The sequence below is a fragment of the Babylonia areolata genome, chromosome 21 (assembly GCF_041734735.1).
Source record: "Babylonia areolata isolate BAREFJ2019XMU chromosome 21, ASM4173473v1, whole genome shotgun sequence".
Taxonomy (NCBI): domain Eukaryota; kingdom Metazoa; phylum Mollusca; class Gastropoda; order Neogastropoda; family Buccinidae; genus Babylonia; species Babylonia areolata.
Genome location: NC_134896.1, coordinates 48,284,269 through 48,349,283, shown reverse-complemented (window position 1 = coordinate 48,349,283; position 65,015 = coordinate 48,284,269). Strand labels below are relative to the sequence as shown.

Here is a 65,015-nt window from a genome sequence, read left to right as displayed (position 1 = left end):
AGAAAAAAAAAAAGGCACAGACAGTTCCACCTCTTCTTAACTCACTCAGTACAGCCAGTCCTCTCTTCTCCGTGAGCGGCCAGATGCGACAAATCTGCTTACAAAGAAGTCCCCAGTTTCGGCGGAACTGGCCTGGATTAACTCACTCAGTATAGCCAGTCCTCTCTTCTCCTCTACACAGACCCCTCGGATGTCCAGTGGGTGTCTGAATGACCCAACCTTTAGCTTCCGTCGTCAGAATTGTGGTATTCTTTGTCAACATTCACCTCTTCAGTATAAGAGCCTTCCGCTTGCAATATTTTGATGATGATAATTGGGGTGAAACGCTGTTAACGTCGTCTCTTTCGCCGTTCGTATGGAGAGAGTTAAAATACGTTGACCGCTTTTTGAGGTGGAGAATTTAACCAGAATAGACATTTACGTTTCTTTCATTTTGTTGTCGGGAGACGACAGCAGCAAGGGCTGTATTTATTACTAACTTTACTATCGCATTCCCTGCATCGTTCAGAGAGCCTTCCTTGCTTGTGGCTGGATGCGCTGTTTTTAATGTTGCGATACTTTGATATATGATACAAAAAGTTCATGAATATAGATATGCTGATGATGAGTGATGGTTCACACTGTAGCAACTGCAGTATGTGTGAGTGGGACAGCCGTCTTCAACAGTCTGGAACGGCAGTTCGCGGACGTATCCGTCCTACACTTGTCGATCACGGATGTCATTATTCTGTTGTCCAGGTGCAGGTGCAGATATTGTGTTTGTGTTTCAATCAAAGTGCCCAGTTTCAGTGTTTGTATTTTGGTCAGAGTGTCCAGTTTCATCCGAGGTGGAAAATATCCACACTTCACCCATGTACAGCACTCACATTGAAAGTCCAACGCTTTACACACTCGGCTGTTGAGCGTTTAAAGTCTCTGTCTCAGCCACGGTTAGCGTGTGCGCCGCCTACGCTTGCATGCGCGCTTGAGTGCGTGTTTGTGTGTGTGAACGAAGCAGTGAATGAGAGAGAGAGAGAGAGAGAGAGAGAGTGTGTGTGTGATTGCGGATGAAGAGCGACTGATTGTGTGCTTGTGTGCATCAGTGCATGTACGCTCCCGAAAACATAAGACGAGTGCCGCGTGCCAGTTAATGGCATTCTCTACACTTTTTGTTTTGGAAACTACAAAAGACGCCTCACTCTATGCAAGCAGACCATTTTCACAGCATGTCAGGCGTGACTATCAACAAGCTGAGCTGCAGTCAGCCGTAGGGAGCAAAAAGGCAGAAATCTATCACGACTTGGCGATGATAAACTGAACATCAAATTATGACCAGGCCGACTCACGCGCAGTGGCCGGTAATGGGTTTCCTATTCAAAACAAAGCAACGATCAAAACTGACGTGTTCAATGCGCTCCCCCACCCCACCCCCCTTCTCCCAGCGTCACGAATCAATGGCAGATAAACGAACCTCTTCCCCCCCCCTACCGAAGTGTGCAAGTGCTTTCAACTCCAGCGTCGATGGTTTATCAGCTTCCTTTAAAACCCGCTTTCCGGTCGCTCGTTTGGCTGCCGTGTTCACGTCCGGCACACTTTACAACTGGGTGTCAAAAAAAACTAAGTCCTGCTCCCTCGCTGATTGAAATGTGCAAGTACTTTCAAATTAGTAGATCGCTGCTCGGGAGCAGAGAGCCGCCTGTCATCGGATGCAAAAAAAAGCCGGGCTTGTTTCCAGCGGGAGGAACGACGTGTCATTCCACCGGCGAATGCTTCGTTAGCTGCGTTCTCCCGCACCTGCGTCGCCGGAACTGATCGGGCACGACGCGCTTTCTGATCGAGCGGCAATGACCGGGAATGACCGACAGAAGAAACGACAAATGGCCGTGCACCGTCCGTCCCAGAATGGGAACAAAAACCAGCCACGCACGTCACGGCTTTAAAAACGCCTTTGAAATTTCGAAATGGGAAAATCCATGTCGTGGGGGTAATTATGCCCAGGCTGTTTTCATATTTATAGTGCACAGTTGAAGCATTTCTAGGACGAAATTAAAAAATCAATGGGACAGTTTTGCTCATGCTGATATTCAACTTGAAGTGCCCTCTAACTTCGTACTTCTGTTCAGTTAAAAGGCATGGTGTCGTGCTATTTATCTACAAAGGCGTCGACTGTCCATTATGTCTTCTTTCATCTGGAACGAATAATGACTTTGATTCCACGCCTCTGCAAGAACAATCCAGACAATCAGCAGTCATGACATGTGACACAAAATCCGCATCCCCTAAAATAAAAATACGTAGTATCCATGGCTGAAATACTGATCCTTCGAAATGATTTTTAATTCCTTGAAAAGATATCAACTCGTAGGTTTTGTCTGAGGGGGTTCTTATAGTCTTCTTGTAGGCGCGTTGCCTACTGATACTGGACAAAAATGATGAAATGGTTGGAAATGTCTCTGAATGTAGACATCTCGACTTCTGCCCCTTCTACATCAATGTCCTCCAAAACATTAAGTGTGATATATTCTCGGATTCAGTCTCTCTCTCTCTCTCTCTCTCTCTCTCTCTCTGTCCATTTCAAATGGGGCTAAGGCCTTGAAATGAATCTCTCTCTCTCTCTCTCGTGATCAGTCCTTCACATCCCCTAACACACACACACACACACACACACACAAACACACGGAGTCACCACACAGACACACACACACACACACACACACACGGAGTCACCACACACACACACACACACACACACACGGAGACACCACACACACACACACACACACACACACACACACACACACACACACACACGGAGTACACCACACACACACACACACACACACACACACACACACACACACACACACCATGCACCGAGATTTTCAGAAGGAATCTTGCACTCCCAGGCCACTGACGTCATCGCTGACTGACGCAATCAGAGCCCGGTTTGCTCAGCACATCACCGTGGAGCCGAGGTCACGAAGCCAAACAGACAAAGGCCAGCTGCCCGCCTGTTCTCAAACAATCGCCAACTGTCAGACGGCGGGAGAAGGAGAAAGGCCACCTCAAATTGACACAACGCCCGACGTCCAGCTTCCGAAAACAGCCGCTAAGCTGCCTTCAATGCCGCCTTTGACGTCATCCATAGTGATGGACCCACCTTCTTTCAAGGTGAACTCACGGCCTCGTTGGGAATGAGGTCTCTCTCTCTCTCTCTCTCTGTCTCTCTCGTTGGGTTTGTTGGGAATGAGGTCTCTCTCTCTCTCTGGTTGGGTTTGTTGGGAATGAGGTCTCTCTCTCTCTCTCTCTCTCTCTCGTTGGGTTTGTTGGGAATGAGGTCTCTCTCTCTCTCTCTCTGGTTGGGTTTGTTGGGAATGAGCTCTCTCTCTCTCTCTCTCTCTCTCTCTCTCTGGATGGGTTTGTTGGGAATGAGGTCTCTCTCTCTCTCTCTCTCTCTCTGGTTGGGTTTGTTGGGAATGAGGTCTCTCTCTCTCTCTCTCTCTCTCTCTGGTTGGGTTTGTTGGGAATGAGGTCTCTCTCTCTCTCTCTCTGGTTGGGTTTGTTGGGAATGAGGTCTCTCTCTCTCTCTCTCTGGTTGGGTTTGTTGGGAATGAGGTCTCTCTCTCTCTCTCTCTCTCTGGTTGGGTTTGTTGGGAATGAGGTCTCTCTCTCTCTCTCTCTCTCTGGTTGGGTTTGTTGGGAATGAGGTCTCTCTCTCTGGTTGGGTTTGTTGGGAATGAGGTCTCTCTCTCTCTCTCTCTCTCTCTCTCTCTCTCTCTCTCACTCTCTCTCTGGTTGGGTTTGTTGGGAATGAGGTCTCTCCCTCTCTCTGGTTTGGTTTGTTGGGAATGAGGTCTCTCCCTCTCTCTGGTTGGGTTTGTTGGGAATGAGGTCTCTCCCTCTCTCTGGTTGGGTTTGTTGGGAATGAGGTCTCTCTCTCTCTCTGGTTGGGTTTGTTGGGAATGAGGTCTCTCTCTCTCTCTCTGGTTGGGTTTGTTGGGAATGAGGTCTCTCTCTCTCTCTGGTTGGGTTTGTTGGGAATATATATATCTCTCTCTCAGGTTGGGTTTGTTGGGAATGAGGTCTCTCTCTCTCTCTCTGGTTGGGTTTGTTGGGAATGAGGTCTCTCTCTCTCTCTCTCTCTGGTTGGGTTTGTTGGGAATGAGCTCTCTCTCTCTCTCTCTCTCTCTCTATATATATATATATATATATATCTGTGGTTGGGTTTGTTGGGAATGAGGTCTCTCTCTCTCTCTGTTTTTCTCTCTCTCGCGCGCGCGTGTTGGGTTTGTTGGGAATTCTCTCTCTCTCTCTCTCTCTCTCTCTCTGTGGTTGGGTTTGTTTGGCCTGCGTGAGTATCACGTGCTTGTTCGGGTCGTGTTGCACTCATACAGCAGACGTTCACAGTCCAGTTCTAGGGACTCCCCTTTGGAATGCTAAATGGGCCTTCTGGACCCGGACAGACATACAGGACTCCCCCCCCCCCCCCCCCTTGTACAACGCAACCTTCGCTGAACGAGTGCCCAAGCCGGCCCTAAACAACTGGACCAGCAGGTTATTAAACTCAACTCTATGCCAGTTGCTTCAGACTTGGTCCATCCCACCGCAGCTGCTCTTCATTAGTGTGACAGGTAACACAAAATCAGAGGACTGGAGACCAAACTTCATGGCTGATATTAATTTTTTTTTCATCTAAAATGTTTTCCCTAATATTTTTTTTTGGTTCTTAAAAGAAACTTCGCCTGCTACATGCTGACACAAAAACACCCCAATTATGTTTAATTGTTTTTAAATTATTTTTCGTTCATCTTAACATTTAAGAATGTTTTGTACAGAAAAAAAACCGAACTGACGGAAAGATAAGAATACCAGCCAGAACGTTTCGTCTCCAATTTTTTTTTTTTAAGACGAAAAAGAAGGAAATCAGGTGGCGCTGCTCTGCGGCAACACCCTTTCCACGGGGAGAGCAGCCCGCCAAATTTCGTTAAGAGAAATATGTTGTGACAGAAAACAAATACAGAACAGTGAATGACAATATATGGAAAACATGTAACACAGAACAAATGGATCGTGCTCTAATATTCAGCTGCCCCATGGCGGTTGCCGTTGGGGCGCTACAGATGACCTGTCAACCAGTCCTCTCCATCCATCCCTGTCTTTCGCACATTTGACCGCCTCGCTCAGCTTCAATCCTGTCCATTCTGTGATGTTGTCTTCCCATCTCTTCTTCTGTCTTCCTCTCTTCCTTCCTCCTCTGACTGTTCCCTGGAGCAATGTCTTGGCAAGCCCCTCTCCTCTTGTTACGTGGCCGAACCATTTTAATTTGCGCCTCTTGATGGTGGTGAGATCTTCATAGGGACCAATGGCTTGCCTTATTCTGTTTTTGACTTCCTCATTGGTTATGTGGTCTTTGTAAGAGATGCCAAGCAGTCTTCTGAAGCATCTCATTTCTGAGGCCTGAATCCTCTTCTCTAATTCGCTCTAATATTAGTCTAGAGTAAAATTTAATGTGAAGGATACGATGTCAAAATAAAAGGGTGGGTGGAGGAAGAGGCAAGGGGGTGTGGGGGGTGGGGAGGGGAGATACGGGGAAGAGGGTAAGGGAAAATGAAAACATCGAGGGGTTATTATATATTGTTTGCAGGAATAGGACAGAACTTAAACATAATCTTAAATCGTTCGCTCAGATTCCTTGCCCAGAGGAATGACAGTTCAAAAGCTACGTCGTATTGATATGACAGTGCAATATGCTTGGTGTTCTTTCTGGTTGATTGGATTGAGAGAGAGAGAGCAAGGGGGAGAGAGAGAGGGGGGGGGGTGGCACTTTGCACTGAAGACGACAGTGTGTGTGTGTGTGTGTGTGTGTGTGTGTGCGCGCGCGCGCGCGCGCTTCCTCATTCTGTCACTGGTTTCTTCCTTCCTTTGTAAATCTCCTTCTCGCAATAGCAGCTTCACCATCTTGTTTGACCTGTCATTATCGCCCGTTTTCACTCATCTCCGTGAAAACCAACTTCCCATTGCTTGTATGCAAGCAGCATACATGTGCAGATCCATCAGGTCGAGTTTGTTGCGGGCAGCCTTAATTGGTGTGGTTGAGTTCAGTCAGTGGGTCTTTTAACACGTCACACCGACCATGCAGGTTCGGCACACGGTGAATCGTTCTTCCATCAGTCATGCGTTCTAGGCATGTGGTTAAGCCCCCTTGATCTGTCCAACTGATGTGAATCAGAACGTGGTTTCAAGCACCTCAGACTGCAGAACTGATTTATATAGGTGGGTATAGAATCCAACTGCCGTGCAGATACAGTCGGTCAGCGAAAAGACGGCTAAGCCCTGTTCAGTACGAACGAAACCGGCCTCATAAACAGTCTCGAGCCAGGAGGTCGTTGTTGATATTGGTGGATGATGGCGAACATAATATCCAGCCGAACACACTGACACACACACACACACACACACACACGCACGCGCGAACTGACACACTGCACTTGACACGGCACACACACACACACACACACACGCACACTGACACACGGCACGTCACACACCGGCAACGTGACACACCCACCCTCTCACTCCTGTCTCCGACCCGGTAGCACCGAGCTGCCGCCGGAATCCGACGTTAAACCTGAATGGTTAACACTGAACCAACCAATAAACCCACAATAATAACTGATCCTACCCGACCAGCCACTTGCATTCACTCCCGGATCCGCCACGGATCGAGACTGAGAGAGCGCGGGGAGACGGCCAGATACCCGAAACCGACAGACTCCATCCCCTTCCTATACCAGGAACTAATGGCAGCTTTTCGCAGACGACGATTGTTCTCATATCCCCGCAGGTTTTCCCTTGCAACACAAAAGAGTCGGCTGTTCTGTCCCCGGGGCCGTTAAAAACGTTACACCGCTTCGAACAGGGCAGAGGGGGCCCGGCTAAAAAGCCCATAGACCAGTCTGCCGGCCAGATCGCATTACAGGCTAGCCTTGATTTCTCAGCAGGAACGCTACCGGCGTGTGCTTTTTCATCTAGCGCCTCTCCCCTCACCCTCCTCCCTACCCATTCACCGTCTTTTTTTTTCTTTCTCTCTCTCTCTCTCCCAGTCTCTCGACTTCTCTCTCTCTCTCTGTCCCCCGTCCCATTCCCATCAACTTTCCAACAAAGCGGCATTGCTCTCCCGAACAATAATGCATTGCAGCGACTGAACGGCGAAACGACAACGGGTTGATTATAAAAACAAAACAAAAACAACAACAACAACAACAACAACAACAGCAACAACAACAAAGGGATGGGGGTTGAGGTGTGGGTGGGAGGAGGACTGATGAGTGAGAGAGAAGACGGATGAACTGCGCAAACTATACCAGTAATACCCCCTTTAAATTCACAGTGTTGAAACTGTTATGGTTCCAAGACATGCTGGCATATACACATAAACACACAGAAGAGTGCATACATACATACATACATACATATGAAATCAATTTAATGCAAAAAAAATGATAATCTGAATGCATATCAGAAGCGCATCCAAAAATCCAAATCAGCAATGGACCCAGTTCACCATTGTCCGCGGCGGTAATTATTCAGTCTAGGCCGAAGGGTATGGTTGGAGAGGAGGTTGTCGGTTTTCTCGACTCAGCTTGTATTGGTCTGATTTCTTTACGTTTTTTGTTTGTTTGTTTTTGTTTTTTACATCAGCTGCTGACGCCGGGGTAGGGGAAAGAGAGGAGGCAGAGAGAGAGGGAGAGAGAGCGAAGCTGGAAGGAGAAAGGGGGAAGAGAAGGAAAAAGGGGTGGGGTATGTGGGGGGAGCTGACAGCAGTTCGACTTGTGACAGAATGTGTGTGTGTGTGTGTGTGTGTGTGTGTGTGTGTGTGCACGCGCACGCGTGCTACCCCCACCCACCGCTCCTTTCTTTATCTCCCTTCCCCCTTTATTCCCCAACCTCTTATCTTTCCCCCTATATCCTCCCTTACCACCTTCTCTCTCTCTCTATCTCTGTCCCCTCTCTCTTCCCCTATCCAGGCTCTCCAGCTGATTTAAGAAATCAGACCAAGTCCACTCGAGACAACTGACAACTTCTTCTTGCTCATACTCTCCCGTGCACTAGGCACTCGGCAGGACTGAAAAAGCACAGGAAACAGACACATCCATGTGCAGAAACAGTGAACTGCAATAGCCTTTATTCTGTATCATACACCAGGCATCCCATTAAGAGGTTTAAAACTGAAATCAATTACGCGAACCAAAACTCGCATCAACCGAATGACGCGATCTGTGAAGTAAGCGACCGACACCCAGACGAGTTAGACACGAACTGATTAGCCCACATAGCCAGCACGCGCACTCAAACCATGATTCTGAGGTGGCGCTCTCTCATGGGGCAGAGCCGATTATTACCGCCTACCGCACTCAGATGTCGGTCGACGTCTTTGTCTTTTGGACAGTCCCAACAAAAGATAACCCTTCTGTGCCCAGCAAGCCCATGACCAAGACTACTGTTTTTGTGTGAAACCCTGAGCCACACACAACGCGAGACATCGTTGCATGATGTACGTACTTGTATCAAACTTGTGATTGTAGCAGTCTTCAGTGAAACCATGGGTTGGACAGTTCAACAATGCAAATTGTGGTCTGCTAGCCGATGATACCCTTCTCCACTAAACCAACTCTCTCGTTTTAAAAACACCTGAACATGTTCTGTCATTATGGTTTCCTGCAGCTGCTCCTTCACAAGACCCATGCGCTTGTCATGTCGCTCAGTGTTAAACCCTTTCAGCTCCCTACAACCATTTAACACACGTGACGGAGTTAGTTTCATCGACCTATCTTTAAACATGAACATTTGGTTTAAACTTCTTTTTTTTTTTTTTTTAAATATCAAGAAACAAGGTGGAATTCAGCGTTCAATTAAGAAGACTTGAGCCACAACAAGCATGAGCTTATATCGTGCTCGTTCATAAGTAACAAGCAATACACAAACGCAATGGCGAAAATACACACATTATTTGACAATGAAAAGAAGAAAGCATGAACATTTCTCGGTGGTTTGTATCTGTTGCAGTGGAATCCACAAAACGAGCAATTTTTAAGGTAATACGTGCACGTGTTATTCACTGAATTAGTTTCCAGAAGCTGTAGCCTTCCTTTCACATCAGATCTTGTGGGATGCTCACTGATCTTATCGACAAGATGGCCCAGAGAACAAGACACGTCTGCATTGTGGAGGTTTTTGACGCTGTAGTCTTGCCATGTTGCTGAAGACTGGGTTACTGAAGTGGCGGAGGTCCTTCTCCACTGCCATTATCTTGATGGCTGAGCGCAGTTGATGGTGGTCCACGTAACTGTCATCAGATGCAGAAAGAGAGACATTGTGCTTCTTCTTCTTCTTCGTTCGTGGGCTGCAACTCCCACGTTCACTCGTATGTACACGAGTGGGCTTTTACGTGTATGACATTTTTTTGCCTGCCATGTAGGCAGCCATACTCCGTTTTCGGGGGTGTGCATGCTGGGTATGTTCTTGTTTCCATAACTCACCGAGCGCTGACATGGATTACAGGATCTTTAACGTGCGTATTTGATCTTCAGTCTGCTTGAGTATACACACGAAGGAGGTTCAGACACGAGCAGGTCTGCACATAATTATGTTGACCTGGGAGATCGGAAAAAACTCCACCCTTTACCCACCAGGCGCTGTTACCGAGATTCGAACTCGGGACCCTCAGATTGAAAGTTCAACGCTTTAACCACTCGGCTATTGCGCTCGTACATATTAATCCTCGTTCTCGCCGACTTGAAGCCGAACCTGGACCGGGTTGCATGAGGCGATCTATGCAGCACTAAGTTTGCTTAGAGTTAAGAATATTCGTAAGTAGGTATGGACCAGCAGCCGACGCAACATCCATGCTGCAAGAACTAGGATGGGAACCCCTTGAATCACGACGAAACAGTCAGAGGCTAACTTTCATGCACAAGACCGACATGGACATCCCTCCAGACATATTTCTAAAGAAACTTGGATCCACCAAAACAAGATCAAATCACCGACACAAGTTTGCACACCTCGGCACCTCCTCTGACCCATGTACAAGTTCAGTTTCTTCCCGTCAACCATCATGTTCCTGCCTGGAACTCCCTGCCTGCGACAGCAGTAGAGGCTCCCTCCTTGGTATCATTCAAGAGGGTGCTCAGTCAAAATCCCAGCTCAGACCCCTCCCCAACTAGCCCCGCGGTAAATGAAGGATAGGGTTGTGCCGGTCCAGGTACGACCTGGGGGTCGCTACGATTACCGGATAAGCCTGTCCAGAAACCAGGTTAGGCCAGTTGGGTGCGCACACAGGTCAAGAATAGTCAATGATAACGACTGACCTTCCAAATTGAAGATTGAAGAGTGAAGAGTTTACCTTGGAGTTAGGAACACTCTTAACGGTAAGCACACAGCGCTGCCCCGAGTTCGCTCGTGCAACACGGCCCATCCCCTGGTGCACAGCCTTATGGCCGAGTTCAGTCGTTGAGAATGACGAACGTCGATTTGGACCAGTTGACTGCTGACCAGAGTTTCCCAGTTGAAAACATACACACACTGGCATGCACACATATATACCAATGCTTTCTCATTTCATGTACAATGTACAGTATTTGGAACAACGCCTTTATTTTCAGCATTTTTGTTTGTCAGTTTTTTGTTGTTGTTTTCTTTTAGAAATGTGACTGAATTTGACAAAAATTAATGTTCCTTGTGGGAATTCCAGCTACGTCACTATCTATTTAAAGCAGCTGAAGGCAGATCGAACCAGTTTGGGAAACAGATCCCTAGAGCGGGCTGCTTATGAAACTGAGACTGAAACTGGCCAGAAAAATGAAAATTAGTTAAAACTTCATTGATTAGCTCCGGCACAAGCTCAAGGAGCACCAGCGGACTCGCACGAGCGCGCGCTGCCTCAGTCTTTGTCTCTTTCTCTCCCCCTCTCTGTCTGTCTGTATGTGCGTCAGTCTGTTTCTGTTTAACTGTCCGGCCTTTGAATCACTCCTGTATCTTACGTTTTTATTTATCTATTTATTTTATTTTTATCAATGTAAAATATTAGTTCACACACACACACACACACACACACACACACACACACTGTCACACTGAGTTTTACCACCGTGGTCACACACATTTTCGCTGATCAACCTATCTGGCCGAGGCCATGAATGTCACTAACATGTTCTTCGGTCTACTGTATTCGGGTCGATCTGTTTTAAAGAAGACTGGGCATCGTTGGTTTTGTGGTGATTTGTTTGATGAGTGATGGTCATTGCTCCACCTTTCAGACTTACTGCTGCTCCCTCTCCATCGTTCTTTCTTTAACTCAGTACGGCCAGTCCTCTCTTCTCCTCTGCACAGACCCCTCGGATGTCCAGTGGATGTCTGAATGACCCAGCCTTTAGCTTCCGTCGTCAGAATTGTGGTATTCTTTGTCAACATTCACCTCTTCAGTATAAGAGCCTTCCGCTTGCAATATTTTGATGATGGTAATTGGGGGGAAACGCTGTTAACGTGTCTTTCGCCGTTCGTATGGAGAGAGTTAAGGCGATTGATGGTATAATGGTCATGTACATCGTTTCACAGATACTCTTTTACATTTCTCAAAGCTTCAGATCTTTCCAAACTAGGCCGTTTGTAGTTGTTGCGTTGCCAGCAAGACTGTCAGCTAGCTCATTTTCCTTGACATCTGTATCACTAGTGCCCAGGGCTTACATCCATGTAAGCCTTTGCATGTGGATGTTTCATATTGCCCCATGCCGCTATGGGCTCCATATCCCACTTTCAACTTCTTGTAGGAGGTTCAGAGAGTCGTTTAAAACTACAGCATAATGATTTGCAGGCATACGTCACTGCATGTGTCACAGCTTCTACTCGGATTGTTCAGTTGACGTTGTGACTCTGTGTGCGAACATATGGTTCCTGATTGTTTTCCCAGTTTGCCCCACGCTGTATTAATAATAATAATAATAATAATGGATACTTATATAGCACACTATCCAGAAATCTGCTCTAGGTGCTTTACAAAAACGCTTCGTTAACATCAGTTAACATCTATGTTACATACACGCACCAAAATGTGACTACACACACACACACACACACACACACACACACACACACACACACACACACACACTGCATACATACATTTTAACAATACATGTGTATCTAACAGCTACCCTAACACATACGCACACATAGGCAGGCACAAACTTACATAAACTCACGCACACACAATACACATTCATATACATGCATATGTATACACACATAGTCAAGCACAGCTAACCGTCAAAGGAAGTGGACCTGCCACAATTGAACTTACTGCTGAGGGAAAAGGTGGGTTTTGAGACGAGATTTAAAAGATGCGAGGGAATCAGAATGACGGAGGTTATCAGGGAGCTTGTTCCATGTCTTCGGCGATTGAAACTGAAGAAAACGATCTGTGTCCATAGGTCTTACTTCTGACGTTAGGTCATCTGGAGACAACAGCAGCCCCTTGATTACCAGCTGGACTGATCTTAGTGGTTACTTAATCGTCTGTATATATGATGATATCCTTTTCTTTGCTGTTGTCTTCGATCGATAGCTCCACTACTCGCGGCATCACTGTGCTGCTTTCCGGTCATTCCCGACAGCCTGTCTTCCAACAGTGGGTGATGAATGTATTGATGAGGTGTTTGAAGTGTTCTGGGTGTTCTTCCCTTCATTTGTTTCAGGTTTTGTAGTTACCACACATGCTCTGTTTCTCCCGTTCATGCTTTTCCACGTCCAGCCGACCGCATTTTGGTTCCCTCACTGCATCAGCAGTGGGTTTTCTGGTTGTCAGAACGAATCAAGAGGCAATACCCCTGTACGTTTTCAGGCACGGTCAGTACCGTTGTTACTTCCCTTGGATAGTTAATTTTCCAATAAGAACCATCGGGCAACAGGCTGAGACTTAAAACAAAGAACAATGGAGAAAAACAACAACGACAAAGAACAAAAAAGAATCGATACTCCCGCAGCAGACACAACAGAAGGCAGGAAGATCAAAGACTGAACCTGGATTGTCTCTGGAGATCATGGCAGCCCCTCGATGACTGAACTGAGGTGGCCGAATACTGACACAATTGATATGGATATGGATACTGATATAGCGCCTATCCACGGTCGGAGACCAAGCTCTAAGCGTTTTACAAACACGGAGTCATTTACACAACAGGCTGCTTACCGACTGACATTGGGCGCTCATCATTCGTTTCCTGTGTCATTCAATTATATTTCAGGCACGCACACCTACACACTCAGACAAACATGTAACATTTAACATTTTACGTGTATGACCGTTTTGTTTATTTACCCCACCATGTAGGCAGCCATACTCTGTTTTCGGGGTGTGTGCATGTTGGGTATGTTCTTGTTTCTGTAATCCACCGAACGCTGACATGGATTACAGGATCTTGTGTCTGCCCGAAAACAAACTTGACACAAACAACCGTGAAAATGTGAAAAGCCATGTAGTGGTAGTAGTCTTAAGTTTAACGTCTTCCACTTTAAGTGATATTAGCCATGTGTTTATGTCAGAATGAGCGAATTACAGTGTAGTAATTCAGTGTATTTTCATCAGCTTGGCCAAGTTGGCAATTAACTTCAGGCAATTAAATATAACATCTTGACACCAGAACTTGAAATAAGATTAGTGTCGCATGTTAAGTTGATTTGAAGTGCAATGCAGTTACTATACTTCTTGTGTACTTTTCAACGGTGTGATTGGTTTTGCTGGAGCAAAGTATCGCAGTCCCAAGACTGAGGAAGGATTCTGAACACAGGACAGTGACTGACATCCTGACCTGTATGTAAGCTCCGGCAGATCTCAGTGAGGTGACATCCCGTCACTGACTGTTGAGGATATTTGTCAGTGGCAGTCAACTTGAGAGGTTTAAAGAGCTTCCCGCCTGCAGATCGAGGGGATACCGAGGAAGCTCTTTATTGGTCAAGGCAAGACAACTGGAGCTGATATCTGAGATTGAGCATACTACTTCAGTGAGATAAAATTGAAAAGGTGACCGCTCTTTTGGCACAACCTTCATGCAGCCCTGACCCGGCCAGACTTAACTTTTATCTGGTGTGTGTGTGTGTGTGTGTGTGTGTGTGTGTGTGTGTGTGTGTGTGTGTGTGTGACTAAGACTTCTGAGAGTGGTGGCTGTATCAAGCACAAGAGCACAAGAGCCAATGAAGTCTCTCTCTCTCTCTCTCTCTCTGTATATGTATACATGCATATATATACATGCATATATATACATGCATATATATATATATATATATATATATATATATATATATATATGTGTGTGTGTGTGTGTGTGTGTGTGTGTGTGCATATATGTGCATATATTTATATATCTGTGTGTGTGTGTGTGTGTGTGTGTGTGTGTTGATTAGATGATTACAATGCATGTAAGTTACTTTGCTTTCCTTATTTGACCTGCTGTTCTCTATAATATGTTCCATATAATATGAGGTTATCTATCCATTAGCTGATATTGTTTCACTTCCGATCACTCACTTTCTCTCTCTCTGAGTCTCCCTTTCCATCTGTCTGTCTGTCTCTTCCTGCCCCCCCTCTCTCTCCCCCCCCCTCTCTCTCTTTCACCTGGTACATTTTTATTTTCATATCATCTATTTGATATGTTGAATTATGCTTTTTTGGCAATGAGCATACCCCCCCCCTCCCCTCGTCCCCCTGTTCTTGCTATGTGTATCTCTGTTCAGTTAGACTGAATGTTTCAGTATTTACATAAGCCCGTTATTTGATAACATACACAATATATACTGCTTATATGTGTATAAGTGTACGTGTGCGTAAGAGAGAGGGAGGGAGAGACTGAGAGAGAGAGAGAGAGAGAGAGAGAGAGAGAGAGAGTTATTATCACCATGCTTATGGCTTCATGTAGTATTGTGTATGTATGTTATGACTTTAAGTTTAGGCAAGTCGATGTTGGTCGTGTAACAGAAAGAAGTTGCATTGTGTAGTGCATGCAATGACATACATAATGTGGTATTGTGTGGTGTGGACCCTGTTTCAGGGTGGGGACTGGATGAAAAAAAAGCGTGCCAGTAGCTTATCTGTTATCCTCGAAAATAAAGAAATTTGTCTTGTCTTGTCTTGTTTTGTCTTGTCTCTCTGTCCCTGAGGAGGGGCAGAGGCACTGAGCTGTACAGGACATTGAGCTCGACTGATGGGCAGAGGCGGCGAACTGTCGTGCTCTGCAACAATCATAGCTTATGTGTGTATAGTTTCACAGTTTGGCAATATTTCCACACGTAGAAAAACATCGATTAAAAGAATGCAACTTTGAAGAATACATAATATATATATACAAATAAGGTATATATGTATTTCTTTTGATAATCACTGCAAAATTTTGCTGGATTAAGATGAAAAGCCACAGGTCTGCGTGACGTCACGCACAATAACCTATGACCCGGGTTATTCTTGTGTCTACTCTCAGCAAAAGGATCCGTGTGACAAACCGTTGACGAAACGGAAACTGCGACAGGTACATATACCAGAGGGGGTTGGTTTTATTCTTTTGAGTTTTTGTATGAAGTATCTTGAATAACGTGACTGCCTTATTAGTATTTAGTGATCGATCTGATAGTCTGATGCGATGAGTTTGTGTGAAAATCAAAATTACAGAAGCGAAAGTAATGAACAATCACATTTCTATTTGTACAAATATGTCCTCCCACCCTCGTCATTTTTATCATGCGTGATCTTGACACATCGCAATAACATGGGTTTGACCTGGGGAGTCCGATACACCAACAAGACCCATTTGGATCAGTTTGGAAGGGCCCACTTACTGAATTTTGAAATGGAATGATAGATCGTGGTAATTATCAATGGTTGACCCATAGGAATCTGGCATTCATTAAAGTGTTGAGGTTGTGTCAGATCATTTTTGACTTTCATTTTCACAAACTTATACAATGGCAGTCACTATACTGGGCAAGAATCCACAAACTATCTCCGTATCAGAGCATACGATTTTCTCGAAGAGTATCATCTACATAGTATATGTCATTGTTGTGTGTGTTGTAAACACATAAAGCAAAAGGCATTATTAGCATTATTTTATGCTCTCTCTCTCTCTCTCTCTCTCTCTCTGATATCCTTTTGTATGTCCTATATATAATGTATAATCTCAAAAGTATTTGTTAATAATAGTGAAAAGAGGGGAAAGGAGGGCTACCCAGTTAAAGCTTCTGCCTGGCAGAATGCTGGGACATAAAATTGCCAGTGCAGACTTATAATCAAACCATAATCATTCATTAATGTTAATGCATTGTAGCGCAATTATTCATGCATGCCATGCTAAATATTACATAATTTTGGCATATATTTTATATATACTGCTCATATTAGAATAGTTAAACAGAGTAAGGGGAGAACAGTAGAGAAGTCATTGATTGATTCATGATTGAATGAAATTTGCTCTGTTTATGTGATATAATATTCAGATTTTGGATATTCAGATTTTGGATGGTTCTGTTGTAGATTGTGTGCATGTGTGCATGCATTTGTATTACAGCTTACACTGTCACTGTGTGTGTGTGTGTGTCTGTGTGTGTGTGCATTTGTCAATTTCATGTTTGACTGCCCCTCTGCATATCCTGTTTGTGGTTCCTGGTTTATTTGTTGAATACCTTGACACTGTTGACAGGACCAGGAACTTGATATCTTTTAAAATGACACATACACACACACACAAATCTATCTATATATATATATATATGTGTGTGTGTGTGTAGAGAGAGAGAGTCCTGTGAGGTGTGAGTGGGTTTGTGCATGGGGGCTTGTATATTAGAGCTGTGAATAAGACTTAAAGTAGTGCACTGTAGAAATGTTTGATTAATGTTATTAACATTATTATCATCATTGAGTTGATTTGAGTGAAGCATTTGATTACTGTATAATCAAATCCATCATCTAAAAAGACTGTAACTGTACACTGTGTATTGAATCTATGTTTAAAATGTAGAACAAATATTTCCATTGTGTCTGAAATAAAGCGAACACAGAAAAGATTTGAAACTATGAAAGTAACATGCGGAATACCATATCAGTGTTTTGGATCTGCCTCTGTGTGTGTTGTATGTATGCACTTGACCAGTAATAACACAGGTCATCAAGTCTAATGTTGTGAATGAGATAGTCACTAAGTGTAACATAGATTCAGGTATCTTAGGCAAGGAAAAGAGAAAGATTTTCTATTACTGTAATGTGTGTGGGTCACCTTGAAGTGTTACCAAAGTACTGTGCCAGATCTTGTACCATTGTCTTACAAAACAAGGGAGTGGAGGCCACTATGTTTCCACTTGTGTTGAAATTTTATTACTGAAAGTGAAATAACAAATATTTTAACTGGATGTACATTTGCATTTAAAAAAAAGAGAACAAAATCGAAGAAAATCTACAATGAAAGCCAGACATTCTTTCTGATTATGCTCTTTAAATTTCCATTATTCTGTATTATTTCATCTTTAAACTCAGAAGAAGAAGAAAACTATCATTGTATAGAGATTAAAACTGCCATTGTGCCAGTGAGTAAATAGGATGGTAAATGGAGTCATAATTTGTCATAATACAGATATATGTTATAGGGTATAAATGTAATGAGTTAGAAAGGAATGTCTGATCCATCCCCCCCATCCCAAATTAGTGATATGGGGAGCGTTTGGTTGTGGTATTTCCATACTCTACAGTGACCTCTGTGAGGGGAAATAAGTCAAGTGGTCAGCTTTTGTAGGTGAAGGAAATTGGAAATTGGTGCTGGAAATGTGAGAGGAAATGGAAAGGGCTTTAAACTCTAGCAGCAAAAGTTGATCGTTGACAAAAAGACCAAAGAAACATCCATATGATTAAAGACTGCTGGGGAGGAAAGAACAAACTTTGATGTTGGTTTGAACACTGTGATATCTACAGCCCTTGCCTTTGTGTTGTTCATAGCCTAAGGAGCAGGTTTGTCACTTTTTTTTTTCTTCTTCACATTTTTATTCGACCATTGCTCAATTTGCTGTCTGTGATGATTTTGAATTTTACTTGCTTTTTTTTCGTGGTTATTTGTTTTCTAACAAGCATTTCTTGTCTTTTCATCAATTTTATGTTCCATGTATTCATTTTGCTGTTTAAAAAGTAATTGATGTGAATGAAATTCTCTTTTAAAAATGTATCAAATCGAAATTCTACAAAAATTCTGAAACTTGCTAACTTGTGTTTTAAAATGAGAGAGGAAATGAACTGCCCAACTTTGGATTTGTGATTGAGAATTAGCCATGTTCTTGATCAGTATTCATTTCATATAATATATTCTGAAAGATAATGAGGTGCATTTCATTTCCATGAATAAATGAATGAGTTAGTGTAACTATTTTTATACATTTTGAAATGTTATTATGAAATGTTATTATGATTATTATTCAAAACTTTTTGAGCTTGGATAGCTGTGGTGTTGTATGTTGTATGTCAATTTTGACATGCATTTAACTTAACTGTATTCTTGCTTATGATGAACATAGACAGCTGTGCTTTAGGATGGCAGTTGTGTGTGCTCCATTAACAATAGTAATGATAATATAACCAGTCAGCATTTCAGGAGTCTTTAACTTCCACAGTTCGTTAAGTCGATTAACGAAATAACAAAAAGCAAAATTCTGCTATAAGTATTTCCACCCATTTACCTGTCTGTCTGTCTCTGTCTGTCTGTCTCCCTCTCTCTCTTGTTCGTTCATTCTCTTATATATCTTCCTGTTTCAGTCTTCTTGCATTTATTCAACATATTTACAGTGCAGACTGGTGCAATTTTGGACTGTTTCAGGTGAAATGAGAAGAAAATCAGCAGCCATGAAGCAGATAAAAACTCAGTTGTCAAACCACTTCTGAGAAAGCCATCTCTTGATCAAGAAAATTTGGAAAAAAAACTATAGACCCATTTCCAATTTATCTTTTCTGTCCAAAATTACTGAAAAGATTGTTCTCCTGCAACTCTCTGAACACTTCACTAAGAACATCCTCTTCTATTCCTTGCAATTAGCTTATCGTGTTGGTCACAGCACTGAAACTGCTTTATTGAAAATTGTCAATGACCTTCTTACAGCCCTGGACAAAAATGATATTTCTCTTCTTTCTCTTCTTGATCTGTCAGTAGCCTTTGATACCATTGATCATAACATTTTGATAAACTGACTCTCTCATACTTTTTGTTTGTCTGGCATGGCTCTCTCTTGGTTCAGCTCTTCCTCTCCAACTGGAACCAGACTGTTACTGTAAACTGTCTGCACTCAAGACCCGCTTCCATAGAATTTGGTGTTCCCCAAGGATCAGCCCTTGGACCAGCTCTTTTTTTTTTTTACTTTATATACAACCTGTTTCAGAAATTGTATCCCATCATTCCCTCTCACATCACAGTTGATAACCAAATTTACAAGTCTGGCCCAACCTCTCATCTTTCTGAGATTATCACCTCTACTCAACAATGTATAGCAGACATAGAATCATGGATGACAAGGAACAAATTACAGTTTAATGATGAAAAAACAGAAATGATTTTTCTTGCTCCTAGTTCTTAATGTTTGTCAAATTCTGTTTCACATCCCCAAGCTGTTTCAGTTAAATGGGTGCAATGTTCCAACTTCAGAAATTGTATATGCAACCTTGGTGTTTACTTAGACTTGACTTACTTTGACTTATTCCTCTTGATTCCTTGGGGAACATAGGGCCGCAACAACACTCCTCCAACGCACCCGGCTCTGGCTGGTCCTCTTCAGTTCGGCCCACGTCATTCCGGCCGCCCTTGTCTCTGCCTCAATGCTTCTCCGCCAGGTCTGCTTCGGACGGCCAACTTTCCTTTTCCCCTGTGGGTTCCAATCAAGAGCCTGTCTTGTGATGTTTGTTGCAGGCTTGCGTAGTGTATGGCCTATCCATCCCCATTTCCGTTTCTTGATTTCCGTCTCCAGTGGGGCCTGTTTTGTCATGTTCCAAAGTTCTTCATTGGAGGCAACCTCTGGCCATCTGATGTTCAGGATGTTTCTTAGACATCTGTTGGTGAATGTCTGAAGCTTGTGGGTGCTGGTCTTTGTCACTCTCCACGTCTCTGAGCCATAGAGTAGAACCGACTTCACGTTGGTGTTAAAAATCCGGATCTTGTTGCGGATTGAGAGGGCTGTCGATCTCCAGATTGGTCGAAGGGTGTTGAAGGCGTGTCTTGCTTTGTTGATACGGCTCTTGATGTCTTCGTCCGTCCCCCCGTCTTTGCTGACAACACTGCCTAAGTAGACAAACTTGTCAACCTCCTTGATGTTCTCTTGGTGTAGTTGCACTGGATCTTGCTTCTTGTTGTTGACCCTCATGACCTCTGTTTTCCCAATGTTGATTTGGAGTCCAGTCTTCTCAGCTTCTTCTGCCACACAACATAGTTTCTCCTGCGCATCTTGCTGCCTGTGGGAGAGAAGACTTATGTCATCTGCGAAGTCTAGGTCCTCCAGCTGTTTGGTGTTTACTTAGACCAGACACTATCTTTTAATTTGAATGGCAAATTTCCTCGATTTGTCAGATATGTTATCTTGAGTTACGAAGAATAGGCTCTATTCAGCACTTTCTGTCTCAGGATACAACAAAATTTCTTGTCTGTTCTCTGGTCCTATCTAGGCTTGACTACTATAATTCTGTGCTCGCTGATGCCCCAACTACTTATTATCCAGACTTAAGAGAATCCAAAATCATGCAGCACGGCTTATCTTCTGCTCTCCCAAATCTGCTCATATTACTCCTCTCCTTCACTCCCTTCACTGGTTACCTACTGAGAAAAGAATAGATGACAAACTTTCTCTCCTGTGCTACAAATTTATGATTGGCATGTCTCTTTCTTACTTTTCTGAGCTTCTGCATTACTACTCTCCATCTCGCCAGCTCTGGTCATCAGGTGATGACCGTCTGTTAAAAATTCCCTCCTAGTCCTACAAAACCAGGTCATATGGAAAACGCACTTTCTCTTTCCAGGCTTTTTCCGCATGGAACTCACTCCCGTTTCCTGTCCATCATGCTGTTTCTTGCCCTTCTTTGAAAACCTCTTTGAAAACTCATTTATTTCCAGCCATTCAAATCAGCAAATAGCTCCTTGTCTTCACTTTTTTGTTTTAATCAGTTGATTTTTTACTTCTATTGTTTTTACTATTTTTGAACGTACACATGTTCATATGCCTTCAACGATCGTTGTGCATGCGCTCACGCGTGTGTGTATCTACATTTTGTGTGGAGTGGGTGTGGGTTTGTGGGATGGAATTGGAACGGGATGATTTGTGCATGTGGGTGTATTTGTGTGTTTTTAATATGCACGCATCATTGCATTTTTCAAAATTTTTAATTAACATAAGGTACATAAAGAAGGTATAGAAGAATTCTTCGATTGCTATGATAAAATTTGTTTCTTGGGGGAGAGATGGAGGGTGGGGTGAAGAATTAAAAGATAATGAGAATAAATCAAGTATGTGAAATGGAGATAATCACTTACATTTTAAAGTAAGGAAGGCACATCAGTAGGCAGGATTGCTAAGCTGTGTTTGCAGGTCTATGTGAAATAACATCAGGGTTATTTTCCTATGAAATCAGTGAAGTTTAGAAGCCTAACCAGATATTAATATATTAGTTTAAATGAATTTTATTTCCTGTGTGATGTGACCAGGAAAAATAAGATTTGTATGTTATGATTATCACTCGACTTAGTGATTTTGATTTCAGAGTATGTTATTAAACTAATGAAAGTTAAAAGTTATACGGTTTGCTAGTTTGTAAAGATATGTTGCTTTATGATTATATATATATTTAATCAATAACTGTTAAAAATCTGTTACCAGTAACAGATAATCCAGTGTTCCTGTTTACATTTTTGGTATCTGATGGATGTATTGCGCCATTGAAGGGTTACATGTTGAAACACTTACACTGAATGACTCACACACACACACACACACACACACACACACACACACACACACACAGAGATAAACACACACTCTCTCTCTCTTCAATGACAGAGCAGTTTGATCCAGAAAGTGGCACATGTTTACCTTGAACACTATTCAAATGAAAAGAATTCTGGGAGAAAGTGAAGTATTTAGACATTCTTCATTATATTGCTGTGTTTTCTTAGTACTACTAGCTCAAATACATACATGTGTAAAAATATGTAGTTACATACACACACACACACATATGCATGCCAGTGTGCGCTTGCACACACATACACTCTTTTTTTTCTCTCTTTTAAACATTACATACATAAACACAGACACAGACACCCCCTGCCCCTCCACACACACAAATGTATGTATACACATACACAGTACCCAGGCATGTTTACATGTTTGTGTACTGGGACCCACACAGGTGCATGTTTCAGTGTACATGTGAACTTTTAAAATTCATAGAATTGGTTGTGGTTTTTTTGTTGTTGGTCTCATGTTGATAAAGCTTGCTTCCAGATAACCTTGTTTCTTCAGATTTTATCAACCTGAGTGTCATTTTGAACAAAATCTTTTCTAAAACTAGTAGTGCATGTTTTTTCTTTGCACTTTTCAAATTGCATTCAATTTCCATCCTCCTGCCTGTCTGTCTGTCTACCTCTCTCTCTCTCTCTCTCGTTCGTTTGTTTGTGTGTCCGTTCTCTGATATATTTTCCTGTTTCAGTCTTCTTCCAGGTGAAATGAGAAGAAAATCAGCAGCCATGAAGCAGGTAACGTGTATGGGGCTGCTTGTGTTGGGACTGCTCCTCCAACTGGCTGCCACTAGTGCCAACACAAGTGAGTGGCTTCGTTGGACACCACTGATTTCACTGTTTAACCTTCATTCATGGCCTTGTTTAGCATTTGAAGAATTGATTCTTTTTTTTTTGTCTCTTGAGATTTTAGAAATAAATAATTATTTGTTACTTATGTGTTTCTTTCTTTTATTTTTCGTTGTAAACTCTCTTCTGATGGTGAAGCCCAATAGAGGCCCTACTGTTTACATCTGTTTCAGATGAAGAAGCTCGATTGGGGCTTTATAGTGTTTTGAATTTTTGGAGTGGCATCTAATTTGCATAACAAACTAAAAATATCTCAACTGACCTTTCCACTCTCCACTGTGACCAATAAGTGCTGAGTCTGTTGCTGTGCTTGCAAGCAGAAGAGTAATTTTTTTTAGGTGATTGGTTCACGTGAACAGTGCGTGTCAACAATGCCATCTGACCCAGTTTCTTCCCAGTCACAAGGCAGACAACTGTTTCAGACAAAGGAGCCCCATTCGGGGGGCTTCATAGTGTTCAGAATTCAGAAGGTTTCAAATTCATTGTGCTTTCCTGGATTCATTGTTAGTCATTAGTGTGTGCAGATTTCAAGCAAAAATTATGGATACTTTCATCATTTCACTGGAAAATAGCATAAGAAGGGATGAAGTTTTGTTGTAAACTAACTCATTGTATTAATAATAATAATAATAATATTTTATTTTTATATAGCGCTATAATACAAGCATAAGCTGATTGGTTTGGAAATTTTCAGTTCATGACTTCTGACATTTGGTTGTTGGCGATTTTTTAAATCTTTTTTTTTTTTTGACTGACCCATACAGCTGGGCTGTCTCAGTGTCTGTGGGGAAAATTATTATTATTGTTGTTATGTGGTTGATATTTTTTTTCCTTTTTTTTATAAAATTTTTTTTTATGTGAACATTTTAGTCTGAGGATTGCAGGTTCAAATCCCTCCAGTGACACCCATTTCTGATCTTTTGGATCAACAGCTTTGCTGACCTGGTGCTTGAACCTTCTTTGTGTGTTTGTTTACTCACGCAGAGAGGACACAGAGAAGTTAGAAATCATGTGGGCACTCTGTGCTCGTTAGTCTTGGTTGACAGCCAGACTTGGGCTATGGTTAACTCTTGACTCCCAAGAGCCAGCTGTGCTGGACAGCTGTGGAGTTGATGACCATTGGTTCATGGACCTTGGACATCTGAGCATGCCTGGTCCCACTGCCTTGCCGTTCATCTTAAGGACAAGATAAAGCTTTGGGAGTAAAGGTTATTACGGTCATCAGGGCAGTGAATTCTTTTCCACTGTGTCCAGGGTCTGGGCATAGGAAGGCGGGGGCCCGATCCTCTCTGAAGTGAGATACCCATTCAGTACACCTGGGTCTTTCCCATGGACACAACACACCTTGCTGAAATGGGCCTCGAACCATGATGACTGGTAAACACAGGATGAGAAATTCAGTGCCTAAGTCAGCTTTGAAAACCCCAAGTTGAGCCCTGAAGGTGGATAAAAAGTTGCCAGCACTGACGGTCTTTTGGCACCCCCTGCCGCCACGCTGGTGCTGGAGGTATTGATGGTCTGCCCTGTGGATCTCATCTGCAGGGCTGAGAGGGGAACCTTGATGTTTGATCAACACATTGGTCCGTACCAACATGCCCTTGCATTGCCCTGATTAAACATTGGGAAACAACTGGTGTGAGTTAAAAGTCAAGCTCTGTTGGCATGCACATGTGCAGTTGACACAAGGCATGAATCTGGATGTCATAAACAGGGTGAACATCAGTCAGAAGTGGAAGTATGCTCTCAGGAAAAGGTACATTTTCAGAGGTGTGTGGAAACATAGAGAGTTATTTTTAGAGCATGATGAACTGAATGAAGAAGTGTGTTCCACTTCCAGGCAGTAGGTCCAAGGAAAAGGACAAACATGACTAATCCTCTAGCGTTGGTATTTGAACTAAATATTCCCTTTGAGTGGACCTGATAAATCCCCGGCCCTTGTAAGGTGTTTGAGCCATGAAAAAATTCTTCTTTGTAAACAAACATGATAAAACCTCTTGCAATAAAGTTGTGTGGTGTTTGAGCTATGAAGACATGTTGTACCTATCTGCCCACTGACTCGAGTTAAGTTTGAAAGCATTTCAAAAACAACCCATGCTACTTGCACAAAGAAAGCTATTCATGATAAAATCTTTACCTGCAGCACCGTCAGTGCATTACCTACTGTTTCATTATCGTATACAGAGATATCATATGAATCAATTATGGGTGAAAACAAAACTTTTTTTTTTTGCAGCACCTGCAGCAACAACAACAACAAAGCCAACAAATGTAAGCAGCACAGCTTCTGCGGCTGGGAGCACAAACTCTGCCACTACAGCCATGGCTTCCAACCAGCCGACTGTTAAAACCAATGTCAGGCAGCCTGCTACTGCAGAGCAGACCTCAGTCTCAGAAACAGTGACACCAGCAGAGAAGACGGACAACACAGCATCAGCTGGAGACACTACGGCTGTGGTGGTGACCACCACTCCTGCAGCTCAACCCACCACTTCTTCTGTGGCTCCACCCACTTCTTCTGTGGCTCCACCCACTTCTTCTGTGGCTCCACCCACCAGTCCAGCATCTGCACCCACTTCTTCTGTGGCTCCACCCACCAGTCCAGCATCTGCACCCACTTCTTCTGCGGCTCCACCCAGCAGTCCAGCATCTGCACCCACTTCTTCTGCGGCTGCACCCACCAGTCCTGCATCTGCACCCACTTCTTCTGCGGCTGCACCCACCAGTCCAGCATCTGCACCCACTTCTTCTGCGGCTGCACCCACCAGTCCAGCATCTGCACCCACTTCTTCTGCGGCTCCACCCAGCACTCCTGTGGCTACACCCAGCACTCCTGTCCATACAACCAGCAGTCCTGCTACTACCTCGAGCATGGTGACCCCGACCATCACGGCTCCTGATGTGGTCATCAGTGAAACCAACATTCTGCTGACAGAAACCGAGCAGTTTGTGGAGCTCCATGGTCAGTCTCAGTTTGTTTGTTTCGATTTTTTTTTTCCCCCCAAATATATTTGTTTTATCCTGCCGCTTGGCTGTTACTAGAGGTAACTTTATTTACCTTCAGTGTGTGTGTGCGTGTGTGTGTGTGTGTGTGTGTGTGTGTGTGTGTTTGTGTGTGTGTGTGTGTGTGTGTGTGTGTGTGTGTGTGTGTGTGTGTGTGTGCTCATGTGCATGCGTGTGTGTATCTGTGTGTCTGCATGTGTGTGTGTGTGTGTGTGTGTGTGTTAGATGCCTCAAATTTTTATCAGGTATGTAAAAATGTTGTTTGTATGATGAATGTTCATTTTTATTCAACCTCTTTGAATAAAAGATCACTTTAATCTCTTGGGTACTATTTGAGAGAGAGGGGGAAGAGAGAGAGTAGGAGAGAGAGAGAGAGAGAGAGAGAAAGAGAGATGGGCCCTGATTTCTTCCACTTGTGGAAAACAACTCACAAGTCATCAAAACTGGATCTGATGTTCTGTCTGTCTGTCTCTCTGTCTTTCTCTCTATCTGTCCAAACATTTGAACCATATTCAGGTTCTTTATGTCATAAAGTTTATCTCTTTTTCTCTCTCTCTCTCCAGTTTGCATGGCTGGTGTCAGTTTTTCCTGAATTCAAAAGCCGCATTCTCTCTACAGTTCTAGGTTCACCAGATGGGAATCTGACCCTGGCAGTTTTCAATGGCACGTCTGCAGAAGAAAAACAATATGTGGAGCTCAGCGCCAGTGATTTGGCCACGTCAAGATTCTTCTGTCAGCCCATCAGCTCTGTAAGAAAACGGATTTCTCTTCAGGTTAAAGAAACAAAAACACACAAAAAAAGAATGTTCAGCCCTAAGAATGTTCTCATTTTGTCATCGTGACAGGTTGCGGCATGAATTATAGTCTCAACAGGGTGTGCCCCTGAAAACGAAGGATAGTGGCAATGAATGACAGGGTTAAAAAGACACACGAGTGAAATCGCAAGCTGTCGTCCTCAGACAGAGGAGAAAAAGAAAAAAAAAGAAAAAAAAAAAGAAAAAAAACAAACAAAAAAACTAGGCCTATTGGTTTGCTCTGCTTGGCCAAATTTCGCGCGGCTAACAGTGAAACTCCTCCTTTTTGGAGGTAACGAAATCTGCTTGACCTAATTTGTTGCATGGTAAAATCAACTTTTTGAATAGATTGTTTTTGGGAGGATAAACACCAACAAAACTATAATGCTTTAAATATGATTTTAGGAGGGAGAAAAAAAGGTAAGATAATCATGCTTTGATTGGCAGTTTAAATTTGAAAAAGAAAAGGGTGGAGGGGGGAGAGAAAGAATCCAGATTATGAAATTATCATGCTTTCATTGTGTGTGTGATTGTCCTTTTGATAATACTTTCATTGTGTGTGTGTGATTGTCCGTTTGATAATACTTTCATTGTGTGTGTGTGATTGTCCGTTTGATAATACTTTCATTGTGTGTGTGTGATTGTCCCTTTGATAATACTTTCATTGTGTGTGTGATTGTCCTTTTGTCCTTTTGATAATACTTTCATTGTGTGTGTGTGATTGTCCATTTGATAATACTTTCATTGTGTGTGTGATTGTCCATTTGATAATACTTTCATTGTGTGTGTGATTGTCCATTTGATAATACTTTCATTGTGTGTGTGTGATTGTCCATTTGATAATGCTTTCATTGTGTGTGTGTGATTGTCCATTTGATAATGCTTTCATTGTGTGTGTGTGTGATTGTCCATTTGATAATACTTTCATTGTGTGTGTGTGATTGTCCATTTGATAATACTTTCATTGTTTGTGTGATTGTCCATTTGATAATACTTTCATTGTATGTGTGATTAGCCAAATGATCATGTTATTTGCTTTCATTGTGTGTCCATGTGGCCAAATGATGATGCTTTCATTATATGTGACAGGCCAAATGATGATGCTTTCATTGTGTGTGTGATTAGCCAAATGATCATGCTGATTGCTTTCATTGTGTTTGTGGCTGGCCAAATAATGTTGCTTTCACCGTATGTCCTTGTGGCCAAATGATGATGTTATTATTGTGTGTGTGTATGGTCAAATGATTACGTTTTTAGTGTGTGTGTGCGAGGCCAAATGATGCTTTCATTTTGTGTTTGGCCAAACGATCAAGTTTTCGTTGTGTGTCTGAATGGCTAACTGATGAAGCTTTCTGTGTGGGTGGGTGGGTGTGTGTGTGAATGATGATGCTTTCACTGTGTCTGTGTGGCTAAACAATGAAGGTTTCATTATGTGTGTATGTGGCTTCCGTTGTGTCTGTTTTGCCAAATAATACTTTTATTTTGAGTGTTTGTACTTGTAGCCAAATTATGATGCTTTTAGTGTGTGTGGGTGTGGGTGTCACTGTGTGTGTGTGTGTGTGTGTGTGTGTCCAAATGATGATGCTTTCATTGTGTGTGTGTGTGTGTGGCCAAATGATGATGCTTTTATTGTGTGTGTGTATGGCCAAATGATGCTTTTATTGTTTGTTTGTGTGTGTGTTTGTGTGTATGTGTGTGTGTGTGTGTGAGAATGATGATGCTTTCACTGTGTGTGTATGGCCAAATGATGATGCTTGTATTGTTTGTATACATGTGTGTGGATGTGTGTGTGTGTGTGGCCAAATGATGATACCTTCATTTTGTGTGTGTGTGTGTGTGTGTGTGTGGCCAGATGATGATGCTTTTATTTCATGTGTTTGTAGCCATATGATGATGGTTTTATTGTGTGTGTGTGTGTGTGGCCAAATGATGATGCTTTTATTTCATGTGTTTGTATCCATATGATGATGTTTTTATTGTGTGCGTGTGTGTGTGTGTGTGTGGCCAGATGATGATGCTTTCATTGTGTGTGTGTGTTTGTGTGGCCAAATGATGATGCTTTCATTGTGTGCGTGTGTGTGTGTGTGTGTCCAAACGATGGTGCTTTCAATGCGTGTGTGTTTTGTGTCCCACCACAGGATGCTGTGCAGTCTCTGAGCTCTGTGGTGCTGGCCCTGTACAGTACCAAGGACTACAAGCATCAGGTTGCCGCCTCTGGCCTTGTGGACTTCGCTGTCTTCTCCATCAGCCCCATACCTGCCATCAGCGAAAGTGTCCAGGAAGTCATGCTGCCGGATGATGAGCCTGTCACCGTGGTGAAGAGCGGGTAAAGAGTTTGGGACATTTTGGTGAATTTTTTGTTGTTGGTGGTGTGCTGTGTTGTGTGTGTGTGTGTGTGTGTTTGTGCATGTGTGCATGTGTGTGTGTGTCGGTGGTGTGACATGTGGGTTCTGAGCATTTTGTTTGTTAAATTCATGTGATTTGTGAACATGTGTGCGCGTGCGTGGATGGGTGTTGTTAAGTTTTGTGTGTGTGTTGCAGTTGCACTGTGTGTGGTGTGTGTGTGTGTGCTGTCTGGTGAATCCAGGCAGTTGAACACAATCTGTGTTACCATGTGTGTGTTGACACATCTGAAGAGTCAAAAATACAGAGCGAAATGTGTGTTGTACACCAGTATACATCCATGTGACTCGTTACGGTATTTGTACAGTTTATTCACGTAATTTAAATAATTGTGCCACATGCAGAATGATTAGCCAAATGCATTCATGCATGTGTAATCACACACACACACACACACACACACACACACACACACACACGCACACATTCATATCATTCCAATATACGTGTCAGAATGACCCATGCCATTTGCATTCTAGGTTCATTACTTTTCAACTCGCAATATCCATTCCTCAGTTAAACCTCATCAGCTATGGTGCCACCACTAGTGTTAGGAGGATGAGATTGTTTTTACATTGGTTTTATTTCATGTTTTCAACCCTGATATTTTGCTTGTGCACACGGCTGAACTCAGTAAAAACTAAAACGACTTGATGTTGCAGATTGGACTTGTCCCACAATCTGAGTGTGTCCAGATGTGGCCAAGGCCCCAAGAAGACCAGTTTGTTTGTGCTGGTGGCGGAGAGCCAAGGGCATGAGAACCGTTGCAACCTGACCACGCAAGGCAGCGCCCCCTGGACGCTGCAGCTGCACAAAAAGGAAGAGAACTGCAAGCTCTCAGAGACAGAGAATCATCTGGAAGTGGAGAAGCAGCTGATTGAGAGACTCAACGAGCGTTGCCGGTGCGGTGTGACCACCCTGCTGGTGAACAGTGAGTGCACCTCCATCCTCACATGCTGTGTGCATTGTATGATAGTCAGTCGTGTCCGGCTGTGACCATCAGAACAGCAGAGGAGGCAGGCAACTGCTGTACCAGCTAGGATTTTATCATTGCGGAGAGTGTCTTGCTTGTCACATCTCCATTCTCTCAGCCAGGGGGGCTACAGGACAGTCGGTGTTAGGGTGATCCCCAAAGGCCAACTAGCCCCCAAGGCTGCAGCACAAAGAGCCCGTGCAATCTTGCCTTCTAGTTTCAGGGATGTGAGAGCTACACCGAAATGCGTACATTTTTTTTGCGCTTTTCTGTTTCATTAAAAAAAAAAAAAAGTAAAAAAAAAAGCGCATGTCAATTAGGCCTGACTGTGGCAGAAAAGCCCCAGACACCATTCCTGAGATCAGTGCCAACCCAGAGAGAAAAATGGGGGAGGTTTGAAACTTAGGAATGATGTCGCCGACGACAACTGCTGCAGTGCTACTTTTCTTTTCCTGCTAAAATTACTTCAGTCAATGATGTAGTGATACACTTGTTGGGCGCAGTTTTTAGATCTGGGATCAGAAGTTAAAGTACCGAAGATCCATCTCTATTACAAGCAGAAAATATATTTTGTCTTTTACCATGACGGGTGCAATAGCCGAGTGGTTAAAGTGTTGGACTTTCAATCTGAGGGTCCCGGGTTCAAATCTCAGTAACGGCACCTGGTGGGTAAAGGGTGGAGATTTTTCCGATCTCCCAGGTCAGCATAATATGTGCAGACCTGCTAGTGCCTGAACCCCCTTTGTGTGTATACACAAGCAGAAGATCAGATACGCACGTTGAAGATCCTGTGATCCATGTCTGCGCTCGTTGGCTTATGGAAACAAGAAAATACCCAGCATGCACACCTCCAAAAATGGAGTATGGTTGCCTACATGGTGGGGTAAAAACGGTCATAACGTAAAAGCCCACTCGTGTACATACGAGTGAACGTGGGAGTTGCAGCTCATGAACTAAGAAGTCTTATACAGGAAACACTGTGCTTTCTTTTGTGTGTTTATATGCCATTAAAACACAGGTTGACATTGGCCCCTGCAGAACAATGAAACATTGGTGATTCCCGCACTGTTACTGGGGTTTGTAAACATTTTGTTTTTTCAGCTTAAGGGGGGGGCTGTACTTCCCAGATCCCTCCAGTAAGGTGTCATATTTCCATCATACCGGGGGCTTTCACAGCACAGCACATTTTATCATCAGTTAAAATGTTTTCATGCTGTATTGATTACAATTGTAGTATGTCTTTTCTCTCTCATAAATACTTTCAGTGTTCTTATTATTTGTCATTTTGAGTGATGGCCTGGAGGTAGTGTGTCCACCTAGGAAGCGAGAGAATCTTGAGTGTGCTGGTTTGAATCACGGCTCAGCTGCCGATATTTTCTCCCCCTCCACTAGCCCTTGAGTGGTAGTCTGGATGCTAGTCATTCGGATGAGATGATAAACCGAGGTCCCGTGTGCAGCATATACTTAACGCACATAAAAGAACCCACGGCAGCAAAAGGGTTGTTCCTGGCAAAATTCTGTAGAAAAATGCACTTGGATAGGAAAAACAAATAAAACTGCATGCAGGAAAAATAAAAAAAAGAATGGGTGGCGCTGTAGTGTAGGACGCGCTCTCCCTGGGGAATTTCACACTGAGAAATCTGTTGTGATAAAAAGAAATACAAAATACAAAAATACAAATTACTTTTGTGCACTGTGTATGTTTTTTCTTTCATAATTAGTTTCAGTGATTTTATTATGTGACGTATTGGTTACTGTTGTACACTGGGTATTTTTTCTCTTTCATAATAAGTTTGAATGTTTTGATTTTATGTCATATGGGTTACCACTGGACTCTGTTGGTCCATGTTTGTAGGCAACCTGACCTGCGCCCGAGACCTGTTTTTGGATTTCACCGTTGCCGAGTCGTATGAGGGTCAGCATGGGCAAGTGGAGTCTGCCTTCACCTCGTTTGTCAGCAACGGCGGCGACATGACCCTGGGTGACAAGAAGTTCAGTGTTGTCAACTGCACCCAGAAATGTCGCAACAAAGCCCCTCACGGCCCACCAGACAGTAGCAGCAAAGGTGTGTGTGGATGTAGTTTGTGTGATGTGTGTGTGAGTGAGTGTGTGTTGCTTGTGAGAGAGGAGGGGGGTATGTGTTGTGGGGGTGTGTGTTGTTTGTGTGAGAGGACGGGGGGTGGGGGATGTGGGGGGGTGTATGATGTTGTTTGAATGAGAGAAAAAGTGTGTGTGTGTGTGTGAGAGAGAGAGAGAGGAGGGGTGTGTATGATGGTGTGTGTTGTGTGAGTGAGAGTGTGTGTATGTTGCGAAGATGTGTGTGTGTGTGTGTATGTGTTTGTCTTTTGTGAGGATGTGTGTGTGTGTGTGTGTGTGTGTGTGTGTGTGAGTGTTTGTTGTGATAATGTTTGTGTGTGTGTTGTAAGGATGTGTGTGTGTGTTATGAGGATGTGTGTGTGTGTGTTGTGAGGATGCGTGTGTATATGTGTGTGTTGTAAGGATGTGTGTGTGTGTGTGTGTTGGATGTATGTGTGTATGTGTGTGTTGTGAGGATGTGTGTTTATGTGTGTGTGTTATGAGGATGTGTGTGTGTGTGTTGTGAAGATGTGTGCGTGTGTGTGTTGTGAGGATGTGTGTGTGTGTGTGTTGTGAGGATGTGTGCGTGTGTGTGTTGTGAGGATGTGCGTGTGTGTTGTGAGGATGTGTGTGTGTGTGTTGTGAAGATGTGTGCGTGTGTGTGTTGTGAGGATGTGTGTGTGTGTGTGTTGTGAGGATGTGTGCGTGTGTGTGTTGTGAGGATGTGTGTGCTGTGTGTGCAACTACAAGGGTGTTTTTGTATGTGTATGTGGTGGGTTATTTTTGTGTAAGAATATATTTGTATGTGCAAAGACAGAGAAAACAGAATTTACAACGGATGTAATAAAGGGAACTATTGGAGAAGAATTTTATTTTGTTGAAGAATGTCGGAAAAACAATGTAATTCGAAATAGATTGATACCAAGTAATCACCTTTGTCAGTGTTTGGTTTACGCAAGTTATTTTGTGCAGGGAAGGAGACACCTCTCAAGTAAATTTGTTGGGAGGGTTGTGTAACTTGACCCTTTGTCTGGAACTGATGTTTGAGGGTTTTAAAATTTTTTAAATTTTTATTAGTATTATTATTTCAAATCTGTTTTTCTATATTGATAAAAAAAAAAAATTGCTTGTTTAATTTGCCATTGCTGGACTGAAGTAGTGATTCAGCGTGATGTGAACATATTGGTGTTGCATCCTCCACACCCCTAAAGGGACAAAAAGGATATTTTTTTGTTTTGTTTCTGTTTTTTGGATGCCCCTCCATCTTCACTCTTTCAGTGGCATTACTCCCGCACTGTTCACTCCGAGTCCCCCGTACTCAGCTAACCTGGGTTCATCTGTCTCAGTCCCAGTGTTGACAGTCCACAAGGAACTGTTGATGTTGGGTTGCCAGGAGGCCACACACCAGAGGAGACCCCAAACTGCTGCTGAGTCACCCTCAGTGGTGTTCAGTAGTGACTGTTCTGATTTCATGTGCTTCCTATATCACCTACGAAGCCCCCTACTAATGACAATAATCCCTTAGTTGTGGAGACGCACTGAGCGTGCTCCCCAGAGCGGAGACCACCACAATGTCCCGCCAGCGACAGTCCCCCATGAATCTGCCGACATTGAAAACTTTGACAGGACTCACCTGGACCACAGAAGTCGAGGGGGATTGAAATTGACTGTTTTTGTGGTCACCATGAGAGCAGGGCATGAAAGGCCACAGATCTTGGGACAATTTTTAACACACTCTAGTTAACTCGAACCATGATTACTTCCCCTGTAGACCAGCTTAGAGTTTTCTCGTACCAACACCACACTGTTCTAATTTCGTTCATTCTTGAGTGGTACAGTTGGCATTCTAAACTGAACTGTTAACGGATTCCGGAAGCTTTGTTTGACTGATTAAAGCAATGATTCTCTATCTATTTTCACTGTTTTAGTGAACCGCCTGATTTTTTTTTTCTGCAGTGGTTTCATGTAGTGCTGGGCCTGGGGAGTTGTAGCAGGCATGTAGCTGTGAGGCAGAATGAGTTAGAATTTATTTTTGATGATGAGAGTTATAGTGAGTGTTAGCTGTGAGATAGAATGAGTTAGAATTTATTTTTGATGATGAGAGTTATTGTGAATGTTAGCTGTGAGGCAGAATGAGTTAGAATTTATTTTTGATGATGAGAGTTATTGTGAGTGTTAGCTGTGAGATAGAATGAGTTAGAATTTATTTTTGATGATGAGAGTTATTGTGAATGTTAGCTGTGAGGCAGAATGAGTTAGAATTTGTTTTTGATGATGAGGTTATTGTGAGTGTTAGCTGTGAGATAGAATGAGTTAGAATTTATTTTTGATGATGAGGGTTATTGTGAGTGTTAGCTGTGAGGCAGAATGAGTTAGAATTTATTTTTGATGATGAGAGTTATTGTGAGTGTTAGCTGTGAGATAGAATGAGTTAGAATTTATTTTTGATGATGAGAGTTATTGTGAATGTTAGCTGTGAGGCAGAATGAGTTAGAATTTGTTTTTGATGATGAGAGTTATTGTGAGTGTTAACTGTGAGGCAGAATGTGTTAGAATTTATTTTTGATGATGAGGTTATTGTGAGTGTTAGCTGTGAGATAGAATGAGTTAGAATTTATTTTTGATGATGAGGTTATTGTGAGTGTTAGCTGTGAGGTAGAATGAGTTAGAATTTATTTTTGATGATGAGGTTATTGTGAGTGTTAGCTGTGAGATAGAATGAGTTAGAATTTATTTTTGGTGATGGGGTTATTGTGAGTGTTAGCTGTGAGGCAGAATGAGTTAGAATTTATTTTTGATGATGAGGTTATTGTGAGTGTTACTTGTGAGATAGAATGAGTTAGAATTTATTTTTGATGATGAGGTTATTGTGAGTGTTAGCTGTGAGGTAGAATGAGTTAGAATTTATTTTTGGTGATGAGGTTATTGTGAGTGTTAGCTGTGAGGTAGAATGAGTTAGAATTTGTTTTTGATGATGAGGTTATTGTGAGTGTTAGCTGTGAGGCAGAATGAGTTAGAATTTATTTTTGATGATGAGGTTATTGTGAGTGTTAGCTGTGAGGCAGAATGAGTTAGAATTTATTTTTGATGATGAGGTTATTGTGAGTGTTAGCTGTGAGATAGAATGAGTTAGAATTTATTTTTGATGATGAGGTTATTGTGAGTGTTAGCTGTGAGATAGAATGAGTTAGAATTTATTTTTGATGATGAGGTTATTGTGAGTGTTAGTTGTGAGATAGAATGAGTTAGAATTTATTTTTGATGATGAGGTTATTGTGAGTGTTAGCTGTGAGGTAGAATGAGTTAGAATTTGTTTTTGGTGATGAGGTTATTGTGAGTGTTAGCTGTGAGATAGAATGAGTTAGAATTTATTTTTGATGATGAGGGCTATTGTGAGTGTTAGCTATGAGGTAGAATGAGTTAGAATTTGTTTTTGGTGATGAGGTTATTGTGAGTGTTATCTGTGAGATAGAATGAGTTAGAATTTATTTTTGATGATGAGGGCTATTGTGAGTGTAATTTGTGTATATTGCGTTGTGTGTGTGTGTGTGTGTGTGTGTGTCTGAGTGTGTGTGTGTGTGCATGTGTGTTGTTAAATAGTGTAATACACATAGTCTTTGTGTGTTAAATCTTTTGTTGTGTATGTGTGTTTAATGGTTTTTTTTGTTTTGTTTTTTGTCTTTTTTTGTGTGTTTTTTTGTAAAGCACTTTAAGCTTCCCTTAATGGAGGAAAGCGCTCAACAGGTGTTCATTGTTCAAGTATTCATTGTTATTATTATTATTATTATTATTATTATTATTATTGTTGTTGTGTTGTGTGTGTGGTGCAGCCAGCAACGGTGTGACCATCGCAGTGGTGCTGTCTTGCATCGCTGTTTTCCTCATCATCCTGGTCTCCGTCATCCTCTACATGCGGGGCAAGAGGAGAGGCATCATGTGAGTACCACACCGCCCTAGTGCCTGCTGCTAGCTTCTCTGTTAGAGCTTGTCTGTTTGTGGGTGGGTGGGTCAGTGGGTGTTTGTGTGTCTGTGGCTTGTCTGTTTGTGGGTGGGTGGGTCAGTGGGTGTTTGTGTGTCTGTGGCTTGTCTGTTTGTGGGTGGGTGGGTCAGTGGGTGTTTGTGTGTCTGTGGTTTGTCTGTTTGTGGGTGGGTCAGTGGGTGTTTGTGTGTCTGTGGCTTGTCTGTTTGTGGCTGGGTCAGTGGGCGTTTGTGTGTCTGTGGTTTGTCTGTTTGTGGGTGGGTCAGTGGGTGTTTGTGTGTCTATGGCTTGTCTGTTTGTGGGTGGGTCAGTGGGCATTTGTGTGTCTGTGGCTTGTCTGTTTGTGGCTGGGTCAGTGGGTGTTTGTGTGTCTGTGGCTTGTCTGTTTGTGGGTGGGTGGGTCAGTAGGGCGTTTGTGTGTCTGTAGCTTGTCTGTTTGTGGGTGGGTCAGTGGGCGTTTGTGTGTCTGTAGCTTGTCTGTTTGTGGCTGGGTCAGTAGGCGTTTGTGTGTCTGTAGCTTGTCTGTTTGTGGGTGGGTGGGTCAGTAGGCGTTTGTGTGTCTGTAGCTTGTCTGTTTGTGGCTGGGTCAGTAGGCGTTTGTGTGTCTGTAGCTTGTCTGTTTGTGGGTGGGTCAGTGGGCGTTTGTGTGTCTGTAGCTTGTCTGTTTGTGGGTGGGTCAGTGGGCGTTTGTGTGTCTGTGGCTTGTCTGTTTGTGGGTGGGTCAGTGGGCGTTTGTGTGTCTGTGGCTTGTTTGTTTGTGGGTGGGTCAGTGGGCGTTTGTGTGTCTGTGGTTTGTCTGTTTGTGGGTGGGTCAGTGGGTGTTTGTGTGTCTGTGGTTTGTCTGTTTGTGGGTGGGTCAGTGGGTGTTTGTGTGTCTGTGGCTTGTCTGTTTGTGGGTGGGTGGGTCAGTGGGCGTTTGTGTGTCTGTGGCTTGTCTGTTTGTGGCTGGGTGGGTCAGTGGGTGTTTGTGTGTCTGTGGCTTGTCTGTTTGTGGGTGGGTGGGTCAGTGGGTGTTTGTGTGTCTGTGGCTTGTCTGTTTGTGGTTGGGTTAGTGGGTGTTTGTGTGTCTGTGGCTTGTCTGTTTGTGGCTGGGTCAGTGGGCGTTTGTGTGTCTGTGGCTTGTCTGTTTGTGGGTGGGTCAGTGGGTGTTTGTGTGTCTGTGGCTTGTCTGTTTGTGGCTGGGTGGGTCAGTGGGTGTTTGTGTGTCTGTGGTTTGTCTGTTTGTGGGTGGGTCAGTGGGTGTTTGTGTGTCTGTGGTTTGTCTGTTTGTGGGTGGGTCAGTGGGCGTTTGTGTGTCTGTGGCTTGTCTGTTTGTGGGTGGGTCAGTGGGCGTTTGTGTGTCTGTGGCTTGTTTGTTTGTGGGTGGGTCAGTGGGCGTTTGTGTGTCTGTGGCTTGTCTGTTTGTGGCTTGGTCAGTGGGCGTTTGTGTGTCTGTGGCGAGTCTGTTTGTGGGTGGGTCAGTGGGTGTTTGTGTGTCTGTGGTTTGTCTGTTTGTGGGTGGGTCAGTGGGTGTTTGTGTGTCTGTGGTTTGTCTGTTTGTGGGTGGGTCAGTGGGTGTTTGTGTGTCTGTGGTTTGTCTGTTTGTGGGTGGGTCAGTGGGTGTTTGTGTGTCTGTGGTTTGTCTGTTTGTGGGTGGGTCAGTGGGTGTTTGTGTGTCTGTGGTTTGTCTGTTTGTGGGTGGGTCAGTGGGTGTTTGTGTGTCTGTGGTTTGTCTGTTTGTGGGTGGGTCAGTGGGTGTTTGTGTGTCTGTGGTTTGTCTGTTTGTGGGTGGGTCAGTGGGTGTTTGTGTGTCTGTGGCTGTGGCTTTGTCTGTTTGTGGGTGGGTCAGTGGGTGTTTGTGTGTCCTGTGGTTTGTCTGTTTGTGGGTGGGTGGTCAGTGGGGTGTTTGTGTGTCTGTGGCTTGTCTGTTTGTGGGTGGGTCAGTGGGTGTTTGTGTGTCTGTGGCTTGTCTGTTTGTGGGTGGGTCAGTGGGCGTTTGTGTGTCTGTGGCTTGTCTGTTTGTGGGTGGGTCAGTGGGTGTTTGTGTGTCTGTGGCTTGTCTGTTTGTGGGTGGGTCAGTGGGCGTTTGTGTGTCTGTGGCTGGCTTGTCTGTTTGTGGGTGGGTCAGTGGGTGTTTGTGTGTCTGTGGTTTGTCTGTTTGTGGGCTGGGTCAGTGGGTGTTTGTGTGTCTGTGGCTTGTCTGTTTGTGGCTGGGTCAGTGGGTGTTTGTGTGTCTGTGGCTTGTCTGTTTGTGGCTGGGTCAGTGGGTGTTTGTGTGTCTGTGGCTTGTCTGTTTGTGGGTGGGTCAGTGGGTGTTTGTGTGTCTGTGGCTTGTCTGTTTGTGGCTGGGTGGGTCAGTGGGCGTTTGTGTGTCTGTGGCTTGTCTGTTTGTGGGTGGGTCAGTGGGTGTTTGTGTGTCTGTGGCTTGTCTGTTTGTGGGTGGGTCAGTGGGTGTTTGTGTGTCTGTGGCTTGTCTGTTTGTGGCTGGTGGGTCAGTGGGCGTTTGTGTGTCTGTGGCTTGTCTGTTTGTGGGTGGGTCAGTGGGCGTTTGTGTGTCTGTGGCTTGTCTGTTTGTGGGCTGGGTCAGTGGGTGTTTGTGTGTCTGTGGCTTGTCTGTTTGTGGGTGGGTCAGTGGGTGTTTGTGTGTCTGTGGCTTGTCTGTTTGTGGCTGGGTCAGTGGGTGTTTGTGTGTCTGTGGCTTGTCTGTTTGTGGCTGGTGGGTCAGTGGGTGTTTGTGTGTCTGTGGCTTGTCTGTTTGTGGGTGGGTCAGTGGGTGTTTGTGTGTCTGTGGCTTGTCTGTTTGTGGCTGGTGGGTCAGTGGGTGTTTGTGTGTCTGTGGCTTGTCTGTTTGTGGCTGGGTCAGTGGGTGTTTGTGTGTCTGTGGCTTGTCTGTTTGTGGCTGGGTCAGTGGGCGTTTGTGTGTCTGTGGCTTGTCTGTTTGTGGCTGGGTCAGTGGGTGTTTGTGTGTCTGTGGCTTGTCTGTTTGTGGGCTGGGTCAGTGGGCGTTTGTGTGTCTGTGGCTTGTCTGTTTGTGGCTGGGTCAGTGGGTGTTTGTGTGTCTGTGGCTTGTCTGTTTGTGGCTGGTGGGTCAGTGGGTGTTTGTGTGTCTGTGGCTTGTCTGTTTGTGGCTGGGTCAGTGGGTGTTTGTGTGTCTGTGGCTTGTCTGTTTGTGGCTGGGTGGGTCAGTGGGTGTTTGTGTGTCTGTGGCTTGTCTGTTTGTGGCTGGGTCAGTGGGTGTTTGTGTGTCTGTGGCTTGTCTGTTTGTGGGTGGGTCAGTGGGTGTTTGTGTGTCTGTGGCTTGTCTGTTTGTGGCTGGGTCAGTGGGCGTTTGTGTGTCTGTGGCTTGTCTGTTTGTGGCTGGGTGGGTCAGTGGGTGTTTGTGTGTCTGTGGCTTGTCTGTTTGTGGGTGGGTCAGTGGGTGTTTGTGTGTCTGTGGCTTGTCTGTTTGTGGCTGGGTGGGTCAGTGGGTGTTTGTGTGTCTGTGGCTTGTCTGTTTGTGGCTGGGTCAGTGGGTGTTTGTGTGTCTGTGGCTTGTCTGTTTGTGGGTGAGTCAGTGGGCGTTTGTGTGTCTGTGGCTTGTCTGTTTGTGGCTGGGTGGGTCAGTGGGTGTTTGTGTGTCTGTGGTTTGTCTGTTTGTGGGTGGGTCAGTGGGTGTTTGTGTGTCTGTGGTTTGTCTGTTTGTGGGCTGGGTCAGTGGGTGTTTGTGTGTCTGTGGCTTGTCTGTTTGTGGCTGGGTCAGTGGGCGTTTGTGTGTCTGTGGCTTGTCTGTTTGTGGCTGGGTCAGTGGGTGTTTGTGTGTCTGTGGCTTGTCTGTTTGTGGGTGGGTCAGTGGGTGTTTGTGTGTCTGTGGCTTGTCTGTTTGTGGGTGGGTCAGTGGGCGTTTGTGTGTCTGTGGCTTGTCTGTTTGTGGGTGGGTCAGTGGGTGTTTGTGTGTCTGTGGCTTGTCTGTTTGTGGGCTGGGTCAGTGGGTGTTTGTGTGTCTGTGGCTTGTCTGTTTGTGGCTGGTGGGTCAGTGGGCGTTTGTGTGTCTGTGGCTTGTCTGTTTGTGGGTGGGTCAGTGGGTGTTTGTGTGTCTGTGGCTTGTCTGTTTGTGGGTGGGTCAGTGGGCGTTTGTGTGTCTGTGGTTTGTTTGTGGGTGGGTCAGTGGGGGTTTGTGTGCCTGTGGCTTGCCTGTTTGTCACTGGGTCAGTGGGTGTTTGTGTGTCTGTGGCTTGTCTGTTTGTGGCTGGGTGGGTCAGTGGGTGTGTGTCTGTGGCTTGTCTGTTTGTGGTTGGGTTAGTGGGTGTTTGTGTGTCTGTGGCTTGTCTGTTTGTGGCTGGGTGGGTCAGTGGGTGTTTGTGTGTCTGTGGCTTGTCTGTTTGTGGGTGGGTCAGTGGGTGTTTGTGTGTCTGTGGTTTGTCTGTTTGTGGGTGGGTCAGTGGGCGTTTGTGTGTCTGTGGCTTGTCTGTTTGTGGCTGGGTCAGTGGGTGTTTGTGTGTCTGTGGTTTGTCTGTTTGTGGCTGGGTGGGTCAGTGGGCGTTTGTGTGTCTGTGGCTTGTCTGTTTGTGGCTGGGTCAGTGGGTGTTTGTGTGTCTGTGGCTTGTCTGTTTGTGGCTGGGTGGGTCAGTGGGTGTGTGTCTGTGGTTTGTCTGTTTGTGGCTGGGTGGGTCAGTGGGCGTTTGTGTGTCTGTGGCTTGTCTGTTTGTGGCTGGGTGGGTCAGTGGGTGTGTGTCTGTGGCTTGTCTGTTTGTGGCTGGGTGGGTCAGTGGGTGTGTGTCTGTGGCTTGTCTGTTTGTGGCTGGGTCAGTGGGTGTTTGTGTGTCTGTGGCTTGTCTGTTTGTGGCTGGGTGGGTCAGTGGGTGTGTGTCTGTGGCTTGTCTGTTTGTGGGTGGGTCAGTGGGTGTTTGTGTGTCTGTGGCTTGTCTGTTTGTGGCTGGGTGGGTCAGTGGGCGTTTGTGTGTCTGTGGCTTGTCTGTTTGTGGGTGGGTCAGTGGGCGTTTGTGTGTCTGTGGCTTGTCTGTTTGTGGGTGGGTCAGTGGGCGTTTGTGTGTCTGTGGCTTGTCTGTTTGTGGGTGGGTCAGTGGGTGTTTGTGTGTCTGTGGCTTGTCTGTTTGTGGGTGGCTGGGTCAGTGGGTGTTTGTGTGTCTGTGGCTGGGTCAGTGGGCGTTTGTGTGTCTATGGTTTGTCTGTTTGTGGCTGGGTTAGTGGGTGTTTGTGTGTCTGTGGCTTGTCTGTTTGTGGCTGGGTCAGTGGGTGTTTGTGTGTCTGTGGTTTGTCTGTTTGTGGGTGGGTCAGTGGGCGTTTGTGTGTCTATGGCTTGTCTGTTTGTGGCTGGGTCAGTGGGTGTTTGTGTGTCTGTGGTTTGTTTGTGGCTGGGTCAGTGGGTGTTTGTGTGTCTGTGGCTTGTCTGTTTGTGGCTGGGTCAGTGGGTGTTTGTGTGTCTGTGGCTTGTCTGTTTGTGGCTGGGTGGGTCAGTGGGTGTTTGTGTGTCTGTGGCTTGTCTGTGGGCGAGTCTGTTTGTGGGTGGGTCTCTACGGTATTTGATGTGTTCCAGTGTTCTTGTGTGTGTGTGGCTGGGGGGTGGGGTGGGCTGGGGGTGGGGGGTGTGTGGAGTGTGTGTGTGGTTGGGATTGTCCCTAAGTATCTGTATGTGAGAGAGTGCATCTTATTATATTTTACTGTGATATCCAGTTCACGCCCAAGCAGATTGAGTAGATTTTCTCTTTTTTTTTTTTCCTTTTAAAAAAAAAAAATCTCTTGTTGTTGTTGCTGCTTTACCCATGTGGATCTTGTGTGACAGCCGCCAGTTCCGCATGACCCGACTGCAGGAGGATGATGACATGGACGACATGGATGACTTCATCGGCAGCGGAGGAGAGCCCAGTTTCAGCGCACGTGGCTCGAAATGATCTGCCTACCCCACCAACAACATCCCGCATCCTGGAGTATTGCAGAGTTCCTGTGCAAAACAGTCTGGAAGGGGAGGGGAGGGGAGGGTGAGAGGGTAGGGGTGGTGGTAATGTGACTGCCTGCTGTCGATCCTTCCACCCACTGTCCGGTTGATTCTTTAACGAGGGGGGGGGGGGGGGGGGGAAATCTTGCAGCATGCCCCTCTCTCCTTGTGCAACTTTTCTTTCTTTTTTTCACGACAAGATAATACCCACCCCTTAACCGACAGACGCCACAGATGTTAACACGCACATGTACATCAGGCACGTAACACCTCATCATTCATGTTTCTTTTTTTCTTTTTCTTCTTCTTTTTTTTTTTTTGTCTTCTTAAATTTTGTTTGGTCTTTGATGGCTGGGAAGTATTTGCAGCTTACACTACTTACTCATATCATGATATTTTTTCTCTTTTTAAAAGAAATGGGGTCAGTTTTCCGTCGCGACGGTAGCCAATATTGGGTCCTGCAACGTACAGATCCAGATCCAGATCCAGATGAAACTGTTGTATTGAGAGAATCAGTGAGTTGTTGGGGTGAGAGGGAGGGAGGGAGGGCAGTAATGTGTGGCCTGTGATACCCAGACCTACTTACAGCTGTCAGAATTGCTTAATGTAAACGGGTTTGTAATTGTAGTGCCAAAGCTTTATTGTGAGGCAGTTACTTAAATGAGTGTGAAAATACGGTTACAGTTATTGGGGTATTGTTTTTTCTTGAGATGACATGAAAAAGAAAAGTATTCCATCTTGAGCATTTTATTGTAAACTGGTTTGATCCTGCTCATAGAGTTGGGTACCATGCTGAACAAGACCCCATTATTATTGTTATTATTATCATTATTGCTATTATGATGATTATTATTATATCATGATCATGATGATGTCTTAATATAACCATACATGATTCTTATTCTTTTCTGTAAAAACGTTACGGACCTGGACAATTGATTATGCGTTTGATGTTCAGCTTTGCAGGTTCATTTTTTTAATATTAAAGAGAAAGGGTGGGGTGGGTTGTGGTGGGAAGGAATGGATGACTGGTTCAGATCTGTGGGAGCAAGCTTGATTAAGGATAAGTTTGTCTTGTTGAGTTGAGACAGGTCATTGTTGAGACAGCTCCTGGAAATCCAGGTGAGAGAGGTGGGAAGCAACGAGTTCCTACCCCTTGTGGTGTGGTCTCAGTGAAATGAACGGGAGTCCTGGAGCATCCACAGTGATGCTGGAGGAGAGTGTTGGCACAGAATGCACAGCCGTTCAGTTGTGGATCCATATGGTATACTTTATGATTTTCCCCTGACAGAGCTGATAAGGTAAACCCACAGAGTCTTGGCTACAGCTTGAGAATTCAGTGTGAAACAAGGCGCCTGGATAGAGGAAGGGAAACGTTGTATCAGTGCTGTTGCTGATGACTTGCTACGCATTTTGCACCAGGGGATAGTATGAGTAATTGATTGTCAGTTACAGGGAATGGCAACAGTTTTTTTAAAATTTAACTTTGAGAGGTGGGCTTGTGTAACACTGTGAAGTTGTGTGGTTCAAGTAGTTCGCTTGACAAGCATATAATAAATCTTGTTTGGTCCAGAGAAGCTGATTAGAGGGAATCATGAACCACAACGTGACAAGCCACTTTGCATCAGTCTGCATGTTGCAGAATGCTGAAGTCAGTTTGCTTCCCTCTGCCTAACAGCAAATCCTCTTCTTCACTTTTGCTGTCACACAGTCAGTCTGCATCTGGTGACAGAGCTGTTTTTCTCCAGGTCCTGCCAGCTGTCATAGAGCAGGTATTGAAACCAGACTTTCTGGCTGCAGATGATATGCTGATACTTGCTTTTTCCCGTGTAATTGTGCTTGCGAGAAAAAAAAAAAGCAAAGATGATTTAGTACATTTAGCCATATGTGTGGTGCTATATACTGTAGGGCAAAGGTGTTCAGCTGCTGCATAAGTTAGTGTAATGATGATTAGAGTTCAACTGCTTGTTTGATATTCAAAACTGAAATGCAGACGCACAAATGTAGTTGTTCATGTGCAACGGCTTTTCTTCCAGAGTATCTGTATCACCATAAGGATTCACTGGTAGTTGTCTTTTAGGAAATCCTGTGTGGAGCTGCCAAGAAATGTGACAGGCTGGTTAGTTTGGAAAACAGTAGATATTCGTGAAGATTCACAACTAGAGAAATGCATCCCTGGCCTTTCATTTGTCACAGTTCAGCTTGACTTTTATCCATGGATATTTTTTTTATCAGTTTATGTTTTTTTAAGCACACTTGGATTGGTGAATGTGTGGGGGAATGAACAGATGCGTGGACAGATGGGTGCTGATGTTGTAAAATGCTTAACATGTGAAGTTTGAGAGCCACACGTGTGAAGACCAGAGGGAGAAGCAGAGATCAGGTTGGGTTCAATAGACAATAGGTCATATGACCGGAAGAACATAAAATCAATAGGTCATTTTGAAAATCAATAGGTCAAATATCACCCGTCCCGGGCTAATGGTTAATGCAAAAGTGGGAACGCCAATTCTTCTCGCCGAAGCTCGCGAAAGGCAGCGATAAAGATTTGTTTCGGATTTCGTTTCGTCACGGATCCGTATTTTAATAAACCAGTTTATAGTCATTTCCTGTAGGAGCAGACGACAAAGCGATCGCGATCGTTAAAGAGAGAGAGAGAGAGAGATGGTTACTTTGGTTGACCGACTGGTCATAAAAACAATAAGTCATGTGACCTGGCAACTTGAAAAACAATAGGTCATTTCAAAATTAAATGCGTCAATGACCGATGTCGAACCTGATCCCTGGAGAAGAATGAGGCAGACCGCTGTGTCAGTCAGTCATGTCATGCGTTGGGTTGGGTTGTCCAGTGGTCCAGGGGGGGACACCAGTTGTCTGGTCATGATGCACGTTCTCTCCCCCACACTCCCAGTGTCTTCCTGTTCCCTGGAAGCAGTTCTGGTGACTTTTACAGGGGGAGTTGCAAAGCCCTGAATGAAGCTGTACATTTTGCATCAGCTAGAAAGGTAGCATTCTAACAATTGCTGTGAGGTACCATGCACGCGTGCGCACACACACACATGCTCACACTCGCACTCACACTCACACACACTCTCACACAAAGAATGGAGACTGTTTAATCCTTTGATCCTTGTTGGGACATGGACAGATACCACACACACACACACACACACACACACACACACACATCTCCTACAGACAGAAACGTATACACTGTTGTTGTTTTACTTGCTTCAGTCATTGTCAAATCCCTACCGAGTCAGAAAGCAGTGAAGTATCTGACCAGACGTCAGATGCCAGATAAAACAGAACACCTCCCATCAGTGTCGCTGCATACAGCCACCCTCCCACACAACGCTGACAGAAATGGAAAATGAAATGAACTGAATCTGCCTAAAACAGGGGGAGAACAGTGTCCTGAAATAAGTTTGTCGTGGTTTGTGTGATAAATAAACCTGTAAAAAACAAAATAATGTTGTTGATTTTTAACACAAAGTTTTGTTATGTAGTATGAATAACATTAAGCAGTACTCATGTACCATGTCAAACACATTCCCTCAATGGTTGTCATATCATGAACATGCAATCCGCTATGCCCATGCCTGATATATTATTTGATTTTTAACCTATTATGTGACCACTGCATGTTTGATTTTTGTAATATTATCTATGCATTTTTTCCCTTGATACTGAGCAGTTTGCGGTGCATAGACAGATAATCTGTAGCAAATGTCTGTCCTGTGTTAGACGGAGCGAGAATATAGAGGTTTGCCTTTTTTGTTTGTGTAAGTCTGTAGTGTTCATCGGAACTTGTACTCATGATTTACTGCCTTCTCTTCCTGGTTATTGATTATTGTTATAGTTTGCACTGCTGGCTTTGGGTTGTTGTTTTTTTTTAATGTCAGATAAACTCCATGTGTGAGACTGAGCTTGAACTGGGGCTGTTTTATTGGTTGTTCCTTTCCATGCTAAATAACTGGTATGCTTCTGTAAATGAAAATCCATCCAATCAGTGTTTTCATGTACACCTGGCTTTGAAAAAAAAAAAAAAAAAAAATCAAGGTCCATGCTAAATATTCTTGTTTGGTACTTGTGGTATTTGTGGTGTTCCAGTGATGTTGAACTGAAATCAGTGTAGCTTTTTTTAAATACAGTTTTTGAATGTGTCACACTCTCTCTATGATATTTGTTGTGTTTCAGTGTTGTTGAACTGAGATCAGTGTAGCTGATTTTAATACAAGTTTTGAATCTGTCACGCTCTCTCTCTTCCTCCTACCCCCATTTTCCACTCCTCTTCCCACCAGTCTGTCTCAGGTTAAGGTTGGTTCAACAGTAGCCTTGCCAGCTGCTGTGTTTTGAGTGGGTTTTGCTACGGTCAAGTGCATTTTGCTATGCTGTAATCTCATGTAGGTGCCCAAATATTGCACCTCAAGAACTAGACACAATCCATGCTGAAACGATTTGCTTTATTCTTGGTGAAATGCAATATTTCACTCAGCGCGGCAGACCATTCTGGAAAGTTGTTTTGGCGAATGTGTCTGAAGAGCAATACCACCAGTCAGTACAGCTTGGAAAAAAACCCCAAGAGAATGGTGACAGTGAAATGTTTGTCACAAGACCTGGTCAGGTCAACAGCAAGACATGACAGGCCTTTCTTTATGCGCACATATTTGTGTCTTCTGCAGAAAATGTACTGGTGTGCAACTGACTAATTGCATTTGCTACTGACACTGTCCAAAATGTTACTTACAAGTATTTCTGGGAGTTGACAGGTCTGCAGCGATGACCAAAGGTCAGCAGTGAATTCTGCTAGCAGCGTGCAGCAGCAGCTTGTTGACAGTTGTAGACTGGTCAGCGATGGTCACTCCTGAATGTACCAAGTGATTATACATGTTAATGTTAATGCTCAAACATCATATTGCTCATATCTGCTGTTCATTTTCTTGTGTGTTTGTGTGTGTGTATGTGATTACAGTAATGTGTGTGTGTCTGTCTGTTTCTCTGTATGATTACAGCAATGTGTGTGAGTGTGTGTGTGTGTGTGTGTATGATTACTGCAACATTCTGTAAAAGAGATTGTTTTCTCATACCAGTGTGGTTTGTCACATCTGTGTGTCGGTGATTTCTTTTGTGTATTTGTTTTACTGCGTCCATTGCAAGTGGCTGGTAAATCGTGGCGTTTGTCATATCTGTGATGTGTTGTGTTGTCCCCCCCCCTCCACCCCCCCAGCCCCCTCCACCACCACCACCCCTTACTTTCTGTATCATGCATCTCCGTGTCCAATCGATCAATCAGTGCATTGTGAATGATGTCGAGTCAAACACGTGAATTTTGTGATGATTCCTGGGGGATTGTGGGGAATGGTAATTGCCGATGCTCAGGTGTCTGCTGCTGTGGACATACTGCACCTGTATTTCAGAACCGCAGCGCTGAGTGGGCCTTGTGAAGGGGTGGGGCTGACGCTGTTTGCTTCCCATGTTGTGAAGTGCAGGCACTGGTGTGGCCCCTGGGGAGTGTCTCCCTGTCATTCCAGGAAGAAAGTGATGTTGTTTTCATCCATAAACTTTTTCTCTTGTGATCCAGGGTATGTCGTGCATACTGACTGCCAGGAAATGTTTTGGTGTGATTCCCAGTAGAAGTGTTACCATGTGATCTGCATGGGGTGTTTCTGTGTGATCCACAGCAGATGTTTGTGTATTTTCTGGAGGAGATGTTTTCATGTGATTGTGAGGAAACATTTCTGTGTGGTCCAGGACATATAAACATGTCAGAATGTTTCCGTGCGATCCCCAGGAAATGTTTCTTTGTGATCCAGGAAACTATATGCATGTCGAGAAACGTTTCCATGTAATCCCAAGGAAATATTTCTTTGTGATCCCAGGAAAATATGTGCATGTCAGGAAATGTATCTGCAGGATCACAGGATATGGTTATATGCAAGTCTGGAAGTGTTTCTGTGTGACCGCAAGAAACCAAGCGTGTCACATGGCTTTGTCTTTGAATCTGTGATAGCACGGCATTGGTAATCACCACACGCAATGCAGTTTTTCTCGGCAGTTCATGTAATCTGGGTATCACTTACAGCACTTTGTTGTGGAAAGTGACTTGTTGATGAATGACGACATGTAAATTTGCCTTATGGTTGCTGCAACGGTGCCAAACACAAATTTTACCGGAATAGAACAAGACTGCTACGGAGATACAAGGAGATGTCAGTGAAACCTTCTGTAGGGGTGAAGGACATGCGTGGGTGTTTTGGGGATCAGGGGACATTTTGTATCAGCTGTTAGATTTTTATCTTCCTTTCTGAATGGTTTTCTGCAAAAGTTTTCAGCTTGCCTGGAGACTGGCTTCCAGTTTTCCCCACAAAGTGTGTGAAGCTTTGTTGACAGCAAGAAGCTGATGATGACTGAACCATATCTACCCATCCACAGTTTTTCTTTGTTGTGGCAGCAAACTCTTCCAGCCACTGTAGAGGTACTGGGAAATGTGTATTTCTGAAAACTGTTGAGTAAATAGCCATGATGACAAGTTTGTGGAGAACTGTTGACATTGGTGAGGAACACCAGGTTCAGAGATTTGAGTCATTTGTGAAATTGAGAAGCAACACTGATTTATTTCAGGGGAAAAAAGAAAAAGATTTCTTTGAAAAAAAAATCTAATGAAGGCTAAGTTGGATTTTGTACTTGATATAGAAATTGAAAGGTTAAAACAGGGGAAGTAAATAAAACATTTATATCAGACCCTGTCGGGAAAGAGGAAGAGAATGATGCCAAGTTTGAAAACTTGAGTTGTGAATGTCTGGTAGCCTTGCAGAAGGATGACCGCAGCCTTCTTTGGATTTGTAAAATCCTTTTTGTTTTGTTGTTTAGCTGATACATCAGTGAACCCTCCTCCAGCCTCCATTTCAAGAGCTGAAAAATTTGTTTTGTGCTTCAAATATTTGAAAACTGAATTGCCAGATTTTATATTCCCACTTTATATATTCACGTCTGAGTGTATACTTCTTGGTGTTTTTTTGTTGTTGTTGTTTTTTTGTAGATATAATCAAACATTTTAATTGTTAGCTGTGGTGGTGTTGTTGTTTTAGTATGATTGTAAGCATTTTTTATTTTGGTTGTGGAGATGTTGTTACCTACATTCTGATTATATCTTTTTTGTGATTGTGTAATTGTTGTTCTGCTGTGTTTTGCATTTGTGAGAAACAGAAGGAGCCATAAACAAAGGAGCTGGGTTTTCCCTGATATTGACGAAGCTTGCATGATTTATGGACATGAAGTACATGTTTGAACAAACAGGGTTTTTGTAGCTGTGTGAGGCTGAACCCTTGTTTGGCCCCCGAGGGGTAGCTGGGCTATAAGCAACAAAAGAAAAAAAGGATATAGATAGCTGTGTGAAAGTGCTGGTAACGATCATGACGTAGTGCAAATGTAGGAAAGAAGAGAGGTGGGGTAGGCGGGATATCTTGGCGTTTGTCATGCCCAGATTGAAGGGAGGCGGAGGTTGAAGTTTCAGACAGCTTCAGGAAACCCTTTTATCTTTACTGTGTTGTTTGTTTGAGTTTGGTTTCATTCCCGTGCTTGCAGAGTGCTTGGGTGCAGCACAGTGTAGTGCAGAGTATGGCCCACAGAATTCATGTTTGTTCTTTTGCTGTCAGGTTTGCTTTGGGTATGTTTCGAAATTGTATTGATGACAGAAACATAGTGGTGATGTAGGTGTGCGTGTCATTCCCGTTGTGTCAGACTGTTGTAGTTGAAAAGTGGATCATCATTTAAACATAATTTGGCGCAGGCAGGTTCATTTTCAAATGAAGATTGTTTTTCAGACTGAGAGTGAAATTGTTCTTGATGGCAAAGAGTTTCTTGATGACAGTTGTTTTACAATGTTGTGTTGAAACACTTTGGTTGTTGTCATCTCATACAGCTTTGTGACTTGGGTGCTTGTCATATGATACAGGAGACTATTAGTATTACTTCAGGTCATAAGAATATAGCCTGAAGTGGGTTTTTAGCATTGTTTGATCACAGATATAAGTAATATTTTTATCCAGAATTGTTTGATCATGAGCGTTACCTTAAATGTGAGGGAGAATCATTTTTCAAATGGATGCATATTTTGTCTTCATTTACCTTCTTGGGGTGTGTATTCTTATTGCCAAATGACATATACTTATTTCTAACCAGGATCACACTTGAAATATTTTTTTTCACATTGGCCTTTTTTTTTTTCGCTGCAGAAAAGCTATTGATCAAGTTCATTTGTATGCATGCTTGTACACACTGATGTTCAAGATGGGTGACACAGGGCTGCGTCTGCCCTGCCCTGCCCTGCCCTGCACTGCCCTGCCCTGCCTGCTTGCATTCCATGCTTCACCTGCATCCACATGTGTGCTTCAGACTTGGGCTCTGAAGACACATGCATGTCCACTGATGATGACACAGTGCATCATTGTCCTCAGTTCCTGAGAGACAAGCATGACACATTGTTGGTGAAAGGGGACAGATGATTGAAAGGAAATGGGAGGAGAATATCCTATTTGGCAGTAGTTTTCTTCCGTCAGACAGGTAGAAAATATATTCAGCATGATTATAGTGGGTTTGATTACAAGCCAGTGAGGGGAGAAGGAGAAAGGTTTGATGGTCAGTTATGGAAAACATCCTTGGCCTTCTGGACATTCAGTGCCAGTGGTAAAAAAGTCCTTTCTTTTGAGTCTCCGATTCATCATAAAGATGTGTTAATTTGCAGCTGTTCTCAGTATGGGGTTTGAGATGTTGCATATCAAATGTTCATAGCCTCAGTAATCTGGCTTTTGAGGGCTTGAAGTAAAGCAGCTGGCCACAGGCCATTGCCAGTGGGGGTCACCAGGGACTGTGCAGTGCAGCTTTCCAGGTATTCCCTTTCCAGTGCTGGCCCTTCATTCCCCTGTGGTTTAACTCATGGGATAAGGCGGGGGGGTGGGGGGGGGGGAGTATAGGCTGAAACACACTATTAAGGATACTGTAAGCAGACCCAGTGAGACAGACACAAAGAAACAAAAGGCATAGGAAGAATTTTTTGGTTTTGATTATCTTGTGCGAGTCATTTCTGTGTATGTTTTTGATCCATCCAATTTTAAATTATTTTTCTATGTCAGTGTTATAAGTGCTTGAAACCAAAAAGCTGTTGCCTTAATTTTTGTATTGAGAATTCTTTAAACTGGTCAAAAGTGTTTTTAAAATGGCTTGTATCATCTGCATCAAGAATCAAAATGTGTTTTCAGGAGGAAAAAAGATTTTGTATGAGTTTTTTTTATGAAACTTTTTTCATCACAATTGAAGAGTTGATGTTTGAACTCCCTACATTCTTTGTCACAATGTTCTTCCAACCCTTCTGGGGGGGCTAGTTATGCTTTTGAATTGAACAGGAAATATTTTGCTTGGTGTTTATCAATGTGTTGCCACTGTACAGAAATACTAAAAGCAAATGTTAATGTACAGCACATTCCTTTTGATGACAGAAATATGTGAAATCAGAATCATCATTTGGTTCAGTTTTGGGGGAAAAAAATTTCCTTGTTTACTCTCACTGGAGGGTATCTTATATATTATGTTCTACATGTTTGTTTGTATGGTCTTGCATGTAGTTTGTGTTGTCCAAAACACTGAGTGTTCTTTCATTTTACTTAATATTATTCAGTTTCAAGTTTCATACAGTGACTATTTGTTTCAAGCCATATTGAAATTCTGGAGTTACATTGGGTAAGCAAGACACTAGAGACTTGACAAGATGGAGTGGAGATTGCAGCGTATGCACAGTGACCATTCATTGGCATAGCCACTCTTCTTAAATGTCTTTTCAATAAATATGATAGTCATATCTGACTGAGACCCTCAGAACAGTAAAGGGGGTAACTGCTGTCCCGGTTATCTGGGCTTGAATTTTATTATTGCTGAGAGTGTTTAGCCCAAGTTACATCCCCAGTCTCTTGGCCAAGAGGGATTTTGGATAGTCAGCATTGGGATGGAACCCCCGCTCCCCCAAAACGCCCCCAAGGCCAACTAGCCCCCAAGGCTGCAGTAAATGTCTTACTGATTTCATGTTAACCCCATGGAAGCCGAGACTGATTGAATGAAGGTGACCAGCTGAATGTTGAGCCACTAGGGCTGCAGATGTCTGTGACAAACAGGTTTGCAGAGCTCTGCATTGTTGCAGGCCTTTGTAGAGTCATGGATGTCCGGAAAAGTTCTGGTTAAATGAGAGAAAACCATTTCCAGAGCTGGAAATGTCTTTGAAAATTATTGTCTTACCCTTATTTCATGGTCTGGGAGGTCTTGGAATTTTAATAAAAACCCTGGACCAGCACCATTCAAGAAAGAGCTGTGTGTATTAAAAAAAATACAAATGAACAAACAAAAAGCGACCAAATTGAACATTGATTCCAGAATATCCATCAGTGTCTTTCGTCAAGAGTGAAACAAATCTTTTTAATTCAATTTGGCTTTCTGTTTGGTGTGGAAAGTTTTCAATCTGGTCTGGAAAAGGCATGGGATTTTGTTTGGTTTCATCTGTGGGAACCGTGATATAAAAAGTGCAACAGTGACAGGCCCCTTTGCTGGTGAGCAGGTTCAGCAGACGCAGCCAAGTGGTCAAGTCTATTAGCGCTGGAGAAGGTACCTTTTGTAGAATGACTAAGAGGCAAGTAAAGCATCCACATTCAATATCCAATTGCCTGACAGTAGAAAGCTTGAGTTTCTGTAAATCATCTGTTTCTATATGTAGTTGAGACACAACTATTATCTCAACTTCTTAATTCCATTTGTGTTGCTTACCAGATATGTGATAGAATTTAGTCTTGTGTTACATTTTTTTCAGATTTATCTTTAGTAGTTTTTTTTTTTTTTTCAGATTTCCCATCCATATTTGTCATGTCCGTCACATGAATGGAGTTGTTTCAAATGAGTTCGTTTTTTTTCCCCCCACCGATCTGGGAGCATATGGTTTTCATGGAAAGGAAACCGGTTTTCAGATTATGGAGTTGGGGATTATCAGGTACAGCATCATGACGATTTCATGATCAGTTGACTTGGAACTGTTTTCCACTTGGATTTTTTTTTTTTTTTTTAATTTATTTTTTTTTTTTTTATAAACTGTTAAAGACCAGAACATCTGGTTGGGCCACTATCAGTTTTCTATGTTCACAAACTCTTGCTTTCTTCCAAGATGTTCTGAAGCAAACAAGCAATATAAAGTGAGTAAGTAAGTTAATTATGTAATCAGATATAACCCTGCTCTTGATCTTATTCTTAATGTCTTATAAACACTCACACACACATTCTCTCTGTGGTGATTATACCTACTTTTTGACTAGTCTTTGCTTTGGAATTGTAAACATCTCCATTAAAAAAAAAAAGGAAGACATATCTTAATTATCTTTATTTGCATATCATTGGTTGTGTTTGCTTGTTTGTGTATATCTTGGGTCCAGCATCACAAAGATGGTTTGGAAATATGTTCATTTCATGGGTGCATACTTTATGCAAAATAAATATTTATAAAAGTAAATATCATCGGCATGTTCTTTGCAAGTATGGTGTGCATGCTCACATGTGTACTGGGGATTCCATGAATTACATTGCACGGAGATGCATTTCTTTTGTCACAACAGCTTTCTCTGTGAGGAATTCAGACTGCTCTCCCTGGGGAGAGCGCATTGCCATGGAACAGTACCAGCCTGTCTTACAAGTTACTTTTACTATCGAAGTGGATTTTTCTACAGAATATTGCCAAGTACAACCCTTTTGTTGCTTCAGTTTATTTTGCGAGTGCTAAAATGCATGCTGCACACTGGGCCTCTGTTTATCAACTCATCCGAAAGACTACTACCCAGGCCACCATTTTTGGTCTGGTGGAGGGGGCAGTAAAAATCCTGGTCGATAGTGGGATTGAAACCTGTGGGTACTGCTTCCTAGTCAGGTGTCCCCCATCTAGACCACTGCTCCACAGTAATCATAAAATGGGGAAAAGTTCTTTGTATTCCAAGACTGACTGACAAATAAAACAAAAGAAAGGAAGATATCACCTGTTGCAATAACTTTGTTGCTGTCAACATCTCAGTCTTTTCATGGAAGCTAAAAGCACCATTTGGAGTAAGCTACTGTCTCGCCCCTAATTCAGGCCACCACACATGGAATCTCTGGATCACTCTGTGAATGATACACTGCCATTGCGAGATATCTGAGAAGGCCAGAGGGGATAAAACTGGGAGATGTCAGGTTTTAATTAGGTGTTTTTGAAAGACTTCTTTCCTCAGTGTTAGCAAACAATTTGTCATGCCATGGCTTAAGCAGAGTACTTTTCCAAGCCCCGACTTGTTTCAGCGTTCTTTCTGCAAAATACCCAAGTCCTGACACACATAGGGAGTAGTTGGGGCCATAATACACACACGCACACACACAAACACACCTAGATTTGTGCCTCTGATGATCCCTTCACTCCCAGTAATAAGTGCAGGATAACCACACACTACAGAAACCTCTTATGTTGTTTTTGTTTTGTTTTCATGTGAAGTTCTGGCTGTTCTCCCACGAATTGTGTAGAACTACAAGGTGACTGTCAGAGCATTTAACCCTACCTGGCCCTGACATTTTATGGAACATGTACCTTTCTCTCCTGTGCATTCATACACACACAGAGTGCACTAACATGCTTATTTCATATTTTCCTCTTTTATGTTTTTATGGATTCGTTTCAAACCTGTATTTACTTACAACCAACAATTGAAAAATGAGTGATTCTACAAGTACAACAATGACACAGTAGAAACAAAAATTGTTTTGATGTTAGTTATAACACTTGAGGGCTATGTTCCCTACTCCGTGGAATCTACTGTCCAACAAACACGAAGGGAATACCAACACAAGATGACCTTTCTGTGCTCTGCTGAACATAATGGAAAGAAAATAAACTCCTCTCTTGCACTCAAGCCTGTTCCAGGTAACAGTTGGTGCAAATTTCTGGAACAGACTCGGCAGCAGATTAGTTATATTTTCTTTCTTTTTTTTTCTTTTAATATTATTCTAAAGCGTGAATAATACTGCAAAATCTTAACTCTCAGTCTCAGCAGAATGATGTGTTAGAATTTCATTCAGTGAAAGAAGATGGAAGATAGCTTTGCCAGCTAACAACTGAAGAAATGAAGGGTAAGTCATTTACAGATGCACCCTTGCTATTGTCAACAATGGTAGTTTGTGTGATAACTCAAAAATAAAAATAAAAATTTCAAGACTGTCCATGCACAATAAGATGGGAGGTGTGAGTTACTGAGCAGCAGAGGAAGTGACATGCTGACAGAGAAAGAACTGAAGCAATGCGAGCAAAACTGCTCATGCTTTACATAAACTGCCAATCAGTGGTGATGGTCAATTCATGAAACTAAAATTTGATTTCATTTTCCCTTTTTTTCCTGAATATTGTTGGCTTTCTTCGATGTCAGAAAGACTACTGATCTCTGGAGTGTGTGACTTACTGCCATTATTTATTAATTTTTTTTTTTTTTTTTTAACTCAACTGACTACTTGTACATCACTGAGATCTTAATTCTAGAAACACTGCAATGATCATATTAAGTGTTTTCTCTAGTTCATATACGTAAAAACTCGTAACGTAACAGCTGCAATACTTTTTTTTTCCTACATTAATGGTAACTCGTTTTTATACTGGAAAATAATAATAAACCATTGTTGTTGTTTTTCTTTCAATGACATCCTAGTTGTACCGAAGAATACAAGTTTTTGTTTCTTTCCGCTGGGATAGTTGTGCCAATGCCTTGAGGAATACGGTCTTGATTCTGTGCAATGCACTGATGGATGGTGTATGAATTCTGTACTAATGCCCTGGAATCAAGTTTCTATTGATGTGTACAGTAGCATAACGAACATGATGATCATGAAAACATTCACTGTAAACACTTACACAGAATATGCCCTGAGAATCTACTGGTTGCTGCCTTTCATCATTTCTACAACTTAATGTGATTTCTTTCTTTATTTGATGTTGACACTTGCGAAACACTGACGACTTTTCATTGCAGCGCAAACAAAACTGTTTAATGTGCAGACTTATTGCAACTGACCAGCAACCAAACACGCTGAAAATCAAACTGGAAACTCGTTTTTTTACTAACAGAATCAGAAAAGTTGTAAGTAATGTGCAATGGTGAATGGAGGGGGAGGTATGAGTGCTGATGGTCTATTTATGGTTTGATGTTAGGTTGTGGTAGTAGTAGTATGCCTTCTACGTGCAATGAATAATGATCAAGAAAGACAGAAAGGAAAAGCCAGCAGTGAGTTCCATGCAAATTTTAATCAGTGACAAAAAAAAAAAAAAAAAAAAAAAAAAGAAGAAAGAAAGCAGGTGTTCATTCAAACATGATAAAAGTCAGGGTAGCGAGGGTAATAGAAGGAACAACAACGCAGGCCAATCACAGAGCATCTGACAAACATGGTTGCCTTTCTGTAGAATCAGCAGGGGAAATAGTCACAGATGAGCTCAGTGAAGTCACACAATGAAATCTGGCAGACGTCAGTCACAGGCCACATGACACCCAGCTAATGTGTCACACTGATGTCATGATACCTTGCTTTTTCCATACACATGTCCAACAATTACACTTCCTGGCTGAAGTAAGCAAGCGCAGCAGAAGTAGGACTGAAAAAAAAAAAGAAAAAAAAAAGCACAATATATCTGCTGTATATGATGACAGCACAACTGCATGCATGTCCCAGTACCATGACAGCAACACTCTGACAGTTACTTTTTCTTTTGGCAGAACAAATGCCCCCATACCTCCTAAATTTCAAAGTCTTGTGAAGTTTGTGACACAAACCTTCAATGATGAGTTCTGATGGTACATACATATTTGATAATTCATATACACATACATATGAAACTGGCCTGATATACTTGTCATCTTGAACTTGCGTGAACAACATCCACTTGATGAACTGACAATAATCATGACGGTTTACTTTTTGAAAACCATAATGAAAACCAAGAGTGAAGCAAAATACGGTTTTGTCCAGTCCTACTTTACTTGGCTTCACCTTATTGTTCACCCTTCTCCCCCGGTACCCAGTCATATACCCAGTCACAGACAACTGGCTGTTTTCTACACCAATCACTTTCTTAGCAAAGATCATCTGTTCTCCTTGTTCTTGTTTTTCTTCTTTTCATTTTGAACACCATACATTCATTTCTACATTTTCATGAGATAAAGCAGAAAAAAACAATTCCTCTCAAGGTCCAGGATTTGCTGAACAGCAGAGTCAAGAAGCAGCTCTCAAGCTTCCATCTTCTTTATTGTGAATTCATAAAACATTATCTATTTTCTTCTTATGATAAATGTATAGATAATCCAATGGAACTGTTGTTATACTGAACAATCTCTAAGTTAAAAAAAACACTTAACGCTGTAACAAGAGGGCTCCAAGCCATCAGAAAGACATGAGTCACTGATACCTTGAGCCAAGCACAAGACGAAACTATAAAGACATGAAATCAATGTATTGTCTGTCAGGTTCTCAGAAGCATGTAGCACCATTTCTAAGATACATGCAATGTTAGATTTCTGTAAACCTACAACGCCAGGTAAAGTTTTCATTACATCCACCTGCAAAAATGAAAAAAAGTATAATACAAAGTTTAAGTAAATCAACTTTCTAAAAAAAGTTTTTTTAAATGCTCAACCCAATCAAACATAAACATGTATCCAATCATCTCCCAAGACATTCCCACTTCCAACACACAATTCAAAACAAGATATTTGCTTTTACATATTTGATCCTGAAAAATATCAGAATAATGAAGTAACAGGAGAGTTCTAGGCATACACCATTAACAACTATCGTAAGCATAGTTACTTGAAACAAAGACAAACTGACATTTACGCTGATTTTCCCACTGTGTAATTATAAACAGAATAATGAAATAACATATATAAATAAAAAAAAGAAGAAAAGATACAGGCCCCATCGCCTTTCATAGCTATCGGGACAGTATATATTCACATCCTCTGTGTGTTAAGGCCTTGGCATTGAAATGGTGGGGCCTGATGACCTACAGGTAACGCGTCTGCCTAGGAAGCAAGAGAATCTAAGCGCACTGGTTCAAATCACGGCTCAGCCGCCGATATTTTCTCCCCCTCCACTAGACCTTGAGTGGTGGTCTGGGCGCTAGTCTTTCGGATGAGACGATAAACCCGAGGTCCCGTGTGCAGCAAAAGGGTTGTTTATGGCAAAATTCTGAAGAAAAATCCACTTCGATAGGAAAAACAAATAAAACTGCACGCAGGCAAAAAAAAAAAAAAAAAAAAAGTGGCGCTGTAGTATAGCGACGTGCTCTCCCTGGGGAGAGCAGCCTGAATTTCACACAGTGAAATCTGTTGTGATAAAAAGAAATACAAATACACAAATACAAATAATTCGGTCATTTTATCCTTCCCAAACAAAAAGTCCAGTACCACCCATTCACACCAGGGTGGAGGGAAAAAAATGGAAAGTAAGTTGCTTTCCCAGGGACAGCACCACTGTGGTGAAACAGGGCCTCGAACCCGGACCACTGAACAACAAGGGTCGGAGGTCCAAAGCCTATGTGATTCTGCCACGGTGCCGCCCTACATCAACACAAACACTTCTTTTAAAAGTGACCATGACAGAATTTGTTCAACACACAGACCTTCCCTCTTTAGTTATTGGACAAAGACACATAGTGTAATTGTGGTCGTGAAAGGATTTGTTCAACAAAATCTTTTCAATCACGACAACAACAACAAAAAGAGGAGCCCATAAAATACAGGTAACCCCCACTGGCCTCACAGTCTGAAGCAGTGCATAAAAATGTAAGTTCTAAATCTCTCAACCTGAACCACCCTACCTCTCCACAAATTATGGAATGAAAGAAAAAAAGAAAGAAAAAGAAAAAGAGCAGGACATCTTTACCCTACACATTCCTCTGAACTATTTCATTTCTGTGATCAGTTGTCTGCATGTTTTCACTGGCACAGATCAACTGACTGTTTGACAGCAATTTAAAAAAACACACCAAAAAACCCCACCCCACTTTCCCTTCGCATTGAATGCTGAAAATTTCCATTAAAAAAAACAAAACCCCCCCAAAAAAACCCACACCCCAAGAGATTAAAAAGAAAAGAAAGAAAAAGAAAAAAACAACAACAGCATCAATGTTTCATTTCACACACCACAGCACAACACACACATCACACTGGCATGTCACCAAGCCTGTGTAAACTGCACAAGAGCACACTTGCACTGCACAGTACTGAGAGACATACAATTTACATTCAGCACGTCGGTCTATCAAACTTGGCTACTGAGAAGAGTAATATTTGGAAATCATAAATTAAAGAATATTTCTTTTTAATACATAAAAATATGATGTTGCAGTAGCTAAAATAAAAGTTATAACTCAAAATACATGTTACGATTCTCTTTCAAAGCAGTTTTGTTGGAAGATTTGCATACTGACTGACTGACAAGCTAGATAATTGTTTCTCACTGTATAATTGTATGTGTTAAAGATAAATTATATAAGAATATCAAGCTTCATGGCCCAGCAGGTTGCTTGTAATCAATCTTTTCTTTTCTTTTTCTCAACAAAAACAATAGCCAAAGGAATCATTTCACTGAGCTGACTGTTCGCATGCCTGGGTGAGACAACACTTTACATTCTAAGCTCCAGGTTGTGGTATGGTTACATGAGAAAATCATGTCACGTTTATGGTACAAACACTGCTAAAAACATATGACAACATCTTTTAAAGTTTGAATGCATAGGGATCTGCTTACCTCCATTTCTGCAAGACTGTGTGTTTTAGTCTCTTTCAGAATCAAATTATCTGCACTGATCTTTTGAACCAAATGATCTCCCTTCCTTGACTGCCTGTCCTCTAAAAAAAAAAAAAAAAAAAAAAAAAAAAAAAAAAAAAGCAACCAAGTTGTTTGTCCTTGTTAAGTGGCAATTTTTTTTTTAATCAAATGATGAAATACACATATCGATATTTCTTTTATTTCATTAAATCACTTAATAAACATGGTAAATAATGCCTGAAAAGGTCTGACAGGAATTCACGTGTTGTTTTTAGGCTGATCTAGATTGGCCTATTGCCGATGAGATGACATAAGTACACATTCTGGACACCGCACTGTCACATCCCAATGCCACATGGAAAGAATCAAAACTCTAGGAAAGTTGGAAACTTTTTTCTTTCTTAAAGTTGGATCTGGTGTTCCTTGTAAGCTTTCCAAAAAATGCTTTAAATTTGTGTGTCTTTTTTTGTGTGCTCTGCTTTCTAAACCTTTTCGGTCTCTTCTTTTTATTTGGTTTGCTTGAATTTCCATGTATTTCTCTCTCTCCACATCCTCTGCACTTCCAACATTTTTCCTTCTTGACGTTTTAAGTTGCTTCTCACTTTTTCAATGGTTTACTTTTAATGAACACCTGCTGTATTTGGCATTCTCAGCTTGGCTCACAATCTAAAAAAAAAAAAAAAAAATTAGGAAGAGAAATATGACAGACCTATTTTTGTGTGTGCACAGCTGCCTTTTCCGTTTTCATGCCATAAAATGCACTTTAAATAACAACATCATACAGACACAGCCACAGACACATGTAGTGACACACACACACTGCTCTCACTTCTGAAAAGATGATGATGATAAAATAAAATTAAAAAAATAGAAGGAAATTGCTTAACTCTAATCTGATGCTGTGATCACTTATGAAGGCAGTCATGGCAATCTATTCTTACAGTTATATAACATACGCTGCAGAACATAAAATGAATGTTTTAGAGACAAAAATATTGCTTCCCTTCTCCTGTTTCAATTTAATGATAATGCTATCCGTGTACACAAAAGCATACATCTATACAGTCATGCTATTCCTGTGCATATGTGTTTGTGCTGTATGATATTGCAGTTCTCTTACAAGCCCATTCACACTGGTGAAATCTGAAATATCTGAGATCAAGCTGTTGCTCTCCTCCTGTCTGTGAAAAAAGGGTAAAAAGCTAATCGATCACTGATGTACTGTCATAGCTCTCTCTCATACACTAACTTACATAGTTACATATTAACACTGAGTTTGGGATGACACTCAAAAGACTTCAAAGGCTGAGCCTCACATGTATATCGTATCGTAAGTGCCTGTTAAAACATGTTCACACAAACAACTCTCCCCTCTTCCTCGAAACTTTAATAATTAAAGATTTTTTTTTAAAAGCCCCAGCAACAAATAAAGCAGACACAACTCTCCACAGCTGAAGCACAAAGCCATGAGAAAAAGGAAGTGGACATGTGGAGGTTTTTACCGTTCTGTTTGCCATGGTGATAATATAAATGCGAGGAAATGATGTCAAATCACTGTTTAGTTATAAACATTTGAGGAAAGCAGTCATATCCACTTGTTTCTTTCCCCACTGCCCCCCGTCCTCCCCATCCTCCCCTCCCCAACTCTATCTAAATGATAGTATAAAGTGCTGCAACAGAGAAGTACTGAAGAAAGCAGGATGACGGTGGTGACGACAGTGAAGTTCCCTGAAGCACAGTGTAGTTTATGCAGGACAGAATATAATATGCACATATCTGTACACTGGATGAACTGGTATTACACAAAAACCTGTACATACTTGGTCAATAAAAGCTTATGTAAACATCACAACACGGGCTGAAGGGCTCGGCGTTTCACTGAGAAGAAACACGCCCTCACCACAGTAATGCACAAGTCTCTCAGCCAGTGGATGATCACTACTGAATGCACTGGCATCACTGGCAGGCAATCATGACTATCTTTGAATCATGAGACCATCAAATAAACTGGTATCTTAAAGATTATTTAATTTTCATTTTAGTCTTAAATATTCCTGTTGCTAATTCTTTTTTCTTTCTTTTTTTTCTCTCCCTGAAATTCCCCTTGCAGGAAAAAACAACACTTCCAAAGCAAAAGTTCTTTATCATTCTTGTCAACCAGGAAAGTCAGAAGTATTCATTCCCTCTCTCATCTTCTTACATGTGGGGTGCCAAATGTAGAACTGTTAATTTACACACCAATGGTCCAGTTTCTGAAGAGTAATGAAAATCAGGAGTGTCTTGACAAGAAAAAAACCCTATGAAAATGCCATAATCATTCATTTTCATTCTTCCCGCTGTCTAATTAGGTGAGGATTTTCATCACTGAAAACAAGAGTTACCATCAGAATTAACTGTTAAGTTTTCTTTCCAAAGTGATGCTAAAAGTTGTACTGTGGTCTTAAAAGCAATGCCTTCTAGGAATGGAAACTGTGTGCATATCCCATTATCAATCCTAGATAGTATTCCCAACTGGACAGAGCAAAGAATCTGAACCTGAAAAGCTAAATCACATTTGGCACCCCTACATCCCCTCTTGTCCACTCTTCATTCTCCCTATTGCCGCTTCCATTTAAAAGCAAAAGCCTGAGCACCACAGCATGTGCACAAACCTTCACCAGATGATTCCAACATGACATACAACAGGAGAGGAGAGTGCAAAACATGTTAAAGACTGAGTGAACCTTTCACAACACAATGACTGGTGTTTCCCTCATCATGCACACACACACACACACACTGGCACCTGCAGACAAGGGCATACACCAGCATACAGGCAGAAGTGACAAGAACAGAAGTGCAGGACACACACACAACAGGAAAGTATCAACGTCTGATAATGTTCCTCTTCTGGCAAGATGGGTTAGATCACCGTTACCTGTGAACACAAGTGTACTCCCATGTTAAAATGAATGCAACACATGTTAACTTTTCAAAGCAAACCGTAATCATGAGTGGCGTCAAAAGAGGTCTTCTTCACCTGCTGTCACAATCAGTGTTAGCGTTAGCTACATCAACGCCCTGTTTTCTGCCACCAGTGCAAGCTTAGCAAAGGTAGAGCTGAAGCTGATTCTGTCCTCGTTAGTTCTGTGACCATGTTTTCATACAGCTGCAGCCCATCAACAAAGCAAATGAAAATCTGTCAACACAAAATGTCGTAATCAAGTCATTTACACATTACCCTTTCCCCACATTAGAAAGATTCAAGATTTACACTCAACCCTCAAAAAGACCCTCTTATTTTCTCACGTAACTGGAAAGTCCAAACTCCCAAAATGTGCATACAACTGGCAAAATGTACACATGGCATATGACACTAATACATAACATGGTGATATGAATATGGAACAAAACATGAACACAAGGGTCCCACAAATAATGTATAACATATAGCTGTATGAGAGGCTAAAATGTACCTTACAGTGTCTGTGGGGCATTTTCAGTCACAACCTTTTCGCTATGTCTGAGAGGTTTTTTCCCATGGCGTACCTGTGCTGTGATCATTTGCACAAGAAATAATAAACACAACAATAGTTCACCGCTGAAGTGGATAAAGAACAACTGATGTACTAAGATAAACTTAGTATCAGTATAGAGTTTTGGCTTAAACCTGTGCCACAAATGATCTGATCGATCTGCAAATGAATTCTGAGTAAGATCTGCAGTATAAATCAATGACCTGCTGTTACCAGAGCCCTTCTTCAGGTGCCTGATTGGCTCACTTGGCTGAGCACTGAGCTCTCGGTCATAATGTTCTGTTTCAAATTACTGACACCTAGCATACAAATTAGCATTTTGCTGCCCATTTTAACGTGTCTTCATTCTGGTTGAGTCAGTGAATGATGATATGGGTACTTATACAGCGCCTGTCCTCGGTTGGATACCAAGCTCTAAGCGTTTACAAACACGGGGTCATTTGCACAACAGTCTGCCTACCTACAATGCAGTGTCAAATAGGTTCCCTTGCCCCATTTCCCCGTCGACACTGTCACCTGAGGTGGGTGTCTGTGTTAAACCAAAACCTATCTAACTTAAAGTATGCAGATTGTTACCTGAGATCACATTAAAGGAGTACTGCAATCCAATGTTAGGGATGAAAGGATTTTTAATCTTTCCTTAAAAAAACCCCCTAAAATCCCAGTAAAAGGAAACAAGGATGCAGCCACTACCTTCACGATAGATCCGCCAGGAAGATTACCAAGACTTGCACTGTAAATCTTTCCACTGACAGAGGCCTCAGTTGATACTGAACACTGAACAACAACAAATGCCCAGTCACCTATCTTGCGATGAAGTCACAGTGAGTACAGTGATGGTGCAGCAAGAAGCCTCCTCAGCAGGAACTGACAGACACTGCCAAAACAAACACAAAAGGACAGCAGGGAGTGAAAGTATGATGAAGGAACCAAAGGACCCTAACAACAAGAACCAACACTTCCTGAATGGGGACAGACACCATGGAGGTGATGGCTGACACAGCCATGTGTGACCCTCGTGCTGGATGCTCACTGTCCCTCGCCCACCATCTTCACAACACACGACAGGGGCTGCCCACCTCTACCTTCCTTCCACTGCTTTCAGTGAACTGTCAACATTCACACATGTGCAACGTTTTCTCACACATTCAAAAGTTGGTGACTGAAAAAGCCATAGCTTTCCAAACTCCACTGTATCCTCTTCCATGACCAAATCTGATTTAAAAAAATGAAAAATGATGGATACTGCGCTTTCCTCAATCTTTTGTAAATCATATTTTTTAACCCCAATCCTTGCATTACATATGTGTGCTAAATCAACGCCACCTCTTCCTCCAAGGGCAATGAAAGTGAATCAACAATGAAGTCCAAGAAAAAAAAGAAAAGAAAGAAGGATAAAGAAGGACGTATAGTTACCTGGTTTTCATAAACATTGCTGTGTGATACATACACGCTGAATGAGCAACACATAAAAAAAGAGAAAAAACAGAGAGCATAAGTTTTTCTGAGTGAACAGGGTCAAGATCCAACACGTCCTGATTATCAATTTTATGATCTGGTTTTGTCCCCCAACCCACCTTCTGCGTTAACTAAAGACCTTCTCT

At 42.7% G+C, this 65,015-nt stretch overlaps 1 protein-coding gene across 3 annotated transcripts; it reads left to right on the top strand.

Moving 5' to 3' along the window:
- Nucleotides 1-15,472: 15,472 nt before the first annotated feature.
- On the top strand, nucleotides 15,473-53,576 carry LOC143296474 (uncharacterized). 3 transcript variants are annotated; one of them, XM_076608424.1, is made up of 9 exons: nucleotides 15,473-15,554; nucleotides 22,742-22,854; nucleotides 25,132-25,857; nucleotides 26,517-26,647; nucleotides 28,831-29,018; nucleotides 29,758-30,026; nucleotides 31,924-32,133; nucleotides 35,975-36,080; nucleotides 41,882-53,576. In XM_076608424.1, the coding sequence occupies exons 2-9, from the start codon at nucleotides 22,758-22,760 to the stop codon at nucleotides 41,988-41,990; spliced, it is 1,836 nt and encodes a 611-aa protein (XP_076464539.1). In that variant the 5' UTR covers nucleotides 15,473-15,554; nucleotides 22,742-22,757; the 3' UTR covers nucleotides 41,991-53,576. The 3 variants fall into 3 exon arrangements, with proteins under 3 accessions (XP_076464539.1, XP_076464540.1, XP_076464541.1); XM_076608425.1 differs by having other exon boundaries at nucleotides 15,509-15,572; XM_076608426.1 differs by lacking the exon at nucleotides 15,473-15,554 and adding an exon at nucleotides 17,782-18,019.
- The last annotated feature ends 11,439 nt before the right edge of the window (nucleotides 53,577-65,015 follow it).

What these genes read in the sequence shown, in the direction of transcription:
- LOC143296474 (XM_076608424.1), top strand. Translation starts at nt 22,758, where the DNA reads ATGAGAAGAAAATCAGCAGCCATGAAGCAGGTAACGTGTATGGGGCTG. An exon ending in TGCCACTAGTGCCAACACAA is followed by an intron (nt 22,855 to 25,131) that starts GTGAGTGGCTTC and finishes TTTTTTTTGCAG; the next exon opens with CACCTGCAGCAACAACAACA. An exon ending in GACCACCCTGCTGGTGAACA is followed by an intron (nt 30,027 to 31,923) that starts GTGAGTGCACCT and finishes CCATGTTTGTAG; the next exon opens with GCAACCTGACCTGCGCCCGA.